This window comes from Saccopteryx bilineata, chromosome 8 (assembly GCF_036850765.1).
Source record: "Saccopteryx bilineata isolate mSacBil1 chromosome 8, mSacBil1_pri_phased_curated, whole genome shotgun sequence".
Lineage (NCBI taxonomy): Eukaryota > Metazoa > Chordata > Mammalia > Chiroptera > Emballonuridae > Saccopteryx > Saccopteryx bilineata.
Genome location: NC_089497.1, coordinates 6,247,349 through 6,318,914, shown reverse-complemented (window position 1 = coordinate 6,318,914; position 71,566 = coordinate 6,247,349). Strand labels below are relative to the sequence as shown.

Genomic DNA, 71,566 nt, shown 5'->3' with positions numbered 1-71,566 from the left:
ACCCGCAGGACGGCAGCGAGTGGGACAGCACCCAGCGGGACAAAACCCAACGCGCCAGCAGACCGAGCATGAGGGAACCCGGGGGGGGGGGGGGCGGCAGAGGGTATGAGGGAACCCCGGGGGGGGGCGGCAACCCAGGGGGGTGGGGGCGGCAACCCAGGGGGTTGGGGGCGGCAGAGGGTATGAGGGAACCCCGGGGGGGGGGCGGCAACCCAGGGGGGTGGGGGCGGCAACCCAGGGGGTTGGGGGCGGCAGAGGGTATGAGGGAACCCGGGGTGGGGGCAGCAGAGGGTATGAGGGAACCCAGGGGGGTGGGGGTGGCAACCCAGGGGGGCGGGGGCGGCAGAGGGTATGAGGGAACCCGGGGGGGGGCGGCAGAGGGTATGAGGGAACCCAGGGGGTGGGGGCGGCAACCCAGGGGGGTGGGGGCGGCAGAGGGTATGAGGGAACCCGGGGGGTGGGGGCGGCAACCCAGGGGGGTGGGGGCGGCAGAGGGTATGAGGGAACCCGGGGGGGGGGGGGCGGCAACCCAGGGGGGGCGGGGGCGGCAGAGGGTATGAGGGAACCCGGGGGGGGGGGGGGGCGGCAACCCAGGGGGGTGGGGGCGGCAGAGGGTATGAGGGAACCCAGGGGGTGGGGGCGGCAACCCAGGGGGGTGGGGGCGGCAGAGGGTATGAGGGAACCCAGGGGGTGGGGGCGGCAACCCAGGGAGGTGAGGGCAGCAGAGGGTATGAGGGAACCCAGGGGGTGGGGGCGGCAACCCAGAGGGGTGGGGGCGGCAGAGGGTATGAGGGAACCCAGGGGGTGGGGGCGGCAACCCAGGGAGGTGAGGGCAGCAGAGGGCACAAGTGGAATGGGGTGGGGGGGCACCAAGCACGTGGCACGGAGCAGGCGGCACCAGAAGAAACAGCAGCAATAAGTTAAGTCGACCCTGCAGCTATTTCCAAGGTCCTGCTCTCAACTTAAACCTTCTTCCAGTGTCAGTCTTGCTGATTCCTGTGTACGTGTCCCTGATTCCAGACGTGCAGGAACAATTGCTGGCCTGTAATTAAGTGGGAGAACCTCCTCTTATCAAACCCTTTAGATACAGTCTTTTCGATTTAGTGTTGACAGTTACTCTCGTTCTTATTCATAGTGGTTAGTCACATTAAACTACCACACTGAGTGCCTTTAAAGGTCCAACAAGAAGAAAACCACAATTAGGCAATATGAGGGCAGAGAAACGATCTTGAGAAGTGGTGGAAAGGGGAGGAGAGAGGTTGTTCATGTGTGATCACTATTACATTTTTCTCACCCTTTCTCATTTGTTAGAGGAAACCTAGTTTCTTGAGATGTAACTGTAGAGTGTGCCATGGAGGAAGCGTGGCTCTTTCTAGCCCTCGGTGGCCTTGAGCGTGTTACCAACGTCATCTGGGTCTCGCTTGCTTCCTGTGTGAAATGGATGTCCTAGGGAAACGCAGAGATAGCATGTTCTTTCTTCATCGAGTGAGCAACATCACATCACCATCTTCTTATGGAGATAAAGGTCCTTATTTTTTTTTAACCATATGACTCAGCCTTTCATTATTAACAACATTTCCAACAGAACTTTCTTTAGAATCACAGAATGTTACAACCAGAAGGGAGATAATGAATGAAAAAAAACCCAAAAATCTTTTCCGCTGTAAAGGTTCATTCAAATACAGAAAGTCCTTACAAATAATTATGATGTTAGGAAAAGGGACATCCCCCAGTAGGGAGAGCACTCATTACTGTTCTAGACATGGGCCTTTTATATACTTGAAAACCCTTGCTGGCTAACCCTGTAACCCTCTGGCCTCTAAACAGAATTTTCTTGGCTGTTTTAACTTGTCCCAACCTTTGTTTCTCAGACCTCTACCCACTTCTGTGGCTTTCTTTTGAACGGACCCCGGTCCCTCTCCCTCCCCCGTTAATTGCAGACCTCAGAACTGGACCCCACACTCCAGCAGGGTCTGCCTGGGTCCCTGTGGCTGGGTAGGGGAGGTCGGGACAGAGAGGCAGGCAGGGTCAGCGCAACGTGTTCGTGGACGGACAGGCGAGAGAGAAACGGGAGGATCAGGCGGGCTTTGTATAAGACAGATAGAAGTTACACTTTTCCCCACCATATCATTTTATTTTCAGAGTTTCCCAAATGATATCACACTGATCAGTGAGCATTTCACAAGGAAATTGCCAATGCTTGGTCCCAAGGCAGAATCCTGCCTGCGGGCAGAGCTTGTTTTGTTCACATAAAGACGTGTTTTTGTTCGTTACTGACGTTTTAAAATGAAGAGCTTTCGCCTCTGACTTATTCTGATTTCTAACTTCTTCTCAATTCTGAGGGTTGGGAATATTAGGCCGTGTGCTGGAATGAGAAGTCACTCCCTACGGATGTGGAACTGCCCTCTGGTTCTCCTGAGCACCGTCTCGCCCACTGTTTTGAATGGAATTGTGCCTGCTACATTCATATTCTGAAGTCCTAGCCCCCCGGGTGACTGTGGTTGGTGATAGGGCCTTGCAGGCGGTGATTAGGGTTAGACGAGGTCACGAGGACTGGCGTCCCTGTGAGAAGGGGAAGAGGCATCCACCCAGGGCTGTCTCTCTCTGCGTGTGCCCAGAGAGAAGGGAAAGGCCACGTGAGGATGCGGGGAGCAGGCAGCCGTCTGCAAACCAGGGGCGGAGGCTTGACCGGAAGGCTCATCCCGATGGCTCCTTGACCTTGGACTTTCAGACTCAGACCTGTGAGAGAGTTACTTCCTGTGTGTGAGCCCCCAGTCTGTGGCATCTTGTGGCAGCCCACGCACTAATGCACCCATTACCAGCCTTACGTTGTGCCAGGTATTTGAGTTTGGGGCCCCTGTTCTGTGTTCTCGGGAGGTAGAAGAGTGAATGTGCAGTTCCTACGTTCTGTCTGCCGACAGAGAACGTTAAATGGAGAGATAGTTTGTCATAACCAAGGACACCCTGTAAGAGGTGTGCACCTGCTGTCAGAGGACAGGGAGCGACCCTGAGGGCCGGGACCCGAGGGAGGAGGGCCGGGACCCGAGGGAGGAGGCCGGGACCGGAGGGAGGAGGGCCGGGACCCGAGGGAGGAGGGCCGGGACCCGAGGGAGGAGGCCGGGACCCGAGGGAGGAGGCCGGGCCCCGAGGGAGGAGGGCCGGGACCCGAGGGAGGAGGCCGGGACCCGAGGGAGGAGGGCCGGGACCCGAGGGAGGAGGCCGGGACCCGAGGGAGGAGGCCGGGCCCCGAGGGAGGAGGGCCGGGACCCGAGGGAGGAGGGCCGGGACCCGAGGGAGGAGGCCGGGACCCGAGGGAGGAGGGCCGGGACCCGAGGGAGGAGGCCGGGACCCGAGGGAGGAGGGCCGGGACCCGAGGGAGGAGGGCTGGGACCCGAGGGAGGAGGCCGGGACCGGAGGGAGGAGGGCTGGGCCCCGAGGGAGGACACAGAAACCTTCGCGATGGGGTAAGAGAGTGTCACAAAGTTACTGAAAGACGAGGAAGCTTCCAGTAAATGATGATGGAACCGCAGGCCTGAGGGTGGAGGGCGTGCCAGGGAGTTGAACGGGAGTCCAGGGTCCACTGCAGGTGGTGGAGCCCCCCCCCCCCCCCGTCAAGTCACATACAAGAAAGCGATCAATGAACAACTAAGGTGCCGCAACTAATACATATGAGTTGATGCCTCTCACCTCTCTCCCTTCCTGCCTCTCTCTCTCTCTCACGCTTAAAAAAATAATAAGTTTACATATATTACTTATTTTTGCTTTCTGGTTTTTTATTGTAACGAATATATATGCTTTCAAAATAAGAAAACAAGTACATCGTTTATTTTTTTTTTAATTTATTTTTTTTTATTTATTTATTTATTTATTTTATAATTTTATTTTTTTAATGGGGTGACATCAATAAATCAGGATACATATATTCAAAGATAACAAGTCCAGGTTATCTTGTCGTTCAATTATGTTGCATACCCACCACCCAAAGTCAGATTGTCCTCTGTCACCTTCTATCTTGTTCTCTCTGTGCCCCTCCCCACCCCCTATCCCTCTCCCATTCCCCCCTCCCCCCCGTAACCACCACACTCTTGTCAATGTCTCTTAGTTTCAGTATTATGTCCCACCTACGTATGGAATAATACAGTTCCTGGTTTTTTCTGATTTACTTATTTCGCTTCGTATCATGTTATCAAGATCCCACCATTTTGCTGTAACTGTTCCGATGTCATCATTTCTTATGGCTGAGTAGTATTCCATAGTGTATATGTGCCACATCTTCTTTATCCAGTCATCTATTGATGGGCTTTTTGGTTGTTTCCATGTCCTGGCCACTGTGAACAATGCTGCAATAAACATGGGGCTGCATGTGTCTTTACGTATCAATGTTTCTGAGTTTTGGGGATATATACCCAGTAGAGGGATTGCTGGGTCATAAGGTAGTTCTATTTGCAGTTTTTTGAGGAACCACCATACTTTCTTCCATAATGGTTGTACTACTTTACATTCCCACCAACAGTGTATGAGGGTTCCTTTTTCTCCACAGCCTCTCCAACATTTGCTATTACCTGACTTGCTAATAACAGCTAATCGAACAGGTGTGAGGTGGTATCTCATTGCCGTTTTGATTTGCATTTCTCTAATAGCTAAAGAAGATGAGCATCTTTTCATATATCTGTTGGCCATTTGTATTTCTTCCTGGGAGAAGTGTCTATTCATATCCTCTTCCCATTTTTTTATTGGATTGTTTGTTTGTTTGTTGTTGAGTTTTATGAGTTCTTTGTATATTTTGGATATTAGGCCCTTATCTGAGCTGTTGTTTGAAAATATCATTTCCCATTTAGTTGGCTTTCTGTTTATTTTGTTATCAGTTTCTCTTGCTGAGCAAAAACTTCTTAGTCTGATGTAGTCCCATTCATTAATTTTTGCCTTCACTTCTCTTGCCATTGGAGTCAAATTCATAAAATGCTCTTTAAAACCCAGGTCCATGAGTTGAGTACCTATGTCTTCTTCTATGTACTTAATTGTTTCAGGTCTTATGTTTAGATCTTTGATCCATTTTGAGTTAATTTTTGTACAGGGAGAGATACTGTAGTCCAGTTTCATTCTTTTGCATGTGGCTTTCCAGTTTTCCCAGCACCATTTATTGAAGAGGCTTTCTTTTCTCCATTGTGTGTTGTTGGCCCCTTTATCAAAAATTATTTGACTATATATATGTGGTTTTATTTCTGGACTTTCTATTCTGTTCCATTGGTCTGAGTGTCTATTTTTCTGCCAATACCATGCTGTTTTGATTGTCGTGGCCCTATAATAGAGTTTGAAGTCAGGTATTGTTATGCCCCCAGCTTCATTCTTTTTCTTTAGGATTGCTTTGGCTATTCGGGGTTTTTTATAGTTCCATATAAATCTGATGATTTTTTGCTCTATTTCTTTAAAAAACGTCATTGGAAGTTTGATGGGAATTGCATTAAATTTGTATATTGCTTTGGGTAATATAGCCATCTTGATTATATTTATTCTTCCTAGCCAAGAACAAGGTATATTCTTCCATCTCATTATATCTTTTTCGATTTCCCTTAACAATGGTTTATAGTTTTCATTATATAAGTCCTTTACATTCTTTGTTATGTTTATTCCTAAGTATTTTATTTTTTTTGTTGCAATCGTGAAGGGGATTATTCTTTTGAGTTCCTTCTCAGTTGTTTCATTGTTGGCATATAGAAAGGCTATTGACTTCTGTATGTTAATTTTGTATCCTGTGACCTTACTGTATTGGCTTATTGTTTCTAGTAGTCTTTTTGTGGATTCTTTGGGGTTTTCAATGTATAGGATCATATCATCTGCAAAAAGTGATACCTTTACTTCTTCTTTTCCGATATGGATGCCTTTTATTTCTTTGTCTTGTCTGATTGCTGTGGCGAGAACCTCTAGTACCACATTAAATAAGAGTGGAGAGAGTGGACAACCCTGTCTTGTTCCTGATTTAAGGGGGAAAGCCTTCAGTTTAGTGCCATTTAATATGATGTTAGCTGATGGTTTATCATATATGGCCTTTATCATGTTGAGATATTTTCCTTCTATACCCATTTTGTTGAGAGTCTTAAACATAAAATTGTGTTGTATTTTATCGAAAGCCTTTTCTGCATCTATTGATAAGATCTTGTGGTTTTTGTTCTTTGTTTTGTTGATATGGTGTATTACATTAACTGTTTTACGTATGTTGAACCATCCTTGAGATTCTGGGATGAATCCCACTTGATCATGATGTATTATTTTTTTAATATGTTGTTGTATTCGATTTGCTAGTATTTTGTTTAGTATTTTAGCATCTGTATTCATTAGAGATATTGGTCTGTAGTTTTCTTTTTTTGTGCCATCCTTGCCTGGTTTTGGGATGAGGGTTATGTTGGCCTCATAAAATGTGTTTGGAAGTATTGCTTCTTCTTCAATTTTTTGGAAGACTTTGAGTAGAATAGGAACCAAGTCTTCTTTGAATGTTTGATAAAATTCGCTGGTATAGCCGTCAGGGCCTGGACTTTTATTTTTGGGGAGGTTTTTAATGGTTTTTTCTATTTCTTCTCTACTGATAGGTCTGTTTAGGCTTTCTGCTTCTTCTTGACTCAGTCTAGGAAGGTTGTATTTTTCTAGGAATTTATCCATTTCTTCTAGGTTGTTGAATTTAGTGGCATAAAGTTTTTCATAGTATTCTACAATAATTCTTTGTATATCTACATTGTCCGTGGTGATTTCTCCTCTTTCATTTTGGATTTTGTTTATATGAGTTCTTTCTCTTTTTTCCTTGGTAAGTCTTGCCAAGGGTTTGTCAATTTTGTTGATCTTTTCAAAGAACCAGCTCCTTGTTCTATTAATTTTTTCTATAGTTTTTCTGTTCTCTAATTCATTTATTTCTGCTCTGATTTTTATTATTTCCTTTCTTCGGCTGGTTTTGGGTTGTCTTTGTTCTTCTTTTTCTAGTTCCTTAAGGTGGGAAGTTAAGTGGTTCACTTGGGCTCTCTCTTGTTTGTTCATATATGCCTGAAGCGATATGAACTTCCCTCTTATCACTGCTTTTGCTGCATCCCATAGATTCTGATATGTCGTATTGTCATTTTCATTAGTCTGTATATATCTTTTGATCTCTGCACTTATTTCTTCTTTGACCCATTCATTTTTTAAAAGTATGTTGTTTAGTTTCCACATTTTTGTGGGATTTTTTTCCTCTTTTTTGCAGTTGAATTCTAGTTTCAAGGCTTTATGATCAGAAAATATGCTTGGTACAACTTCAATTTTTCTGAATTTGCTGATGTTGTTTTTGTGGCCCAACATATGGTCAATTCTTGAGAATGATCCATGTACACTGGAGAAAAATGTATACTCAGTCACTTTGGGATGAAATGTCCTGTAGATGTCTATCATATCCAGGTGCTCTAGTGTTTTGTTTAAGGCCACTATGTCTTTGTTGATTCTCTGTTTGGATGACCGATCTAGAGCCGTCAGCGGTGTATTGAGGTCTCCAAGTATGATTGTATTTTTGTCAGTTTTTGTTTTAAGATCAATAAGTAGCTGTCTTATATATTTTGGTGCTCCTTGGTTTGGTGCATATATATTAAGAATTGTTATGTCTTCTTGATTCAGTGTCCCCTTAGCCATTATGAAATGGCCATTTTTGTCTCTGAGTACTTTTCCTGTCTTGTAGTCAGCATGATCAGATATGAGTATTGCTACACCTGCTTTTTTTTGGATGTTATTTGCTTGGAGTATTGTTTTCCAGCCTTTCACTTTGAATTTGTTTTTATCCTTGTTACTTAGATGAGTTTCCTGTAGGCAGCATACAGTTGGATTTTGTTTTTTAATCCATTCTGCTACTCTGTGCCTTTTTATTGGTGAGTTTAATCCATTTACATTTAGTGTAATTATTGATACTTGTGAGTTCCCTATTGCCATTTTATATCTTGCTTTCTGTTAGTTTCGTGTCTTGTTTGATCCTTCTCTTTCGTTTTTCTATCTTTTGTTTTTATTTGGTTGTATTCCATACATCTTTCCTCTGTTGCTATCTTTTTTATCTCATGTGCTTCTGTGGTGGTTTTTTCAATGGTGGTTACCTTTGAGTAATGAAAAGGGTCCCTACCCTGTTCATTGTAGCGAACTATTTTGTGAGTACTTTTGCACTCCATCGTCCTTTGCTACTGTTAATCTCCGTCTTCTCCCCCTCTTTCTTTTTGTTGTTGTCACAGTTTAAATTTGGTTTTATTGTGTTCTTCTTGGAGCTTTTACTTGTGGCTCTGTTTTTTTTTGTTCTTTGTATCTGATTGGAGAACCCCCTTTAGTAATTCCTGGAGTGGGGGTTTTCTGATGATAAATTCCCTCATCTTTTCTGTATCTGTGAATGTTTTTATTTCTCCTTCGTATTTGAAGGATAGCTTTGATGGGTATAGTATTCGTGGCTGAAAGTTCCTCTCTTTCAGGACTTTAAATATTGGGGTCCACTCTCTTCTAGCTTGTAGAGTTTCTGCTGAGAAATCTGATGATAATCTAATGGGCCTTCCTTTATATGTTGTATTCTTCTTTTCCCTGGCTGCCCTGAGAATTTTTTCTTTGCTGTTGGTTTGTGTCAATTTCATTATGATATGCCTTGGAGTAGGTTTGTTGGGGTTAAGAAAACTTGGAGTTCTGTTTGCTTCTTGAACTTGAGGCTTTAGTTCTTTCCACAGGCTTGGGAAGTTCTCATCTATTATTTGTTTGAGTATGTTCTCCATTCCATTTTCTCTCTCTTCTCCCTCTGATATACCTATTATTCTTATGTTATTCTTTTTGATGGAGTCAGATAATTCTTGTAGGGCTATCTCATTTTTTTTAATTTTTGAGTCTCTTTCTTCTTCTCTCTGTTGTGCCTCAAGTTGCTTGTCTTCTATTTCACTAATCCTCTCTTCTATCTGACCTGTTCTATTAGCTAAGCTTGTTACTTCGTTTTTCAGCTCCTGAATTGAGTTTTTCATCTCTGTTTGATTTGTTTTTATAGTTTCAATTTCCTTGGACATATATTCTTTGTGTTCATTGAGTTGTTTTCTGAGCTCCCTATATTGCCTTTCTGTGTTTTCTTGTATATCTCGGAGGATTTTTAGGATTTCTATCTTGAATTCTCTGTCATTTAGCTCCAAGGTTTCCAATATATTAAATTTTTTCTCCATAGATTTTTCCTCATCTAGCTGTGTTACCTCTCTTTCTTTTGTATCCATGATATTCGATTTTCTCTTCCTTAATGGCATCTGAGGGTGGTTTTGTTGATAGTATTAATGAGATTTAATAAAGAATAAAAAGTTAAAAAAATAAAAAATAAATAAAAAATCGAAAAGAGTTGTTTTTTTTTAAAAAAATTAATAATGAAATAAAGAAAAATAAAATAAAATAAAAATTTTTAAAAAAAGGAAATTATTCCCCCCCTCCTTTTTTCCTCTCCTCTCCTCTCCCCTCTTTCTTGAGAAAATCTTGTGGTGGACTGTGAGTTATAACAAACAATGCCTGTGATGGAGGGCCTGAATTGGGGAAAAGTAATAAAGGGGCAAAAAAGAAAAAAAGAAAAAAAAGGAAAAAAAAAAAAAAGAAAAAAGAAAAAAAAAAAGAGCGTATGGACCCAGAAAAAGCAAATAAGGAAAAAATTTGGGTCAAGAATAAAATGATTTGCTTTTAGGTGTTGGTTGTCTAAGAGTTATGATGAGAGGAATAAGAGGAAAACGGAAAAATGGGGGGACAAATTAAAAACTTACTATTGTATTTAGTGGAACAAGAACTAGATAATATGGAGAGCCAGGGATGGGAGCACTGCTAGTGATTTAAAAAGGTGAAGTAAAAACCCCCCAAAATGCCACAAACATAGGTTTGAGTCCCAGATAAGATAATTTGTTTGTTATTGAGGTTTGAATGAGAGGAGATGTAAAGGAGAAAGGAAGAAACTAATATAGAGGGAGAAAAGAAAGAGAGAGAGAGAAAAAAAAGAGGGAACCACTAAAAGAAGAAAAAAGAAAGGAGAGAGAGAGAGAGAGTTAAGGGTTTTGGAGTGCAACCCTCATAGAGAGAAAGGAAGAGAAGAGAAAAGATAATGGGAGATGTAACACTTATGGGTAGTGTAGTTCAAGGAGAGGAGAGAGTAAGACCAGTAGAGAGTTAATCGGCCAAATTGGAGGAAGAAAAAAAAGTATCAAGAATGAAGATAAGAGAAACAAACGAACAAATATAATAAAATGTGATAGGTTATAAAGTCTGCAGATTATTCTTGATTTTGAGAGGTTATCTTCTTGCTTTTTCTTTTCTCTCCCTCTTCCTGGTCGGTGACTCTGTACCCCGGGTTCTGCCCCTTTGGCACGCTCAGGTAGAGGCTTGCAGTTGATAAGTCTCTATGGCAATGTCATGTATTGTGCTTTAGTCTCGTGGGAGTCGAGGCTCATTAGCATTTATAGGCTCCGACAGTGAGAGAGTCCGTGTTCCTGGAGCCTTTCTCCTAGTCTTTCCTTCCTCAATTAGTAGTCTGATAATCCAGCTATGGGGTTGCTGCTGCCTCTGCCTGGATAGTAAGAGGCTCAAAGAGCTGGCAACTCCCCACTCTATTTCCACTCAGCACAGGGCTCTGGGTAAGGCTCAGTCAGTCAGAGCTGCTAGCATAATCAGGCGGGCTTTCTGCCCACTCAAAGACCACTGGCTCTGCCACTCTGTCCGGTAACACAAGCGGGCGCCCACTTCTGGGGGGCGCTTGGAGGAAACTCTCACTCACTGTCTGTGACCAGGATATCCAGCCAGCAGTCTCACGCTCTGAGTGAAACCCCCAACCGCAGGGAAAAGTTGCAGCGTTGGAATTGAGTCTCGCTCCGTCCCCGTGCGCGGCTTTTGCAAGGCGCTGGGGCAGCTCGAGATTCCGCTTTGGCCCACACAAAGGCCCCTGACTCTGCCCCTCTCTGCGATAACACGGGCGCGCACTGCGGAGGCACTCGGAGGAATCGCTCACTCCTTATCTGCGCGCGCAAACCAGGATATGAGGCCGGCTGCGGTTCCCTCTGAGTGAAACCCTCACCAGCACGGAAAATCTCCACCGTTGGAAGTAGTTCTCACTCCCTCCCGTGCATGGCTTTCCCAGGGCGCTGGGGCTGCCCAGAGACTCTGTCCTCGGCCCACAGAAAGGCCTCTGACCCTGCCTCTCCGTGGGGCAACACGGGCACCCACTCTCGGGGCCTAGGAAGAAATCTCTCTTCCACTAACTGCGCACCGACCAGGAGACCGGGTAAAATGGCCGCTCCGCTTGTCTTTCTTTGTTTGGGTTTGGCGCGAGTGTTAGCTTGTATTGCCCGGGTTGCCACAGGATCAGATTTTCCTCGGCTTGGATCTGTATGCCACAGCCTGGTTCGGCCGTTTGTGCCGCGGCGGCCTGGATCTATTCACCCCCTTTGCCCGCCTCAGTTTCTATATTCACAGTTACCAGAGAAAGCCGCCCTGTTTAGGTTAGTGAGGAAGGCGGAGCATTTCTTACTCCCTTTTTCCTTCGGGGTTTGGTTATATATTTAGCCAATTTTTCACTCAATCATACCTTTGGGTGTATTGCGAAGCATCTGGAAGCTCCAAGTATAGGTTTTTCTGTTTCTGGTTGAAGATCTTGTTGAGTTTTGGGGGAGATTTATCGGTATCGCTTCCTACCCCGCCATTACTCTGACGTCATCTCTGCACATCGTTTATTTTTAACTGCTAAGAAGGGAAGAACAGAATAAGAAGAAGGGTGAAGGAAGAAGCAGGCCTTCCGCAGTCGACGGGCAGGTGGACAGGTGCAGTGTGAGCAGACAGCGTGCAGGGGGCGGCATCCCGGGAGCCAGGCCAGGCACCAGCCTCGGCTCTGACCTGAGCAGCGAGAATCTTCAGCACCAGCGTGGCTTTTCCGTCCTGTCCGTCAGTGCATGCAGGGAGCTGGTGGGAGTCCTGGGGGTTCCCAGCTAGGGGGAACGGTCTTGAAAGGGAAATGGCGTGATACATAGTATCACCCGGGCTTCCTGTTAACTGGATACCCAGGCCCTACCCCAGGGACTTAGTCAGTAATCGATTAAAGGAAGGACAGGCTGGATCAAGAATGGAGACCCCACTTTCTGTAGACTTGGGCCAGGTGCCCGAGTCCCCGGGGCCAGGCCGCTCAGCGGGAAGGGTTTATAGAGGTAGTGGCCACTGGTTTTCACCGCTTCCAATCCGAAAAGACGTTCTCAGTGTTCCTAGTCCAGTTCCGAGGATGAGCTCCTGCATGCAGAATTCTCCTAGTCACGAGTTCCCTCAGGGCCGTCTTGGGAAGGGATGGTCGGGCCAGAGGTCATTTCCTTCCGCCTGTGTTTTCTCAAGGGCTGTAGCTCTCCCTCCGTGGCACACGAGCGATGCTATTGTGACAGGGAACAGCACTGAGGAACAGCATCTAACGGTGCGTAGTTACTATATTGAGTATTAGAAAAGACGTCTCAAAGCCAGGATTTCATAGTCGTGACAGAATTTTTCAGAAAACACATTTCATGTCTGCAGAAGTGCAAGCCGATTGTACACGGCGTAGGTCAGTGGCAGTGCCAGCGAGACACGGGGTCTGGGAACAGGGACGATGAGCGAGACGCCCGACTGTGCGGGCCGGAAACACCAGCGGAAGTCGCTCTGTGGGGCCTTTCTGCAGGGTGAGCTGCGCGCTGCACCCCCAGCCCGGCTTCCAACACTGCAGGGAGGTCTCCGGGCTGGCCCGGGGCCTGTGCAGTCCAGGTCCTGGGCCAGGGCTGGGTCTCTTCCTGACGCTTTGCCTGTGACTCTGCAGCCAGGTTTGGGACGTGGAGTGAGGCCGCCTCGGGCCTGCAAGGTCAGCCGTTCTTGCTAATTGAACTTAGATTAGTCCGAGCTGGCTCAGTGACGTCTTCTAACTGTAGTTGATTGTCATCCGCGTGGCTTTGAAAACTTTTAACTTTTAGACTGTGCTTCTGGGTCTCAGCATTGTGTGTGTGTATGAATTAAAAAGGCACACAGGTGAGCATTCTCTGTTCTGGCCAAAGGCACATTGTAATCTGATTTAACCATTTAAACAGACTGAAATGCATTATGCCATTAGGCTCAACAGGGCTTCTGGGGGAACCCAGGGCAGGGTGCCGACTGGGCGGGGGAGTTATCACGGGCATGATTCTGGCAGAATAGCCACTGCGGTGGGAACCGGCTCATGGGAAAGGGGTGTTCGCTCCATGAGTCTCAGGCGAAGCGCAGGAGGGCGACCCAGGGATGGATGGAGACCCTGGGCCGGGGCTGCAGGAGTCCGGAGAGGGGGCTGCGGAATCGGGTGAAGGGCTGCGGGAGTCCGGTGGGGAGGCTGCGGGAGTCCGGTGAGGGGGCTGCGGGAGTCCGGTGAGGGGGCTGCGGGAGTCTGGTGAGGGGGCTGCGGGAGTCCGGTGAGGAGGCTGCGGGAGTCCGGTGAGGGGGCTGCGGGAGTCCAGTGGAGAGGCTGCGGGAGTCCGGTGAGGGGGCTGCGGGAGTCCAGTGGAGAGGCTACGGGAGTCCGATGGGGAGGCTGCGGGAGTCCGATGGGGAGGCTGCGGGAGTCCGGGGAGGGGGCTGCGGGAGTCCGGTGAGGGGGCTGCGGGAGTCCTGTGCGGGAGTCTGGTGAGGGGGCTGCGGGAGTCCGGTGAGGAGGCGGGTAGGAGAGGCGTGTGCGGAGGGGCGGGAGCCAGGCAGCTGCATCACACCAGGCACGATGAGCAGGTGGCCACAGAGAGGGACGCCGACTCGACTGAGTGAGGGGCTGGTCACATCCTCCTGAATATTTATATAAACAAGTGGTTGCTCCTGGATGGGGTGTGGGGGGTGTGAGGGTGCGGGGCTGGGGGGGTGCAGGGGTGGGGTCTGTGGAGGAACAAACTGTCTTCTCAGAGGACATCAGAAAGCAGAATAACTTCTTTCTGACAGTCAAACAGGGCAGCTGTCTCCTGAGCTGCTGGGCCGGTTCAATGGCTCTGTTTCCCTCTGACTGGGTGTTAGATGATGTGCCCTGATTTTAGGGACAGAAAAAATGGTGCAAGTACATGACATTAGATGCCCAAGGTGGCATCCAGGTGGCCCTGCCCGGTGTAAGCTGGGACATGTGACTGGCAGAACCTCATAGATTCAGGCCCAGAGTGGAGTCCTGGGCAGCACAGGACAGAGAGACCAACTGTCCCTGGCCAGGCCACTCAGCAGGGCTTCCCAAGACAGTGACCCCTGCTTTGTACCGGATTCCAGTCTGAAAAGTCCGACTCACGAATTCACAGTAAATTCACATCGCTCTCTCCCCATCTGATGGACAATTTTTACACCAGGCTAAAGAAACTTGGGACAAAAGTTTGTCTTTCTGCTTCCTTTCCTCATCACTTTCTTCCTACCGAGGTGTTTTAAAACTAGTCCCAGTCTGTCAGCCCCCTTCCTGTTTTCATAATAGAGAGTGTACTTACAGGGTTTTAGGTGCAGTTTCAAAGACATTGGCTTTGGGACAGCTTGGCTATCCTCCTGTGGAGTAATGTGAGGCGCTAATGCGATGTTCCAGGGACAGAAACGTAGTTTGGCAAGTTTGTCCACTAGATGCCGCTCTTAACCCAACTCACCCTGGCTAAGCCTTGTTCACATAGAAGTGCATCTATCCAGTATTTATTTTCGTGGCTGCGTAGACGTGAATAACAGCATGTCCTCACCTGTGTGTGTTCCACTTCTTTTCCTGGCGATCTCTGTCATAAAAGGCGGGCATGCATGGGTTCTGGGAGGCCCAGTTCCTATCACAGAGCCCAGTTCCTGTTCAGAGACCTCCTTCCTCTGTGGTACGGGCGGCTGCCGGGGTCCGTGGCTCCTCAGGTCACCGACTGCTTCTAATGACCCAGGACCCCGCCCCTTCGGAGGGCACGTGGGGCTCTCCTGTGATCAGAGTGAAGGTTCCCAAAAGGCCCGTTTCCCCTTGATGCTTTCTGACACGCTGCCCCGCCCCCTGGTTTCCAGGCAGCAGCACCTTCCCCAGATCCACCTGTCCATCAAATCACCCACCCTCCCATCTAAGGGAGAGAGCAGGACCAAGGAAGGCATTCAGGACCCTCGGCTGGAGGATGGGCGTGCGGGGGAGGGGGCAGGGAGGCGGCTTCTTCACCCAGCCCCCCACACCCCCAGGCGGTACAGGCAGAGTCGCTGCTGGCCACTTGGAATGTCAGAATATGGAGTTATTTGGCCCAAGGATCGATACATGCTCTTCGTTTCTCTTTTGCACTGCCTATGGGAATAAAAAGGGATGTATAGTTTGGAGTTTACCAGAAACCAACAATCTGATTCAGACAGATTGGGGTTCTCATGAAATACCCCCCCCTCGCATTTTATTATTTAAAAACAATCATCTTTCTCTAAGATAGAAGTTTGTCTGCCAAGAGGAGACAAGTCAGTAACGACGGATGTTTGTGTTGCGTTCTCCAGCGTGGGAGGTTGTCTCCCGTCCACGGTCTGGGGCTGTCCTCGCACAACCTCGGGAGGCGGTGGTTTTGCTGCCGTGTTTCTGACTCAGCGACAGCTGTACTGCCCGTGCCTGCCAAGCTGGGATTTTCATCGGGACCCTCTGACTGCAAAAGCTGTAATAATATCCGTTGAACCAGCAGTTCTTAACGCGGATGTGCCCAGGAATCTCCCGGTGAGCTTTTCATAGGGAGTGCCAGGTGTTCCCAGGTACACAGGTACCCCCAGACCGGACCCGCGCCGGACCTTCTCCATCAGGATTCCCTGAGTGAAGTTGGGTTCATTCAATAAGACAAACAAACAAACAACAGCGTGAACTACATCAGGCACTGATGTCTTGGGAAGAAAGAACAAAGCACAGTGAGGTAAGAGGGACCACTGTAGACCAGGGTCAGCCGGGGAAAACCAACCTCTCCAAGGAGGGCCGTCTGCACTAGAGCCCTAAGGAAGTGGAGCGGTCACCTTTGCAGATGTAGGTGGGAACAGCAGGTGCAAAGGCCCTGAGGCAGGAGCGTGCTTGGTGTGAGAAGCAGCCAACCAGGTGGGTATTAGGCCTTCTGCTGGGTTTTGAGAACCAGTTCAGGTGCGAGTTCTCACTCCTCTGATGCTCCCCCCCCCCCCTATTTACCTAGCCAGGCAGCAGAAAGGAAGAAGCAGGAAAGCTAAAAGCACAACTGAAACACAGGCTTGATGAACGGCCCACCCCCCACCCCTGCCCCAATCACATCCCTGCGAAGCTGCAGTTCAGGGCCGTTAGAGCCCAAGGAGACTGAGCGCGGCTAGTGGTGAACGAGGAGCCGCTAATTTGATAATCACCGGGAATCCGAGTGAAACAGATTGGTTCGCCTCGCTGTCTACAATGGACTTTTATTTGTGATTGAATTGCAATTTCCATTTAAAGTCATTACAAGGAAACAATGCGTCCCCATCACGCTCACTTAAAGACCATCCTGGAGTTTTCCATGTTGCTCTAAGGTGGAATCGGGCAAGCTGCACGGCCCTGCACGCCTCCCGCCGGGCCTTCGCTCAAGAGGACTGCTTCTCCCGGCCCTGTGTGCAGCGCAGGCCCCTCCCAGCCATGTGTACAGCTCTCCCGACCCTGTGTGCAGTGTGGGCCCATCCCAGCCGTGTGTGCAGCTCTCCCGACCCTGTGTGCAGTGCGGGCCCATCCCAGCCGTGTGTGCAGCTCTCCCAGCCGTGTGTGCAGCTCTCCCAGCCGTGTGTGCAGCTCTCCCGACCCTGTGTGGAGCGCGGGCCCCTCCCGGCCGTGTGTGCAGCTCTCCCAGCCGTGTGTGCAGCTCTCCCGACCCTGTGTGCAGTGCGGGCCCATCCCAGCCGTGTGTGCAGCTCTCCCAGCCGTGTGTGCAGCTCTCCCGACCCTGTGTGCAGCGCGGGCCCCTCCCGGCCGTGTGTGCAGCTTGGTCGCTTCTGAAATTTCCTCCGGGAGTTAAACGTCTTCCACACTTTTAGGGAAAGACTTTCCTGGAGACGTAATTGAAAAGTGTCTTTATTAGCGCAGGGATGGATGGCCACAGCCACAAGTTGGAATCCAGCCCTGTCGTGGGTCTCAAACAGTTGCACAGGCACCACGATGCCTGCCGTTCCCCTCGAGGCAGTGTTCCTGCCCTTCCCCCCCCCCGTAGCTGAGACTGATCTCTCAGACAGCACGTGGGGAGATCACACGGTTTGCTCCGCTGGGTCACTTGCTCAGTTAAGCCAGCTGGGAAGTTCAGGTGAGCGGGGGCTGCAGACAAGACCCGCAGGTAAGGTCGCCTGGACCGCCCGGTCACCAAGCCTGCCGCACACGCTGAGTGACCGAAACGCACGGGAGAACTGGCGTCAGAAAGCATGCGCCGGCCGTGACCTCAGAACAGCTCCGTCCAGCAGCAGGTTGTGCAGGGAGATGCAGCACGGGGTCCTCTGTTTGTTAAAACAAAACCCCGTGCTCAGGCGTGCACGTGATAACGTCTCGGATGAGCTGGCCCGTGAGGCGGGGGGCGTTGCTCAGTGGAGGCTGTTTTCTGTTTTATTTCGTTGTTTATCTGCCTCCTTACGATGAACGCCTACTTGTCTCCTGAAGAACTTGGGCAGTAAAGTTTATAGACTTGTATGTTATAGAAAAACGCTACTAAATCTTCCTTTTTTTTGAATGACATGTTTGTTGCGTGACGTGGAGTATCCCTGCTTGCTCTCTATCTCACCAACGGCTCGGGGACTCCTACTTATTCTACTGCAATGCAGACTTCTACAGTAGAAAACCACAGTGTGACTCCTCAGTCGATGTCCCACTGGTTGGTAATGACTCCAATGCCACGCCACAGAGGAAGGGGCGATTTTTTCTGTGGGTTTATTATATTTTTGGAATGAGGGCTCCAGGCAGCTCTGGATTCAGGACCATGCTGGCTGCTGTATCACTTCTGTCCACTAGAGGGCAACAGAGGATAGGGCTCATGGGCCATCAAGGTTAAATTCTGTGATGACAGCTTGCTGGAGAGGAGGGAGAGGTGTCTGGACGTAGCTGGCCAGGTGTCACAGTGACTGTCATTCAGAAAGCCATATGATTTATTTGCATTACTGCAAATTAACAAACAGGATGTTTTTCTCTGCTCCCAACAACAGGGGCGCAGAAAATTAACTCCCAACCTACTGTTAGGAGGTTCTGAAGATGCCAGTTCAGGAGTAGGACTTGCACCAGTAAGAGTCCCTCTAGGACAGTGGTCTCCAACCCTTTTTGGGCCACGGACCGGTTTAATGTCAGAAAATATTTTGACGGACTGGCCTTTAGGGTGGGATGGATAAATGTATCATGTGACCGAGACAAGCGTCAAGAGTGAGTCTTAGACGGATGTAACAGGGAATCTGGTCATTTGAAAAAAAAATAAAACATCGTTCAGACTTAAATATAAATAAAACGGAAATAATGTAAGTTATTTATTCTTTCTCTGCGGACCGGTAACAAATGGCCCACGGACTGGTACCGGCCTGTGCCCCGGGGGTTGGGGACGCTGCTCTAGAGGACGTGGACACTGCACTGTGTATTCTGGAGATGCTGGCCAACTCAGCTCGGGGCAGGGGCTGTGTGAAGTTGAGCTATAAAACACAGATAAATTGTATCTGTTTTCGAGGTGTACAAAATACAAAAGCCAGATAAATGTAGTCAATATTCTATATGCAATTAAGGGATAGAATAAAGAGATTATTCTTAAGGAAGAGTATAGGGAAGTAGTTTTGACTTGGTCAGCATTTCAAGAACGTAATGTCTACAGACAGGTGGAAAACGGTGTCTGCACAGTCCAGGCTGTGGAAGCACTTTGTCTGGTTAGTAGAAGCCTCCAACGTTTTTAAAATGTGAGCTCTGCGTAGGTGGGGAGTACCGTTTCGTTTGCTTCACTCCCCACAGTCCCTGTGTCTGGTGTTCCCTGTACTTCACACGTTGCTTTGACCTTCAAGGCCTCTGAGGACATCTAGGATTGCAACCCTGGCTTAGAGGAACGGGTGTGGGGGGGCCCAGCAGGGAGGAGGCAGCCGGCCTGGACTCAGGCCAGAACTGGGGCACCCTGGAGGTGTGTGGGGTGAGGCTGCTGTCTACAGACCGGGTTGGCTCAGACCGAGGGACCATGTGGGAAAAGAGGTCACAAGACGCTGAGGGGGTGGTGGGGACTTGAGGAATGCTGTAGATCTGATCCTACTATTGAGAGCTCTGGAAGGCGAGAGACGCAGGAGGTCCTGGGATAAGAGGCAGGCCTCAGCCTGGAAACGCTCAGGGGAATCTACTTCCTGTTCCCTCCAGGATCGACTTCTGCAGATATGAGACCGGAACTGCTTTTCTGAAAAGGGACAGTGGACTCTGGAGTCAAACGTTCCACCACTCCAGGCCTCGCCGTCTGCCTGTGTGTCCCGAGCGATGTCGGGGCCTGAGAGACGCAGCCCTCCACGTCGAGGACACGGTCTTGGGAGCACCGCGAGGGACCGACACCCTGCACGGGGCTCAGTGCTGGCCCTGCTGCCGGCACGGGCCGCAGGCTCACTGGGGACCCGGTGACTTCATTGCTGCACCTTAGTTTTCTCATAATAATTTAAAGGGATTGCACGAGGCAGCCTCAGAAGATTTGTTCAGCATTAGTGCCCAGTGATTGGAGCTCAGGAAAGAAAGAAAGAAAGAAAAAAAAGCCAAGACCCAGCTCTTAATAAATCAAGCAAGCTATCAGTCAAGCAGGGTGCTTTTGAGAACAGTATGGGCCGCATTGCATTATGGGAGGAAACGGGGTGGGGCGTGGGTCGTGATCAGGAGTGAGACGTCTAATGAGACGTGCCTAACCGAGTGACCTCAGGAAAACCACTGAACTTTTCTGGGGCATCTATTTCATTTGCAAAATGTTGATGCTAAGACATGTGTGGCAGGGTTGGTTTTTTTTTCTTTTTTCTTTTGGAAATTAAATGAGGCGGTGTTTGTAAGTTTCTATTTCATCCGTGGGGGAGTCACTCCTGGAACCCTGGAGTCCTGCCTGGAGGAGGGCTCTAAGTGAGAAATTGCCGGATCCCAAGACATGAGGGTTCAACCCTGCGAGAAGAACCCCAGGAGCACATGTGCTGACGCTTCTTTGATGAACTCAATTAAATCTCTGACCAATTAGCCCTGTCCAGATAGCTCGGTTGGTTAGAACTTCACCCCAAAGTGCAAGAAGTTGTTGGTTCAGTCCCTGGTCAGGGCTTATACAGGAACAGATCAATGTTCCTGTCTCTCTCACTCTCCCATCCTCTCTCTTTAAAACCATAAATGCAAATTAAACAAAACACAACCCTGACCAGTGAAGATGCTGCTCGCAGTGTTTTCTGCTGCTCTGCTGTCCGAAGAGGCCGGGAGAACATGGTCAGGATGCAGGGGCTGCTTCCAGAGGAGTGGGGGAGAGCGGGGTGTCCACGGGGGCCGCCAGGCCGGTGCTGACCAGGAGCCTCTGAGCAGGAACAGCCCTGCCGGACCGCCACCCGGGCCTGCCTGCAGGACCAGGACCTCTCTGGAGCCTTGTTGACATAAGTCGTCCTGTTCCCCCGAAGTCATTTGGCCACCTTCAGTAAAAAGCCATGCTTTTCAACACAACTGTGGGATACGACACACGCCTGCCCTTCATGGGCGTGGTCCGTGGGGAAGGAAGAGAGCGGGGTGTGGAGATGGGATGGCTCTGGGTGATGGAAGCCCCTCAGGTGCCTCTGTGACGTCACCGTGTGTTCCAGAAATCCTCAGTCTGGAACCTGAACCAATACTAAGCTAAGCTGTTCACCAGCCAACTAGAAAGGGCCGTGTGAGAGGGTAGCTCACCCTTAGATAAAAATCTGCTTTGGCTAGAACTCTGCTTGGGCTGTGAGGCAGCATGTCACTAAATGTGGTTTCGTCGTTTGATAGCACAGCAATTTCTTTGATTTTTGTCTTCCTGAAACGAGGCCTAGGACTACTGATTAAGCGTTAGCATTCGTGGTGGGCTGTTTAAAACTCAGCCATAGATTCCTTGGACGGATGTTAGCCGCTTAGCTGAGGGAGAGGGGAGCAAGGCTTGGGGGGGTGAGGGCAGAGGGGAGGCTGGGTGGGCGTTCAGGAGGGGGGGCCCAGCACGTGGCTTCTAGGTGGCGATCAGAGGAAGAGCACTGAGCTTGCGGCCCAGGCAGAGGGGCACCTGGCCTGGGAGCTGGGGGCAGAGCGGGGACTTGGGTAAGGAGGAGGCAAGTGAGGCCACCAGGTGCCACGTTCCAGGAGGCAGCCATTGCCAGATTCCGGGGAGTGCGGGGCTGGTACCCGAGACCGCATGTCTCCTGCGGGTTTGCAGCGGGGATGCCTGGGGGGCTCATCCTAGTCCAGGCCCCGGACGAAGATGGAAAGACATTCTGGTTTCTCCAGGGCGGTTTTCAAATTTACTTTGGTTTGGTTACCCAGATAAAAATCAACGCAGCACAGTTTTGGGGAAGAAAGCCTCAGATGATTACAGAGTTTATGTGAAAGCAAAGAGAGATCACAGCTTAACAGAAGTAAGCATTTGTCATTTGAGATAAAACGTATGCTTAGATGAAAAGATAATGGAGTGAGTCCAGTGGTCAAGGTCCCATCTCCTGAGATGCAGTGAAGGGTTCCGGGAGACTCGCTCTTAGGAGTGGGGCTCCCTGAAAAGCGGGAGGGGGGCACATCTCATCTCCCAGCTGGATGGGATCCCCCTGGAGGCTCATCGTGCTGCTAGGGCCAATGCGGAGTGACCTCTTGGGAGGTTTAACTGGTGCTGCAGGCGTTGTGAGGTCATCTGAGCCCAGGGGCTATGTCTGCCCTCGGATTTCTGCAAGCAGGAGCCCTGCAGGGTCATCCACTGCTAAGGAGTGGGAAGGGGTGGGGGGCAGTATGCATGGGAAGAGGAGGAGGAAGAGGAAGGAAAAGAGGAAGGGGAAGGGGAAGAGGAAGGGGAGGGGAAGAGGAAAAGGAAGAGGGAGGGGAAGGGGAAGGGGAAGAGGGAGGGGGAGGGGAAGAGGAGGAGGAAGAGGAAGGAAAAGAGGAAGGGGATGGGGAAGAGGAAGAGGAAGAGGGAGGGGAAGAGGGAGGGGGAGGGGAAGAGGGAGGGGGAGGGGAAGAGGAGGAGGAAGAGGAAGGAAAAGAGGAAGGGGATGGGGAAGAGGAAGAGGGAGGGGGAGGGGAAGAGGGAGGGGAAGAGAAAAAGGGAAGGGAAGAGGGAGGGGAAGGGGAAGAGGGAGGGGAAGGGGAAGAGGAAAGGGAGGGGTCAGCCCCACCTGCAGCTGCCCGGGTCCTTGGGAAAAACAGGAGGTGGACTTTCTGGGTCCTGGATCATTTTCATGTAAAAGAAGATGAAGGAGAGGGTTGGGCTCTCAGGCCGTGAGGTGGTCCAGGCCGCCTCCGGTCCAAGGGAGCGTGTAGGCTGAGGGACCGGATCAGTTTCCTCGGGCGGCCATAACAACGTGCCTCAAACCAGTGGGCTTAGACTGCAGACGTTTGTTTTCTCCTGTGAAGACTAGAGGACCAAGCTCAACGGTGTTGGCCAGTCTGGTTTCTTCTGCGGCCTCTCTCCTCTCTCCGTGATTTGCAGCCGGCCACCATCTCACGTGCCCTCACAGGGCCGTCCCTCTGTGTGTGTGCAGTCCTGCTGGCTCTCTGTGTGTCTAAATTTCCTTTTTTTAAAGGGACAAGAGTCAGCTTGAATTAGGGCTCACGGTGACAGCTTCGTTTTAAACCGGTCCTCTCCCTGAAGACCATTTCTCCAAAGACAGTCATGATCCGAGTGCCGGTGTTTTGGGCTTCAGTAGATGAATTCGGGGGGGGGGACACACCATTCGGCTCATAACAGGGACCTTGCTGGTCAGTGGGGCTGGAGGGAGACACAGCTGCCACTCTCTGAGGTGGCCCCAGACGGCATGGGGAGGCTGAGCATGTTCCGGGGAGATCACCCCCCACATGGAGGCCCCCGGTCAGCACAGTGCTCCAGTAGCAGTGTCAGGGTGGGAGGGGCTAGATGAGCCAGAGCCCGACCCGGGGGGTGGGGGTGGGGGCCTCCTGACCACCCACGGGGGGGCAGAGACGTCCGGGGGTCTCGGCTGCTCCAATTCCTGCTGCTCTCTGCTGTCCCTCCAGAACCCTGGGCCGGATCTCTGCTGTCCCTCCAGAACCCTGGGCCGGATCTCTGCTGTCCCTCCAGAACCCTGGGCCGGATCTCTGCTGTCCCTCCAGAACCCTGGGCCGGATCTCTGCTGTCCCTCCAGAACCCTGGGCCGGATCTCTGCTGTCCCTCCAGAACCCTGGGCTGGATCCAGAGCCGGGCTGCGCCCCCCCCCCAACACCACGTCCGGGGGGCAGTGCCAGGTCTACACCCCGGAGAAGGGAGAGGATGTGGGGATCTCAAACGAGTTAAAATGAATTGTAACTGAAAGGGCAGGAGAGTTCCAGGCTCAGGAGTGCTGAGGAGGGGAAGCAGATGGGGAGCTCCGTGGGAGAGCCGGGCTAGGACACAGATAAAGGGGTCTCAGTGTCATCGCCCTGAGCTGATGCTTCTCAGTGAACCGATGTCCGTTTCTCTGCTCAGAGGAAGGAGCCCGTCCGGGGAGATGCAGCCAGCTGTTCTCGGCAGGAATCTCTGGGGAAGGAGAGTCTGAGATGGGGGGTGGGTCTGGGGAGAAATTGTACTTTTCCTTCTGTACCCTTTGAAGTTAGAAAGAAATCATGTGCCTATATTACTGAAAAAACCCCTCAAACAATGTAAAACTAAGGGATGATTAGAACCATCTGGAACCAGTAGAGCAGAAGACTGACCTGAGAAATAGCCCCAAAGACCCACGTTAGCTCCGCATTTCAAAGGAGTTTCTCACGAGTGGGAAAAGTCACTGTGGGGAGGTGAACCAGGGCAGTGTCAGGGTGAGAAGGGGAGGCTTGCTGGGCGTGAGGGGGCCTGCCCGGCGCCCTGGAGGAAGGTGTGTGCACGACGGAGGAGGGCGGCTGGACCAGAGCTCGGATGTGGAAACCAGGGTGAACCCAGGGCGGCTGCCTGAAGGCGGGTGGAGGTGTGACAGGAGCAGGGCTCCATTTGGCACGATGCGTTTCAAGGTCAACCTCTTCTGTGTCACGTGGACGCGGCATGTTTTTGGCTCAGCGCTGAGCCCTGGGGTTTGGGATTCACATGATAGTGGAAGGCGCTGAGTCAACAGGCAGTGCACAGTGATGTGGCAGTGACATTCTTGTAACTCCTCGCACGTATGTTCAGACAATAGAAATCGGCACCCAAATGGCAGACAAGGCTTCTGGTAAAATAGGAGGAAAAGAGAGAAGGTTCTCACACGTCTTATGCATGTATCATTCATTTCCACACACGCGGTTAATTCTGCTCTCAGGTGCGTGGAGGAAATAAAAACCGTGGAGTCATACGCACTCTGTGCGCACAGACAGCGGCTGGAGAGTGGGACGGTGACCCCGTTGTGTTCCTGGAACGGACTCAGGCCTGGGCGGAAGGGCTTCTGAGGGAGCCAGGTGCAGAGCTGGGCGTGGGGCTGCACGCAGTCGGCGTGGCCAGTCCCCACCAGTGTCCACTACGGCTTTCTCCCCTTGATCCCCAAAGAGCTGATGGGGGGGAGGGCGGGTTCTAAAATGATAATACAAATAGTCAAACACACAGGGCCCTGCCTTGTGGTGGGAGGAGTCTTTGCCGTGGTGCAGCCCAGGCCAACCAGTCTACCAGGGCTTAAAAAATAAAAAAAGCAGCTGTTGGCTTTATCTTCATGCTGGTTATGCATTCGGGCCACTGGACCCGTGGGTCCACCCGTCATGCTCCACAGGGCGTGTCTTCCCAAGGGGGGATTCGGGGACCCACCCCTTGGCACATGCACACTCTATTTCCGTTGGGTTTGAACATGGCAGCGCTCTAGGGACAGCTAGGAATGCTTCCAGCACACGGGACAGCCGTCAGAAAAGCTGGAGCCAGAGGAAGAAAGATTTGAGTGGAGAAGAATGGATAAAAATGGAAGTATGTTGAACACATGGAGCAGTTAGTATGAACCCACGTGGAAAACAGTGTTAAATAAAAACAGTGAGTTGGAGGAGTCATGCGATAGGCTGGTCTTTAGGTCAATCTTCTAAAGCACCCGGCACTACCTTATATTACCTTGGGACAGTGACAGATGCAGGGACAGTATAAATATACGGACAGGAACAACAGACACCACATCGGAACAGGGAAGCAAAGTGGGATGAAGGATTCGGGAAACGTATAAGAGGAATTTCAGACGTTATCTGTTGGAGCTCTTTGACTGAGCTCAGCTGAGGATGAGACAGGGGTGGCGGAGGAGGGGACAGCGCTGGTCGGGAGCGTCGCCGTGGGAACAGAGCGGCTGCTCCATTTTTTGTCTTGTTTTTGGTTGGCCGTGTCTTTGCAGATATCTCTGAGCCAGAGCAGACGGGGGGGGGGGGGGCAGAGCCTCTTTCTACCTTCTTTTCAGTGGTCGGTTCCCGCCCCTCGGTGCCAGCACAGGCGTGGGTCACCAGCTGTATTTCACAGCCCGGTGCTCAGGGCTGGGCAAAAGGTGGTCATTTCTTCCAGATTTTGGCAATGAATTGCCAGTTCTAGTTTTCACTACTGTAAGTTTCCATCGTGGTTTTTATTTTGATTTTTTTTTTGGGGGGGATATATTATTAAGCAAGTCCCTCACATGACGGACAGAGAGCAGGAACAAGCTCTGTGCTGTCCTCTGACAGGAACAGCAGTCGTGTTGGGGGCCGACCCCGACGACCTCGTGGAAGACTGGTTCTCTCCCAAAGGCATCTGCTCCCCATGCCGCCATTTAACCTCAGTGGTTAAAATGAAAACATGGGGAGGTGATTGGAGGGGGGCTCAAATTCGTCCGTAGATCCCAGGAACGTTGTTGGGCGTGAGCTCAATGTTGTCACCCGCCCTGCTGGTCTCAGTAACGATTACGGAAATAACGGACCCTGACAAAATCACAGCGGTCTAACGCCAAACCAGTTCCAGTCAGGTTGCAGAAGTAACTAACTGCCCACGAATGACCACACTTTCTGTAAGTTCTCGCCTCGGGCTGGAAGGAAGCTCCCTTCCCCGAGGGCACAAAGGAACCGCTGTGAGAACGTCTCCCAGACCGATGGACAAGCCTAACTGGACTCCAGCAACCTGTGCCAGCCATTCCCCTACATAACCCCTCCCCCACCTTTGCTGGGGGGGGGGTCGTCCTTCAGACACGACCTCCTGCTGCTCAAACGAGCCTCAAATAAATATTCTTCTTTGTGTGTGTGTGTGTGTCTGTGTATTTTTCTGAAGTGAGAAGTGGGGAGGCAGTCAGACAGACTCCCGCATGCACCTGACCGAGATCCACCCAGCATGCCCACCAGGAGGTGATGCTCTGCCCATCTGGGGTGTTGCTCCATTACAACCGGAGCCACTCTAGTGCCTGAGGCGGAGGCCATGGAGCCATCCTCAGCGCCCTGGCCAGCTTTGCTCCAATGGAGCCTTGGCTGCGGGAGGGGAAGAGAAAGATAGAGAGGGGGAGGGTAGAGAAGCAGATACGTGCCTCTCCTGTGTACTCTGGCCGGAAATCGAACCCGGGACTTCCACATGCTGGGCTGATGCTCTACCGCTGAGCCAACCAACCAGGGCCTAAATATTCTTCTTGATTAGTTTTGCTCCCCTGCGCCTACTTTCCAGCTGTATCTAACTCACATTCTCCAGAATTCCCAGCTCACAGGGTTCTGGGCCAGGTTCTGTGAGTGAGGAGCGCTCGAGACAGCAGGCGTGGGGAGCGAGGGGCAGGCTTCCTCTCCGTTCGATGGGGGGTCGAGGGCACGCGGCAGTCCCGAGGTTTACTTTGAGTTCTGGGCACTCTTTTGCACTCTGCTTCGCTGTTGCCTGCACCTGAGATCTTCAGCAGACGTTTTCTGAGGTTTCCATGAGCCTTCCGACCCCTGAAAGCCTCTGGTAGTTTTCCCTGACCTTCGCTGCCTGGGAAAGTTTACCCGATTGTGTGAGCGGTTGTTGAATTGATTGAATTTAAGATGCCATCGACTGTGTCAGTGTGAACGAAAAGAAGTCCACTAATTAGATGAAAAATTTTTAGCCTTAAGATTTTTATTCCATACTTCTTAAAAAGGCTCTTTTCGGCTGATGTAGACAGGTTTGAAAAAACACATATCACAATCATACATATGTAAAAAATGCAAATAAAAGGTGCAATACATTTGCTGCCATTTCTGAAATATTCACATTCAGAGGTTTGCTCTTGTGAGTTATTCTTCCACGTGGAGGCCTCGACCTGTGTGTTTTTTTTCGTCATCGGGAAGTATCGGGGCGTTAGTGTCGGATTGTTTCTTAAAAGAGTGTTCCACCATTATTCCTCTTCCTGTCTTTTCTTCCCAGCTGCTAACAACTATTCCGCCAGTTTAACTGTTGTCTTGTTTTTATGTGAACTCCATGGTCTGTTCTCAAAGAATTAAATGGTTTGCGGATTCAAAGTGTGAGGATTTGCAATGGTTCAGTCTGCCTCCAGGAATGACCCTAAGGTCCTGTACTTCTCAATGAACTAATTCTCTGTGGTCTAAGCCCACATTCCAACAACACACCAAGAACTGCCCTGATTGGTGGGTTGTGTAGGCTTCCTGGATATCCCCTCTGAAGACCCTCAGCTAGCTCTGTGGTAACCCAGCTATGTTTCTGAACGCACACAGTACTCTAACATCCTGGGAGGGGGGAAGATCTCTCTCTTGTATACCATTTTAAAGTTTAAAACGAAATGTAAGACCCATGGGATGTAAAACAGCAAAAGTGAACCTTACTCTAATCAGGGACTTTGAGTGATAGAGACGTGTCAATGTTGGTTCACTGATGATAATAAATGGATGCCACACTGGTGTGAAATGTTGGTGGGGGAGACCATACTGTGTGGGGGCCACAGGAACATGGCAATAGACAGGAAGGGCGAGAGATGAGAAGCATCAACTCATAGTGGTGGCACCTTAGTTGCTCATTGATTGCTTTCTCATACATACTTTGACTGGGGGACTCCAGCCGAGTCAGGCCAGCGACCTTCAGCTTAAGCCAGTGATCTTGAGCTTCAAGCCAGCGACCTATGGGCTCAAGCCAGCGACCGTGGGGTCATGTCTATGATCCCACGCTCAAGTGGGTGACCCTGTGCTCAAGCTGGCAACCTTGGGGTCTCGAACCTGGATCCTCAGCGTCCAAGGCTGATGCTTTATCCATTGCACCCCTGCTGGTTCTGGCTGGGCTGCTTTTATAACCCGTGTTATGAGCTCCAATCTCTTTGGCACCTTTAGTGGTGATAGCATCAGCCATGGAGTTTCTTGAGCATTTTCTATTTAACTAAACAAATACTTGCATTAATTTCCTCAATTGAATCACTTGTTGCTGGAAATGAAGTAACTTTCCAGTAGGCAACATGTTTCTGAGAAGTTGATATGTAGGGCCTTAAGAATAATGCTGGGTGGAGCATGAATTATTATTCTCTCATCTCTTCTGGATGATTTGTCTGTTTTTCCTGCTTTTATTTCCCTCTGTATTTGAGGTTCCCTTAAGTGCGGAGCCTGAGATGAGGATATGGGTGCACAGAGAGCATATTGAAAGGTGACCTCTGGAGGCAAGTGACCTTCTAGGGCCCTGGTCGGCAAACCGCGGCTCGCGGGGCCACACGTGGCTCTTTGGCCTCTTGAGTGTGGCCCTTCCACAAAATACCACGTGCGGACGCTACCTCGGTAAGGAATGTACCTACCTATATAGTTTAAGTTTAAAAAATTTGGCTCTCAAAAAAGAAATGTCAATCGTTGTCCTGTTGATATTTGGCCCTGCTGACTAATGAGTTTGCCGTCCACTGCTCTAGGCCACTAACTGCCCCTCCCCTACCCCTGGGGCTTCTGCTGTCCCCCACACCCTGATTTCCAGGCAGAGAGAAAGGAGAGGGGGAGGGGTGGAGAAGCAGATGGGTGCTTCTCCTGTGTGCCCTGGCTGGGAATCGAACCCGGGACTTCCACACGCCAGGCCGACGCTCTACCACTGAACCAACTGGTCAGGGCCTTGGGGGATCAATATTGATAAGGCCCCCAAGACACTTTCGTTTAGGAGCCTATGTCTTGCAAGCAAATGCCACTTAAAAATGTGACGCTGTTTCTCTCTGGTCACCAAACTGGTCAGTAGTTGAATTCTGTAGCTCTTAAGAGCAGGCAACCTGATGGTGGGCTGAGGTTAGAGTGTAAATAGGTCCAAATGCGATGATTGCCAAGGGGGTCAGTCGTTTAGGCGTCCTTGGGGAGGCGTGGCAGCATACTTGGACAGGGGCGGCTCAGTTTCCGAGTGCCCGGCAGCTCTGGGTAGGAGCCATGGATTTGGTTGGACCCGTAAAGGGGAGAATGTGGTGGTTTGCTCTCTGGGGCAGCCGGACATAGTATGGGCCATGTACTCGGGTCCAAGCCATTGTGTCACCAGGCCTGCTGGGCGATGCTGCCCAGCTCCTGGGTGGACCTGTGCCCTGTGGGGCCGTGCTCCCCTCCCTTGATCACCGGCGAGAGCTGTACCATTGGCTTTTTCAGGGGCTGAGGTGGGATGGAAGCAGGGGTCTCTGGCGTCTGAGAAGAAGAGTAAGCCTTCCTTTTATTTACTCCTTCTCTGTGAGTCTCTGTTGTCTGTGAATTCTCACTCGTTAGACGAGAAACAGCTCACGTTCAGATCCAGAGCCCTTGAATGAGGTACCACAAGGATTTATGGTCACTGTTGGGAAGCGCTGTGCTTGGGTCTCAGATCTCGGTTCAAATCTGAATGCTGCCTCTCTGGTGAAAACCGTGGGTGATTCTTTGAGATCCTCTGAGTCTTGGTTTCCTCCTCTATGAAATACACCTGTCTCTTAGCATCACCAGGAGATTAAATGAAATGATGATGTAGAGAGCCTGTCATGGGGGCCCAGAAATATCAGATCTCTTCTAATCTATCTGAATGTGTCCATTGTGATACCTGAAACGAAAGCCTGAAAAATCCAATTTACTGAAAAAAAAATTTACATGTTATTTAAAACAAGAACTACTATGAGAAAGGAAAATTTTTAGATTTAAACTGAGATATTCTAAAGGTGGAAGTATGGCTTTTCTTTTCTACATGCAGTTGTTTCCAGCCATTATTTTATCCATATTATGTGGAAAAACAGTATGTCAGAGAAGAGATAGCTTTGGTATAGAGCAGGGGTCAGGAAATGTTTTGGCTGAGAGAGCCATGAACGCCACATATTTTAAAATGTAATTCCGTGAGAGCCATACAACGACCCGTGTACCTTATGCATTATCCAATAAAAATTTGGTGTTGTCCAGGAGGACAGCTGTGATTGGCTCCAGCCACCCGCAACCATGAACATGAGCGGTAGGAAATGAATGGATTGTAATACATGAGCATGTTTTATATTTTTAACATTACTTTTTTTTATTAAAGATTTGTCTGCGAGCCAGATGCAGCCATCAAAAGACCCATATTTGGTTCATGAGCCATAGGTTCCCGACCCCTGTATAGAGGCATTTGAGGAACGGTGGCTAATTAAACACATAACTTGGGGCAGACCGTGTACCCAACGTATTTTGGCATGTACAATATTTCCTCTGATAGACGGAAGCTGTTACTCTGAGCTGGGCCCGAGTTGTTATTGAGACGGAGTGTTCTTCATCTCGCCAACGATAATGACTTCACCCCGTTGGACGCCGTGTGTCCGGTCTCGGCCGCGAAGGAGACTTGACCTGCTTTCCAGCTTTCGGTGCGGAGGGCTCGGTAGACTATTTTTCTAAGATCCTGTTTTCGAAAAGAATGTGAAATACTTGTTAGTTTATATTTATGTTCAAAACGCTAAATTCATTCCAAACATAAGCAAGTCTCTTAATTGGGAATTCCAGCCTCCCCCCCCCCATAATATTCAGTTTTGTGTGAAAGCCAAGAACTTGAGCAGCACAAACAGTAGATCAGCTCAAAGCTTCTTTTCAAAATGCCTTGATGTGTTTGGTCTCTCTGCCCTCCCCGTTACCTGATGCATTTGTGTGAGAAAAAGGCATCGTTCTGGTCATGGGCTAAGTAGGTGTATTTTGAGGGAAAAACAAAACAAAACCCTAACCCGTGCTTCCAGAAGGCATTGTCTGGGTTCATTTCGGCTTCAAGGTTACTTAGTGTTTGTAAGGTGACTTCCTGAGGGGCGAGTTCTACGTTGATTCAGCTTTGGTTCCTTCATTTCTGAGTCTCCGTGTGGCTTTGAGAGGTTCGGGGCCTCAGTTTTGTGACCTCTTCAATTAGGGGCATGAATGAGAGGTTGCTGACGTTCTCTGAAGCTCAAGATTCTATTTTTTGTTTCTGTTTTTTTTTCTGGCTGTCACTGTGTCAGGTGCCGTGGGTGGTGTGACAGCACAGACGGTGGTCGTCAGTGTGGGTGGGCGGGGCGGCGAGTCTAACGGTTCATTTGAAATAACTGTTAGACTCTATGTAAGATATCGGACATCTAATCGCAAAGTGATCACTATTATAATAAATAGTAATCTTTAGTTTACCTGGTGAACATACAATGTGTCCGTAAAGTCATAGTGCATTTTTGACCGGTCACAGGAAAGCAACAAAAGACAATAGAAATGTGAAATCTGCACCAAATAAAAGGAAAACCCTCCCAGTTTCTGTAGGATTGTGTGGCAGCATGTGTGCATGCGCAGATGATGACGTAACACCGTGTATACAGCGGAGCAGCCCACGGCCATGCCAGTTGAGATGTGGACGGTACAGAGGAAAGTTCAGTGTGTTCTGTGGCTCGCTAAATGCGAATCTGTGACCAAAGTGCAACGTGAATATCGGCACGTTTATAACGAAGCACCACCACATAGGAATAACATTACTTGGTGGGATAAGCAGTTGAAGGAAACCGGCAGTTTGGTGGAGAAACCCTGTTCTGGTAGGCCATCAGTCAGTGACGAGTCTGTAGAGGCTATACGGGATAGCTACCTAAGGAGCCCTAAAAAATCTGTGCGTGAGCCCACATCAAACTACACTGAATAGGTATGAAACTGGGAGAGTTTTCCTTTTATTTGGTGCAGATTTCACATTTCTATCGTCTTTTGTTGCTTTTCTGTGACTGGTCAAAAGTGCACCATGACTTTACGGACACACTGTAGTTCCTAGAAGATTGGAAGGGGAGAGGAAGGAGTCCTACTGATTGATTTGTTTTCGTCTTGAGAAACATTTCAGTGCAGCCTGGTGATTCACCAGCCCACTATTTCCAGGACCGTCTCTTGGTTTGAGCATGGAAGATCTTGCATCTTGGGAAACTCCTTGCTTCGGCATTAACCAGAGCAGTTGGTTACCATGATGTTTTATATAGTTCTTCTAAAATCTTCACAACTGCCTTGTGACGTAAGGACCTCTCCCTGAGGTTCACAGAGGGGCCGTGGCTCTGGTCAAACCTACTCAGGTGTGACGTCAGAAGCCTGGTGTGCTCCATTTTACCTGTTGTACAGTCAAAGGTACCTGACTTCTTATTCAGTCTTTTAAATTGTATTTCAGGAGACTCTTTGGTTTGGGATAAAATAAAGGAGGAAAAGAGCTTTAACTTCTGCAAGGCTATTTCAAATAGAAACGAGTAGGTCATTAGGCATATACTGGACACGGCAGAATCAGGAGGCTGCCCCGCCTGGGTGTGAGCCCCGAGGAAAGACATCCCCTCTGAAAGGCTTGCTTGCTTATTGCCAAGACCTGCTTTCTGTAGACCAGGGGTCCCCAAACTTTTTACACAGGGGGCCAGTTCACTGTCCCTCAGACCGTTGGAGGGCCGGACTATAAAAAAACCTATGAACAAATCTGTATGCACACTGCACATATCTTATTTTAAAGTAAAAAACCAAAACGGGAACAAATACAATATTTAAAATAAAGAACAAGTAAATTTAAATCAACAAACTGATTTAAATGGGAACTATAAGCCTGCTTTTGGCTAATTAGATGGTCAATGTCCAGTTCATATTTGTCAGCGTGACGCATGCATCCCACGTCACCGGAAGTAGTACTGTACGTGAGCGATGCCACGCTTTGTGGCACCGCCACATACAGTACTCCAGGAGTGGTGGTCCTCTCATTGACCACCAATGAAAGAGGTGCCCCTTCCGGAAGTGCGGCAGGGGCCGGATAAATGGCCTCAGGGGGCCGCATGCGGCCCGCGGGCTGTAGTTTGGGGACCCCTGCTAGACCAAAGGAAGCAGGGGCGGGGTTAAGACAGAGCAGGAGATTTCAGTAATTTTTAGAGTAGAGAGTGTTCGTTTGTGGGTGGGGCTCGAGAAGATCGAATTTCACTACTTTATTTTCTTCCTGACCTTTTTCTTTCTATCTTTCTAGTCTTCTACCCAAACCACCAGGCACGTGCTCCTTACCTTTCTTCATGTCTTCCTTGCCTTTGTAAAAATCAATTAGAGCAGATATAATTGAGCTTGGTCACGTGGCAGCAGCAAAGGGAGGCCTGAACAGAAGACGGACCTCAGGCTGTCTCAGCACCGTCGGAGCTTTCTAAGTGACAGCCAAGGACCATGTCAGCTAGAGCCCTTTCCTTAATGTTCGCGAGACAAACGCTGTTAACTCCAAACGTATTTCTGCAAATGCTTCTCCAGGGTTGGCTCAGGTTCACCGTTAAAGGGAGCTACTGCTCGTTGCCGAAGGAATTTTTACAGTGGATTCCAAAACAGATGTCCACAGTAGACCCAGTGGGCCTTGGGCAAGGTCACAGTTCTGACGTTCTAAAAATGAATTTGAGTATTGATATTTAATAGAAAAACTTAAAACAGTCAATAGATCGATACATAAAAAGTATAAACTATAAATAATAAAATCATGTCAGTTATCTTACAATTTGAAGAATCAACAAAATGTCAAAGTAGAGACCCTTATTACACTTACTTATGTCTATTTTAGAACTGTCTCAGTGGATAGAGGATTTGAAATACATAATTCTTTGTTCAAATACTTGGTTTAGTTATTTATAAACATTTTTTATGGATGATGGTTTTTTGAATGAAAACATCCCTATTTTATTTATTTGATGTTCAGTCTACAATTCTAATTGAAGATAAAAGCCCTGTGAGTAAATTACTTTTGCAAACAGTCTGCACAGTTCAATAAAGATCGCTGAAATTATTGGTAAAAAGTTACTGAATGGTAGAAGGAAATGATGGAATTGTTTTATAGCAGCAGTTCTCTGTGTGGTTCCTGCACCAGCAGCATTGCAGTTCCTGAGACCTTGTTTTGTTTTAAATTAATTTTTTATCTTTTTAGAGAGAGAGAGAGAGAGAGAGAGAGAGACAGGAAAGAAGCAAGATGAGAAGCGTCAATTTTTCGTTGCAGCATCTTAGTTGTTTATTGATTGCTTTCTCATATGTGCCTTGACCTGGGGGGGTTACAGCAGAGCGAGCGACCCCTTGCTCAAGCCAGCGACCGTGGGCTCAATCAGCGGCCATGAGGTCATGTCTACAATCCTGTGCTCAAGGCGACAATCTTGGGGTTTTGAACCTGGCTCCTCGTTGTCCCGGGCTGACACTCTATACACTGCACCACCACCTGGTCAGGCCTGAGAACTTTTTAAACATGAGAACATAGTGCTTTATCCCAGACCTATTGCTTCAGAAACTCTGGGGGGGTGGGGAGGGGACAGCTCAGCAGTCTGTGCTTGCATCCACTTCCCGGGTGATTCCAGCTTGCGTCCATGTGGGAGAGTCCCTGGTCTAGATGATCCAGGAGGGCGTGTGCTCGGTGGTTAGCGACGTTCGAGAATCAGAACCTACATTGATGACTCACAAATGAGATACCCTCTTTCTCTCTCCGCCTTCTAGGGAAAGATCGTCGGACAGTGTGGTGCAATGAAAAGAACTTGTATTTTGATGTGTGAAGATCTAGTTTCAGTTTGCACCTTGATGCGTGCAGGTCATGCAAGTAATTTTGAGTCACGGTTGCTAATCTACAAAGTGTGGATGATGAACAGCTTCCTCTCAACCTGGTCGCACAGGGTTGTGATCCAATGCAGACAGGCTCATGAGGGCAATTCTTACATTCCCCGGTGCTATGCAAATGTTACCTTTTCTATGATTGTGACTGCCGGTGTGATTGCAATTCTCAAAACCTTTTCTGCTCACCCCTACCTACCCTTTGACCCATTAACACTTAACTGCCTTTTGAAATGTAAGTTTTGCAAAGCAGAGATTGAAGAAGCAAGAAATTGGGGGATTTAAAAATAAGAAAATAAAATGCATCAGCGTTCTTTATTTTCTTTTATCTAATAAAGGAGAGATAAGGATTTTTCCTTTGTTTCATGAGGAGTCATTTAAAGCCTTTAATCAACACAGTGTAACGTGAGTCAGAAGCACTCTTCACTTGATACCATGGCAATAATAATGCATTTGGAACATTAAGTGTCAAATTCCCTTCACATATTTCAGAAATTGTTCTATCATTTTCTGGTTTAACCTCTCTTGACACCAGTGAACTTACGGCTTGTAATTGAAGGATAAGTGAGCAAAAAAAGCAGCTCAAGTGATAATCTATCCATTTCAATCCCTATTTTCTGGACGGAGACCTTTTATGCTAAGTTCATGTGAGAGTAAATTTTTATGACAAAATTACCACCCGCATGTCGATGTTACTCAGGCAGACTGGAGTCTGTCCGGGGCTAATGGGTTTTGTGACAATGAAGGGCAAGAGTCTCCCAAAAGCCGAGCCTGAGGAATTTCTGACAGCAGCCTCGATATCGCTGCTGAGATCTTCAAGATGCTATTATGACTCATTTCTGTTCATTATAGAAAAATGGCTTGGTATTTTAATCATGAAATATAATTGTGTTGAAAAGGAGTGAGAATTGTCAAGGCATAATCTTTGAAATATTGCCACGTATTCATATTAGCCACACTCGTTTGTAAGTGTGGCTGCTTTGAATGTGGCTTTACATAATAAAACCTTCCCATTTGGAAGGCTGCATCTACTTGTTACTCCTGATTTGAGTTCCACTTCGAATTTTCTGCATATCACTAGTTGAATGAAAAATAGGCGTCTTCTACAACCAGAGGTAATCTGGACTTCATATAATTCTCTATCAACCTTTTCTTCACTAAATGCTTCCATTTCAATGGGTTAAATTTTGGGGGTGTGTGTGAAAATATGCAAAGTTGCCTCAAAATATTGTAACATGTGCAGTGACGAATATCACGGCATCTATAAGAGCCACGCATTTTCTTCTCTCCCCACCCTCCAGCTTTATTGAGATATCTATTGACATAGACGTTATATAATTTAAAGTGTACGACCTGATGACTAGATCCATGTATAGGTGGTGAAATGATTATCGCAACAGGGTGAGCTCACATCTTTACCACCTCACACAGTTATGCTTTTTTTTGTGTGTGTGTGTGTGCGTTGAGAACATTTAAGATGGACTCTTAACAACTTTCAAGCATATGGTACCCAATGTCCATCCATTTGGAATGAACAAAGGAGTTTAAGCACTTCTGTAAGAACAACTTGCTAAGGGAACACCTGAGAACAGAGAGAATTTGTGTATTCTCAGTGATCTGTTGTAAGTTTCTCTGGGGATTACTTGTTAATCTTTTCCATCTAAAGAAAATCAGGCATAGGTGCTTGCTTTAAAAGAGAAACCGACTCGTGTGAACGAGACTTTTGTTTTCCTGGCCCATGAACACTTCCTTAGTGACAGCGTGTATCTAATGTGTAGGATGAGGGGAGGGGACCTCTGATAAGACGTTTTAAAATCAACGTGGGGTCATAATGTCCCTTGGAAACTCAAATTTATTTACATTAGTGAAAACAATAAAACCTTTTATTTATTTATTATTTATTTTTAATTGAATTCATTGGGGTGACATTGGTTAATAAAAGTACATAGGTTTCAGTGTACGATTCTATAATACGTGAGCTGTATGTTGTGCTGTGTGTTCTCCACCCCAAGTCAAGTCTCCTTCCATCACCATTTATCCCGTTTCTCCTCTTTGACCTCCTCCTCTACCTTACTTTCCTATAGATTGGAGATGTGTGTCTCAGCCATAGACCAGTGCCAGAAAATAATTTCAAAATATAAAACAATGCTTCTTGAGTAAATTTGGTAGTAAGAAAACTAGAAAAGGAATGATTATTTAGAAGATTGTGTGTGTGTGTGTGTGTGTGCGCGTGTGTGAGACACATATCATAGGAAACAACGTAACTTGAAACTTGGGTACAGTCCTTTCCCTGATAAATGAGAAACAACATAGGGGGAATCACAACATTGAGTACCCAGACTTTCCCATTAAGTTTTTAATTTTAACATAGATTTCTTTTACTTGTTTATATTCACACTTGATCTGAAGTCAAAAAAGCAAAATCCCCCGAGATACCCTGCAGACGCTATTTAATTAAGACAAGAAATGGTCTTGCTAGAATTTTTGATTTTTTTACTTCACTCAAATGATATTCCTCTGATTGAGAAAAACAATTGTTTCTTGCTTAATGAAATAGTACATAAAACTCCTGTGTCCTTTATCAACTGACTAATGGATGAACACAGGAAGATGGTCAACAGTTGGGATTATCCCCTCAACTCCTCCACCTGTACACCCAATGGAATTAGAAATATTGATGCAAATTTCAAGGTTAGAATTTCAGTCCTTTCTCAGTTGAATAAGTGTTAGTGAGTGTGTGAATCCCATAGGGCATGTTTAATGGACCAAGTTTCCGTTTCCATATTCTGAACCAGCTTTGAGTGCTAGAAATTTAGGTGTAGATTCCCTATTTTTCGTCAGGCACAGTTTTGTGTCTGACTTCTTGGCTCTGTCATTTTCTTCCTCTGACACTTGTAAAGCAGTTCTGTCCGTTCATGTTGGTGTCCCCCAGACCAGTGGTCCCCAACCTTTTTTGGGCCACGGACCGGTTTAATGGCAGAAAATATTTTCACGGACCGGCCTTTAGGGTGGGACGGATAAATGCACAAAATAAAATTATGCGACCGGCGTAAAAACTGTGGTATTTTAAAATATAATTGTTGAAATTATGAGACAATCATCAAGAGTGAGTCTTAGATGGATGTAACAGAGGGAATCTGGTCATTTTTAAAAAATAAAACATTGTGCCTGACCTGTGGTGGCACAGTGGATAAAGCATCGACCTAGAAATGCTGAAGTCACCGGTTCGAAACCCTGGGCTTGCCTGGTCAAGGCACATATGGGAGTTGATGCTTCCGGCTCCTTCCCCTTCTCTCTCTCTTCTCTCTCCCTCTCTGTCTCTCACTCTCCCCCTCTCTCTCCTCTCTAAAAATGAATAAAAAAAAATCGTTCAGACTTAAATATAAATAAAACGGAAATAATGTAAGTTATTTATTCTTTCTCTGCGGACCGGTACCACATGGCCCATGGACCGGTACTGGTCCATGGCCCAGGGGTTGGGGACCACTGCCCCAGACGATCTTACATAGGAAACTTTTACCTGCCTCATAACCAAAGAAACACTACCACCCTGTAGATTGAATGACGCTCTTTCTTTTATGGGCCCCTAAAGGAGTCATGAGGCACATCCCCAACTGTTTGTTGACCTGGTTGCTCAGGATTTAAGGATCCTCAAAATTTTAACCCAAAGTGTTCTGAAAAGTAAGTTTATAGGAAGTTAAGGCACTTTCTACTCGGCTTGAAATTCTGCCAGGCACCTGAGTTCTGGATTTCTAGAATGTTAGATTCAAGGAGTACTGACATGCTGGGGCTGCCAAGAGTGTACAAGGTCCCTGTGACACTGAGAACAAAGAGTTCAGCAACATCCTGCATTGAGTCAGAGACCCTTATCAGAAGTTTATGTTTGAAATTCTCCACTGAGTAATACCCCCCCCGTAACTGCACACGACCTCCCTAGCCAATGACTAACAGCCACATCAGCTTCTGTATGATGCTTGCTCATCCTAGACAGCCACCCTATAAAAAGGAGCCATTTTAGAAGCTCGTGGCTGCAGTGCTCCAGTCTCTTCGGAGGCGTGGGTTGCCTGCAGTCCCTGCGCTGGTTTAGGGGGCTGCAGTGTTCCCCTGTGTGGGTTACCTGCAGTCCCTGCACAGGTTTAGGGGGCTGCAGTGTTCCCTTGCATGGGTTGCCTGCAGTCCCTGTGCAGGTCTGCAATAAAACTTATAAAATTCACTTTGTGTCTGCTGTAGCCTATCTCGCTAGGATGAAACATAGAACGTAGACGCCATGGGTGTCCCATGATGAAGAACTTCAGCATTAGGGTCGGGAACAAGGTGCTCTGTGACACTCTCTTAAACGACAGGATTATAGACAGTGTACAGGTGATCAGTTCCTCCACTGCCCTCGGTCAGCATGACTTCCTCCTTCCACTGCATTGCATTTCCAGGCTTCGTTCTTATCTACTGTGGGGGCCGGGCTCACGGGGACCAGTCTGTCTTGGCTGGGTCTGTAACTGCCAAGGGACGTTCCGGCAAGTGGCTCCCTCTGGTTAGGACAGGTTCAGTTAAACTACTTTGAATTTAATGTATATTATATTGGTGGCAACTGGATGGTTAAAGCGCTGAGACTTGTCTCGATATGAACCATTTTATTTACTGCTAGGACATCCTTTTGCTGTCGTGAAGATATAAACAACGCCTCCTTGTATTTAAAAATATACATCTGTCAGCAAACTATGTTCTTGAAAATCGAAGATTTTCTTTCTCATTAATAGAATGCATGAGAAATATTCACGCGTGATTATTAATATAAATACTAAAGGAGAACATAGAGAATACATTGTATAAAAAAAGCAGAAGATGCATTTTGGAATAGGTTTTATTTTTATTATATATATTAGTACATAAAACGATAAAGCCACATTGTGAAAATCTGATTCTGAAGACACCAAGGGTTCTTTCTCAGTTCTTTCCTGTGACCCACAGTGTGTCGACTTTGAATATATATATTTAAAATAACAGTGCTGGGTTCAAACTTGACGCAAAGCAAGGTAGTTAGAAGCTTTTCTTTAAAAGCTATTTGTTACGTTGCTACTGAGAGAAAATACGAGCAAAAAGAAATAACATAGAACTTAAAAGAGCAAGCGTCCAGTGACATGGCGGCTTTGTTTAGGGGTGATTGAAGATTGACATTTTGGTGACCCCGAAGAATTAAGTGGCTTATTCCAATCTGAGGACACTTCTTTAGGAAGTAAGCTTGAGGATGGACTTGGCAGCAAATTCAATGGCTAGCATGGTCTCTTCACAGGCTGACCTCATCGGAGATTCTGGAAGGAGGAAGCTCGCCTGGCCTTGATCTGGAGCTCTAAGGCAAGCGCCTGTTTGATGCCCAGGTGGTAAGCCCAGTCTGGAGAAGAACCTGCCATCAGGGCTGTAATGCACGAGCAGTAAATATTTAATTAGAATCAAACGCTAATGTTTTCCTTGACATGGAAACTCCCTGGTGTAACATGAGCAATAAAAAAAATAATGATGTGTACAGTGAATGGCGCTAATGAATGGGAGTAGTGGTCTGCAAGTATTGAGTGCTGAGTAAAATATAATCATAGCTTTGGATCTCACCACACACTTGAAATATGTGCCGCTGTTTCAAAATCACACTTTGCTTGGGTCAGGACGCTGAATTGTGTTTGTTTCCCGGGAACGCTCTGTTGCAGGAGAAGGTGGTCTGAGCAAGGAAAGCAACTGAGGGAATCCTCTGAGGAGGGGTCGCTGGTCACTGCAAACCCACCAAAGAAAACTACACGCGCAAGCTATGCAAAAATCACACTCTTCTTAACAGTGCAGGTCTCTTTCTGTTCACATTGCTAGGGTAAACTCGTTTATAGTTAAAAGACCAAGAAAGTGTTAATTAGTTACCTTAAGGATGTATTTAATTCCCTCGTTCAACTTTTCCAAGTCAACATTTATGAAATTTTACTAAAAATATTATCATTTGGTAAAAAGATTAAGAATATGAATATATCCAGAAGTTATATATAAATACATGTAAGTTTTGTATAAGTGCATATAAATACTAAAAATGCACTTATGTATGTTTTGCTTTACCGAATAGAAAAACGATTTTTTTTTGGTACCTGAAATAATTTATGTTCCAGGATAAGTAAGTATTGAGTTGAACTGACATGAACATTTTAGGTTCAAAAGATAAGAATTCAAAGCTGTGATGAAAAAAGAGAAGGAATATTTTGGTGGAAAGAGAGGAGGTTGGCTCTTAAATGATTCAGCCAATATTTATTAAATAGGTACAGTGCACTTCATTGGTGCCGCAGAGGGTGAGTGGCGCAGGGCGCAAAGATGAAGACGCCATCGGTGTCTCTGGGAACTTAGAATGTAGGGGAGAGAAGTCCAAGGTGCAGAGCAAGAGAGACTACAGAATACACAAGTAGCGTGTATTCTGTCTATGAGGGTTTTATTTATTTTATTTTTTTATTTACAGGGACAGAGAGAGAGAGTCAGAGGGACGGACAGACAGGAACGGAGAGAGATGAGAAGCATCAATCATTAGTTTTTCGTTGCGACACCTTAGTTGTTCATTGATTGCTTTCTCATATGTGCCTTGACCGTGGGCCTTCAGCAGACTGAGTAACTCCTTGCTCAAGCCAGCGACCTTGGGTCCAAGCTGGTGCACTTTTTGCTCAAGCCAGACGAGCCTGCGCTCAAGCTGGCAACCTTGGGGTCTCGAACCTGGGTCTTCTGCATCCCAGCCTGGCACTCTATCCACTGTGCCACCACCTGGTCAGGTGCTTATAAGGATTTTAAAGAAGAAATTGTGTCTGGTGAGGCAGCCGGTGTTTCCTGCTCGATGGCTGCTCTCGTACCGCCTTCATGGTGGAGGTGGTATTTGAGGTGAGCCTTGCAGAACGGGCACCCTTTCAAATGGAGATGGAGAAAGGCATTCTGGCCAACGGGCCACAAGGACTGAAAAACATGGAGGCATTTTTTGGGGACCAGTGACATCCAGTGAGACTGGAACAAATGGAGCAGTGAGAATTTTTAGGCAAAACCCGGAAAACCTGACAAGTCAGGACAAGGTGTTATATAATTAATATTTAGGTAAATTATTGTTAGGACTTAAATCTGCCATGTTATTTGATTAATTTTTTTGTTCTGTTTTTATTACTCTAAAATAGAAATTTATATTTAATATATTTAATATTTATATTTTATTTATTGTCTTCCTCTTGGTTACACAAGCATTTTTAGAATTCCCTTTTGATTTATTATAATAATGCTGTTGAGTATATCACTTTGTACAGTTTTCTTAGTGCTTGTTGCAGGTATTAAAATATACATACACAACCTGTCAAAATGCATCAGTATCAATATTTTATCACATCACGTGAAATACAGAAAACTTGCAGTGGGGTTCTTTACCCTTCCCACTTTTAAATACAATCATCTTGAGTAGTTCTCCACATACATTGAGCATCACATCATGGAGTTATAATTTTTTATTCAACCATCAGGATAAGAAAGATCACCTATTTCATTGATTGATTGATTGATTCATTCATTCCCTAATCCATTCTTCTTTCTTCTTTTCTACAGTTTCAAGCCTTTTTCTGTTGTCATTTCTTTATTTGGAGAGCTTTTTCTATTTTCTAGCCATTTTTAAAGGGTAGGTCTACAGTTGACAAATTCTCTTAGTTTTCCTTTGTCTGAAAATGTCTTTATCTTTCTGCATTTCTGATGGATATTTCTGGTCAAATACAGAATTTGGGGTTGATAGTTCCTCTAGCACTTGAACGATGTCACTTCCTTTGGGCTTTTCATGGCTTCAGATGAGAAATCTGTTGTCATTTGAATTGTTTTTCCCCTGGGTTGTTTCTCTCTGGTTACCTTCAAGAGTTTCTTCTTTAGTATTTGGTTTTAGAATTTTAATTACGATGTGGCTCGATGCGAGTTTCTTTGAGTTTATCCTGTTTGGGTTTATCCTGTTTGGGTCAGCTGAAGGGGAGGGGAAGCAGATGGGTGCTTCTCCTGAATGCCCTGCCCGGGAATCGAACCCGGGACATCCACACACTGGGCTGATGCTCTACCACTGAGCCAACCAGCCAGGGCCTAGTTATTGTGCCTTAACTCTTCTCAGCTATCTCTCAAATCTCCAGAGTGCCAGGCAACTTTTGGTGGGCATTCTGTAAATTCTTGTGGCAGTTATTAGGTAGGCACTTTATAAATTAAATGATTGTGATTCAATAGTGTGCCTAACTCTACTATGCTCATAACTTGCATATACAGATGTGGAAAGTATGAGACTAACAATCCTTTGATTTTCTAGTTGCCATTTGCAAAGTTTGTTCCTGTTTGGAACCCTTTTTTTCTGATGTGGAGAATATCTGTGTGCTTTTCTTGCTTATGATGTAAGAGTTGCTATGATGTCATACCTGGGTGGCGTACCTGGCCCTGCTGTTTCTCAGTGTCCACTAAGTGGGTGGCTATTTTAGACTGTTTGTTCCAATCTGTTCTCTTGTTCTTGAATTTGCTTGCTTTCTGTCCATGCATGTGGCTGGGTGTATCATTTGCTTTGTAAAGCTGGGTGTCATTCACTTGTATGTAAAACGAATTCTTGACGTGGCTATGTCGCCACAGGATCAGTGTGGATGCTGGTGGTTGGCTGTGTCATTGTACTTTTTCTTCCATCCTTAGACAACGCTGGTTGATAGGTGAGTGCTGATGAATGTTCTGAAGGCATGGAGCTTGCCTGTTGTATGTTTTTTTTTTAAAGTCATTTGTCCAACTCCGCAATAAGTTAAAGGGGCCTCCAATAGGTTGGCTTTGGAAATACTTACTATGTGATGGCTACAACATTTTCAAATTTCATGGCAGTTGTTGAGGGGCTAGACTTCTAGTTCAGAGTTTACACTTTTAGCTTGGGTTAAGGCAGTGGTGGATAAGGTGTGGCCAGCTAGACTCATCGCAAGGAATCCATAGGTTCATATGCACGTGTTTCCTTTTTCACTCCACAAATTCTAAAGGTATAATGGAAGTAAGAGCGTGTGTATTTGGGGGTGGTAGTTGTCCACGAAATTCAGTCTTCATGCTAAAAATATTGGCTATCACGGCCCTGAAGAGTGACGCAGTGGAATCAAGTGTAGTCCTGTGGTTTTCAGTGTGGGACCCAGTCTTTTTGAAGAAGTCGGGGCACCAGTCTCACGGAGTGACTTTATAGGAACCACTTCTGATGTTCATGTCCTGCCCTGTGCTATACAGTGTACAGTCCAAGAGGAGGCCAGACGTATAATCCTTGCTTTTGAGGAATTACATTTTCTTAAGAACTTAAGGTTTTATAAGCCATTTCATTGGGAATTTTCTGTAAAGTTTGGGCCTATGGACTGAAGCTTGGGACTGGGCTGGATTGGAGAAAAGGGGTTTTTCACTAAAATATTTCCTAACTAACGCCCATGGGATCTGGCTGTAAGAGCAGGACATAATTTTCATTTCCCAGGGTCTGAATGAATGGTTTTGATTGGTGAAAACCTAACGAATTTATTTTCATTGCTTAAAAAAAAATAAAAATAGAGAAACCTGATTAGGTTAGCTGCCAAAACCAAATGGGAAAGCATTCAATGCTTAGGGGTCAAAATCACGGGCTTTGGTTTTTGTGAAAACCTGGGAATGAATGAGTCCCAGTTGAGCTCGGAGCAAGTCCTTGCCCGAGTCGTAGCGTGTTGTGAGATTGTGAAGATCCAGGGCTGAGCCTGGTGCCTGACTTGTGAGAAATAGAAATCGATCATTTAAGACGCACGTGACGTCCTTTCCTAATCCGCCGTAGAGATTTCCGCCCAGCGCCACGGGAAGTGGCCGGTGCGAAGGACAGGAACCTGGTTTCCTAGATCAAAGTGGCTGAAGCTGTTGGCCTTCCCATTTTCCCACCAGGCGCTAGGGAGAAGGCTGTGCTTGCGTGGGGACTAGCCCAAGTAAAAGAGTCCAATTCAAGTTAAATGATCAAAAAAAAAAAAAAAAAAAAAAAAGTACCAACTTTGCCCCAGCTAATTCTTATGATTCCTAGGAGGGTACAATGTTGTGCAGTTAGTGGGAGACAGGCAGGGAGAAGAATTAAATGGTAAATTCGTCCTGATTTAATAATGCCTATTGATCTGGTAACCTTGTAAAAAAGTTGTCTAATTGGTTTGTAGAAAAACATCATCCTCACTGCTGGCTGATTTTATCCGCCACATTCACATGTAATTCAAAATCACCTGTTGAAAAGAAAGGTTAAGTGAGCAATCCCAAATGTTTTTATCCTAATTTACAAACTCTATACTTTAACAAACTATAGAAATGATCCCTGAAAGTATAGTCTTAAAACTCTACACTTTAAAAAGAAATTTATAAAAAGGAATTAGGGAAACTGACACAATAAGTAATAGGAAGAACTTACAAATCGTTGCTGCTGTCAGGCCATACATGTAGCGGGTTTCATATTCACACCGAGTTGATAACACACTGGTGCCTACCTGTGCAACATTAACATTGGCCTGGAGAGTAGGGCAGTTAGGGTACCATGTGAATGCCATTAGTTTACTGGGGATTAGAAAAGTCAGTTTCACGGCTTATTTGGCATTTGAAGATCAAGACAGAATAAGTGGATACAGGAGCGAATTTATTTTTAGTAAAATACATTGTCCTTGTGACGACTTTCTCAATGTGAAATCAGTTATCCGCGGTCAAGTCTTACCTCATTCTGTGTTTCTATACCTCCTTTTCTCTCATTCCTTCCTCTCTCCTTCCCTCTCTGACTTCCTCCCTCTGTTCATTCTATCATTCCTTATCATAAAATATATCTTTCTTCTTCCTCTCAGATTTTTTTTTTTTTTGCTGGCTTCGCATTGTTTTTCTTTTAGCTTTGATATTTTATTTTACTTTTTAAATGAACTGTATTGGGGAGACATTGGTTACTCAGATCATCCATGTTTCAAATATACATTTCTAATAATAGAGGATCTGTAATTGCACTGCGTGTCCACCACCCAAATTCAAATCGTCTTCCATCACCATATATTGGGCCCCTTTACCCTTCATGGCCCACCCTCTTCCCCCTGGGAGCCACCACACTATTGTCACTGTGTGTTTCAGTCTCTATCTCCCATTTGAGTGGAATCACATGGCGCTTACCTTTCTCTGCCTGACTTGTTTCCTTTAACGTCACAGCCTCCAGGTCCATGCACGTTGTCACTGGCTTTGGTCTCTTCCAAGCCACTGTCCCTCGATGCTCTTTCCTTTGTCTTGACAGTTTCCTCATCGGCGTGGGGCTTTCTCTACGCTGGATGTTAGCATGCCGGGGCAAGAGATGGGGTGGGCTCCTCTTTAAGGTGGTTCTGTTCAATTAGAGTTTTTCTTCCAGAGTAAGCACTTCGTGCCCTTCAGTATACATTAGTGTTTTGTGCTACGAGAAGGATATGTTAGAACAAACGTTAGTGGAATATAGTCACTAACGTAGTTGTCATCTAAATGAAGTTGTGTTTTTTTTTTAAAAAAAAGTCTATTTGTCTAATGTGTAGAACCAAGAAATATATATTTTTTCATTGTCAATTTAGTTGCCATGTGAAATCTCTTACTTTACCCAAATGGTTTGTTGTGTATATCTGTGTTTTTTTAAATACGTAATGCCATTTTCCTAAGGACAGATTAAAATTGCATTGCTGTGTCTTTGTATAAGTTATTCATACTCATGGATTCAGAATCTCAACAAGATTGGTTAAAGAAATGACTCTATGGGCCATATTCTCTTTGTTGTACATACACAGATGGTTTTAATGATTGGTCCAAATCTCTGCTTCAACTCAAATCAGATGCTGTTCAGAAACAATTGACTGAAGTCAGAATGACAACTATGATCTCTTAAAGAATTTTTTAAAAAAATTCACGAGGCAATATTTGAAGCACAGTTTTTACAGGATGTGTTACACTTGCCAACTGCCGTGGGATCTGGGACACTGAACTTTATCTACTTCTTTTATTCGACAGCAATTAAAAAGATTTACTTCTTTATATGGATATTTGTTTATTCACACTGCCAGTTCTTGTAATTCACTGAAACCCACATGCAGAATTTTTCTTTTTTAAAGCTAACAAATTCAATTTCGTAGAATGAAAAAGGATGCTTCAGGGATCATAGTTCTGGAAAGACTGCTCTTTGTGAGGGAGTTTCGCAAACATTCTTTGGATAGTAATGATCTTTCTTTGGATAGTAGGAGAATTCATGTCCTTTCCAAGTTTATCTGGAGGATGAAAAGGCAATGGGTCGCCCCACATCTGGGGTCTCGGGGATAGGAACAGCAGATGTCCTTGCTGTTCTAATTGGCTTTAGCTGTATGTGGTTCTACAGCACGACGTACTGTACAAGTTTAGCGGTCTGTGTAGTAATGGAATTCTACTCAAACGGCCTCGATGTTTCCGACTGGCTTTTTCTTAGAATCCCGTTGAAAGGTTTTAGTAACGGTATACTTTTGCCACGGGAAAAGTTAATCTCAGAATTATGATTTTGGACTCCAAGGTAAACGTCATTAGTTCTTTCCTTTGGAATCAAAATGTGGAAGTCTTTTAAACGCAATCCAAGTTGTTAATGAGGAACAGACTGAAAGTCAGTGGTGGTGTCAAAGCATAACCCAGAGGCTCTTCTCTGCATACCAGCCCTTGTGGTTGGGTGGCGGTTCTGACATGCGTCCGTAGGGAACAGTAGCATCTGGGGTGGGAGTGCAGGGTGATGCAGGCTTTGAGTGGTCGCAGGTGGGTTCGAGTGAAGGTCGTGACAGCTGTGGCCTCTTTCTCGGACTCTGGTGTGGGACCCCGATAGGCTTCCTGACATGGGTCCTTGGTGTCAGGAGAAGCTGCAGAGGACATGGGGGGGACACGGTCACGGCCTGCTCCCCCCCCTCAGCACAGCCCCCGCTTCTCCTAGTGGGGACTCACAATGTGTTTTTGAAGTTGTTTGTTTTTGTGACAGAGACAGAGAGAGAGAGTCGGAGATAAGGACAGATAGGGACAGACAGACAGGAAGGGAAAGAGATGAGAGGCATTAATTCTTTGTTTTGGCTCCTTAGCTGTTCATTGATTGCTTTCTCACATGTGCCTTGAAGGGGGGGTGGGGTGCTACAGAAGAGCGAGTGACTCCTTGCTCAAGCCAGTGATCATGTGGTCATGTCCATGACCCCACGCTCAAGCTGGTGAGCCTGCGCTCAAACCAGTGACCGTGGGGTTTCAAACCCGGGTCCTCCACATCCCAGTCCGACGCTCTATCCACTGCGCCACCGCCTGGTCAGGCCAACGTGTTTTAAGCATTGTACCCTTCCAGGGTTACAAGAGCCTCTATGTTCCTGGTGTCATAGTGGCTGCAGACTTAACTTCTCACACTCAACTCCAGACCTAGCGCACCGGAATAGTCTTAGCCTTAGTTTATTTCTCTCCCTTTTCTCCGAGTCACAGGGCTAAAACCCCCAAAGCAGCCCAGAGCCTGGGGCCAGACAGACAGATTGCAGTTCCAATTCAGCCCCAGCTCTGACTTGCTGGAGACGGGCTGCTCTCCTGGAGGCTGAGTGTCTTCACCCTGTGCTGGCAGTCAGCCTTCAGTTAGGGAAGCGTCTCTTATCATATTCTGAATGGTAGAATGGAATTACAAGCTGAGCTGGTATTTTCTTTTCTTTTTTTTTTTTTTTTTTGCATTTTTCTGAAGCTGGAAACAGGGAGAGACAGTCAGACAGACTCCCACATGCACCTGACCGGGATCCACCCGGCATGCCCACCAGGGGGCGATGCTCTGCCCATCCTGGGCTTCACTCTGCCGCGACCAGAGCCACTCTAGCACCTGAGGCAGAGGCCACAGAGCCATCCCCAGCGCCCGGGCTATCTTTGCTCCAATGGAGCCTTGGCTGCAGGAGGGGAAGAGAGAGACAGAGAGGAAGGCGCGGCGGAGGGGTGGAGAAGCAAATGGGCGCTTCTCCTGTGTGCCCTGGCCGAGCTGGTATTTTCAACAAAGTCATGTAACGAAAAGAAAAGGTGGTGAGTTGAGGTAGTGGTCGTTTCTCCTGGAAGTTGTGTAACGATGAGGTCATGTTTGTGCGGCCACTGAGAGTCATTTGATGTGGCAGGTCCTTGCTTGTCACTGCATTTCCACTAAACCTTAGCAGTCTCTTTCCCGCAGATGTTTCCTTTGACGAAACATCTGCAGAACTACCTGCGTGCTGGTTTTAACCCCTGGTCTGTCTCAACTTGTATCACAGCGGGATGAGGAAGGACCTGAGACCTCGCTTCAGGCGATCGGAAGTTTTGTACATCTGGATGGCGGCTGATTTTTAGCAAAGCTAACTATATTAAGAGATGGTTTGAGAAACAACCCCACGTCCCACTTCCTCCCATCCAATGAAGCGTTCGTAACGCTCCTGTCGGAGTCAGAATCAGCTTTCATTTTTATTTTATTTTTTTAGATTAGAAAATTAGAACTCACCCAGGTAATACCCATCTTTACTGAAACAAGCAGGTGGTTTAAGTCAACCTGGCGTCTAAACACTATAGCGCTTTCCCTTGAGGCCAGGCCAACTCTCAGTTCCACGAGGCATTGATGTTCCCCTGGAGGTTGTGCCGACGCCCGTGGAGTTTTGGTTCTTGGACTGGTTTTTTTCCTCCACATGTGGTCCTGCAGGATAAAATGATGGAGGAGTTCAGGGTCCATCATCTCAGATCCTCTCTGCGAGCACCGACACGACAGCTTTCTCGGAAATCTAGTTCAACCGAGGCCCTTTGCTACAAAGAAAAATATATCGTTTTCTTATAATGTCACATACTGCTTACAAAACTTAGGGGGTATTGTCTAGCTTCATGTTCATTTTGAAAGTATCCCCTAAGTTTTGTGAGCAGTCTACTTTCAGGAACGTTGCTTTTGGTATTACTATCCTGACTAGTTCAGCTCGTTCTCACCGGGTAGCTGAAAGCTGTGTAGTTATTTTAACCAGCGTCACCCCCGTGCCATGCAATTCAAAAAAATAAAAATAAGCACTGTGGATTAGTTTGTAGTATTAGAAAAGACCAGTGATGTCCAGAAATTACCTGTCATTTAAATTATAACTTCATTACATCTTTTTTCATTTATAAATTCGGATATGATACAGGTCAAATTGTGACTGTTGGAGTATACTTTGCAGAAAAGAACTTTATGTGATAGTATCTGTCTGAAAGTTAATTATTAATCCTATTTAGCAATAGTAGGAAAACAAAGAACCCTGTTACAAGACAGATAGATATCTGTGTCTCTTTTTATTTTAGTTTTAATATAATTATTCCTCCTCAAATTCTGTCCCAAGTTGATAGGATACAGTGTCTTTTGCTTTGAAGTCAATGTGTTTATAGTATCTTTAAATGCCTTGTATTCTTAAGTGGAATATGCTTTTGCCATATCATAAAACACACATTTCCTTTATAATAACTGCTTTATTTCATTTTTCCACATTACTAGCTTCAGCGGCAAACATTTCATGTTATTTCAAGGATGCCAATGTACAGTGTGTCCGTAAAGTCATGGTGCACTTCTGACCGGTCACAGGAAAGCCACAAAAGACAATAGAAATGTGAAATCTGCACCAAATAAAAGGAAAACCCTCCCAGTTTCATACCTATTCAGTGCAGTTCGATGTGGGCTCATGCATAGATTTTTTAGGGCTCCTTAGGTAGCTATCCCGTATAGCCTCTACAGACTCGTCACTGACTGATGGCCTACCAGAACGGGGTTTCTCCACCAAACTGCCGGTTTCCTTCAACTGCTTATCCCACCGAGTAATATTATTCCTATGTGGTGGTGCTTTGTTATAAACGCACCGATATTCACGTTGCACTTTGGTCACGGATTCAAATTTAGTGAGCCACAGAACACACTGAACTTTCCTCTGCACCGTCCACATCTGGACTGGCATGGCCGTGGGCTGCTCCACTGTATACACGGTGTTACGTCATCATCTGCACATGCGCACATGCTGCCACATCATCTTACAGAAACTGGGAGGGTTTTCCTTTTATTTAGTGCCGATTTCACATTTCTATTGTCTTTTGTTGCTTTCCTGTGACTGGTCAAAAGTGCACCATGACTTTACGGACACACTGTAGTTAGGAAATCATACTTGCCTTAGTCTGAAATTGAGATTTTTAAAAATATACTTTTCTGAATTGGAATGAACTGGTTGCCCAAGTCTTAAATGTAATGCATAGCAATCAGTGTGCATTAAAGTCAGTAAATATAATAATATATCATCTAAATTCAAAGAAGATACTACAGAACAAACAGTACCTGTGTCCATGACCAAATATGTCCATCAATGTTGAATACAGGAAGAACGTAAAAGTTCATTTGATCCAGGAGTTTGGTTATAATTTTGTTTTTTCCATAAGTTTTGGTTGCCTGTAGGGATAGGAAAAAGAATGAAGCTATTGGTGGAAAGTTAAGCTACCACGTGGAAAGCTGTGGTATAATAGGGATACGACCACTCCTTAAGTCATTTGCCCAAGGTGACATAATGACACTTATTTAGACTAATGAAATGAATTGAACTGAGCATTCTTCAAAAAGTTCATTTAATTATTGAGACTCGCAGCATTTCAGACACAGCATGCAAGATACAGTTCACAGGAGGCAGAGACCAAGTGAAAAGTTAGAGCAACTCATGTCAAATGGCTTATTTCCCACACACCCTTTAGGTAAATATGGATTGAGTCTGTAATAAGAATATGTAGATATTGGAGAGGATTCATAAATTAATTGTAAATAGGATAAAAGAAAAAACGCTCTATTGATTAAAAAACAACAACATGTGTTTAGAAATTGACTTTTTTTTTTTTTAAATCACATCTAATTGAAAATTTTCTAATTATCTGGAATTTCTATGGCTACCTAAAAATCTCTGTCATCATTTTTGGAAAATCTCTTTCAGGATTAACTCTTCTGGAGCCAGGAGATGTCGTCTAGCAGTCCTGTGATGGGTGTTCCCTCATGGGCTGAGTAAGGGGAGCCACGCCATTGCGTGGACCAGGGGTCCCCAAACTTTTTACACAGGGGGCCAGTTCACTGTCCCTCAGACCGTTGGAGGGCCGGACTATAAAAAAAACTATGAACAAATCCCTATGCACACTGCACATATCTTATTTTAAAGTAAAAAAACAAAACGAGAACAAATACAATATTTAAAATAAAAAACAAGTAAATTTAAATCAAGAAACTGACCAGTATTTCAATGGGAACTCTGGGCCTGCTTTTGGCTAATGAGATGGTCAATGTGCTCCTCTTACTGACCACCAATGAAAGAGGTGCCCTTTCCGGAAGTGCAGCAGGGGCTGGATAAATGACCTCAGGGGGCCACATGTGGCCCCCGGGCCGTAGTTTGGGGACCCCTGGCGTGGACGGATCGCGGTTACCCGCAGAGCCATTCCTAGTGAAGCCGTTCGTGCCCAGAGAGCCGCCGTCATGTCTCGTTCACGCGTGTGCTGTATGAAAGAGCAAGTTAAACGTAGTTGGAGCCAGAACACCGTAGAAATAGAAGGAGAGGAGGAACAAACCGAGACTTGTTTAGAAAGTGAGTTTTCCCGCTGGGAAAGGGATTTGAGGCATGCCGCGGGCAGGGGCGGGCAACCAGGAACTGGGTTCTGTGCTTTGAGCTCACTGAAGAAAGACCACCTCGGTAGCTTGCAAATCGTAAGATAGTTTCAGATTTTCCATCTCAGCTCTAGGGAAAGCTCTCCTATTGTGACAACAACAACAAAAAAAGTTGTTTCTTTTTTCATTTTATAAGCTGTCAGCTGGAGTTGAAGAAGCCTGAGGAAGGTGTCAATTTTATAAACACCGAATGCTGAGTAAACACCCAGCGCATTTATTTCCTGACAGCTGGAAGGGCGGGCTCGCCTCGTTCAGTGGATCTGCGCCCACTGGGGAAGGGTGGGTGCCGCTCAGTGCCCTGCGAGAGCCCCTGACCGTGAAGGGGAGCTGGGTGCGTTCCGTCTCACTCACCCGATGGACACACCACTGCTGGGGAGAGCCACGCGCCTGCATGAATGCCCACGCTCCATAAAAATAGCCTTTCTCCCTTGGTGCTTTTTCCCAATCTATTTAGAAATAAAGGCAAGTTATTGTTTGGCACACATTCACACATGCATCTCTGGCTGTCCCATCATTCATTCGTATTCTCAGAGCCATCCCCCCTCCCCGCCCTCCTCTCCAACCCCCACCCCGCCCCCCTCTCCCCGTCTCCTGCTCAGGGAGTAACTGTGTGAGCACAGGGTGTTCTCAGGGAGGACGGCGGTGGCTGTCCTTAAATATTTATACATAATTCATAATCTATCACAGAGGATATATTTTTCAAAAGTTTTCCTTAGTGTCAATGTTGCTTTTAGGTTTTTTTTTTTTTTTTTTTTAAACCACAATCTACTTTTCTTATTTTACTGCTGGTCTTCTTGCGTATGTTTGGTCAGAGACATAGATGATAAAGTTGCTTCTGTTTCTGCCACTTTCTTTTCTTTCTTTCTTTTTTCTTTTCTTTTCCTGTCTTTATAACCGGGGGGATGTTTTGCTTGGAGTGGAAAGGATTTTGTAGTCCTGTTTGAAGTGAGAAGGAGAAATAGTGCCTGGATGTTTGAAGGGCTGTCATTTTGAGCAGAGGTCAGATTTGTTTTGGGTGGTTGGAGAGAATGAGTGGATGGGAGTTCAGGTCAAGGACGGGCTTCCCAGCTACTAAGGGGATGTAGCAGGGAGCAGTGTTTTTAAATGTACAAAACCCCAGCAGCAGCGAAATGGCAATTGTTAGCTTGATTGTAGACGGGAATTCCCCATCGACATGGGTTTGAATGCCTTACTTAACTTCTGGGACCCTAGGAGTCTATGATTCTTTTTTTTTTTTTAAATGAGAGGAAGGGAGACAGAGAGACAGACTCCTGCATGTGCCCCAATTGTGATCCACTCAGCAAGCTCCGTCTGTGCTGATGCTCAAATCAACTGAGCTATTTTTTAGCACCTGAGGCTGATGCGTTCCAACCCAGCTATCAGCGGGGGGGGGGGGGGGGGGGGGCTTATGCTCGAACCAGTTGAGCCACTGGCTGCAGGAAGGAAAGAGGGAGAGAAGAGGGAGGGAAGGAGAGAACAACATGGTCGCTTCTCTTGTGTTCCCTGACTGGGAATTGAACCCAGGATGTCTATATGCTGGGCTGATGCTCTATCCACTGAGCCACTGTCCAGGGCCATTATGATTTAAAACATTTTTTTAAAAAAATTGAGTTTAGAGAGAGAGAGAGGAAGAGGGGGAGGGGAAGAGAGAGAGAGACAAAGAGAAACATCAATTTGTTGTCCCACTTATTTGTGCATTCCTTGGTTGATTCTTGTAAGTGCCCTGACCTGGAATTGAATCTGCAACCTTGGTGTATCAGGACAACACCTTAACCAACTGAGCTTCCCTGCTACGGTGTGAGTCTATGATTCTTGAAGTTCTCTTTTCTTCGTGACATTTTAATCATCAGTTTCACTAAACTTTAATGGGTGGAAAACTGTTTTATACACTAGAGACATCATAAACTCTTATAATAAAGATACAGGATAAGATATTTGTCCATTGTGCCTGACAAAAGGTTTAACCAGGAACTATCTGATTCCCCCCAAAACCACCTGTGACTTCTGTTCTAGAATGGATGTCTAGAGTTTAAATGTTCTTCAAAAACCAAGACTTCTTATTGTATCAAAGTGAGCTAGGTGTGTCAAAAAGTAACTTTGAAATTCATGCTTTCCAACAATAGTAAGTATCGGTAGTTCTTGGAGTTGGTTTTACCTTGAGAACATACAGTGGATTGTCTTCAACCGTAGTTTCAATTTTAATACGAGAGACCATTTCAGGACGCTTATACACCTTTTTTTTTTCAGTGCAAGCCACAATCTTAAGAGCAAAATCAAATCGAGGAATTAGAGTGAAAGAAAATGAAGTGACAGCAAAGGTTGGGGATAACTCTTCCGTTTTTTCTTTTGGAAGCACAGACTTTTATTATATACTGCACCTGACCCCCGGTACTGTATTTTGCGTAGCTGTGCCTGCCTGAGACGCCTTCTTTAACATCCAACTGTTTCTCAGTCGCTTCTTGTAGATCATGAATCAAGATTCTGTTTGACAGGGGGAGTGATAAGGTGCACATTGACTAGAGCAAGGAAAACACGGTTATCTTCCATTGGCAGACGCTTTCCCTTTTCTCTATCTCAGATCAGGTTTTCTCTGTGTCTTGATTATGCTCTTACCATTTCCTTTAGATATGTCACCGTATCTGGCTTCAGACCTTTCTCTTTATCTACAGCTGTGCCAGGCAAGGTCACACTTAACATGGGCTTGTCCAAACCCAGAGACTGCGGTAGGTGTGGGATAGCTCACTAGTAAGCTACATTCATTGCATGTTGAAATAAGGTTGCAGATATGTTAGAGTCAATAAAGTGTTTTGTTGAAATTACTTCTTAAATGTGGCTACTCAAATATTTTAAAATTATACACGTGGCTTGCTTTATACTGCTATCGGTCAGTGCTGCTCTATAATCTAAACACCACCTTTCTTCAAAGCGCACACACATCCACAGGTACGCAACACCGGCCACAGTGGATAGTCTTACGCACAAATTTACTGGCTGTCCCAAGAAACCTGAGTAACAATAATAATAATAAGCATGTACTTAGCGTTTACCATGTGCCAGGCATTGCCCTAACCAACTTACATACATTAATTTATTTAACTTCCACACTGAGATTATTATCCTCATGTTTACAGATGGGAAAGATAGGGCACAATAACATGTTTCAATAACCTGCCCGTGGTTACAGAACTAGAAAGTGGCTCGACTGGTTTGGAGAGTGTGACATAAGATGCAAGGTGAGTCATTGGAAGGTTCGTGTTGGGGACCGAAAGGCTTCTACCCTCTTTTCTATTTCGTCTCATCCTGAGTTGCCTCCTCCCATTTCATCACCTCAATGAATCATGCGGCTTTAACTGCAGACCAACAGTCATCCATGTTTGTATCTCTAGTTCCGGCTTCTCCCCTGAACTTACCTCTCTCTAACCTCTTCTCCTATGTCTCCCGTGACTTGTACATCCAACTGCCGACCTGACATTTTCACCTGGACATCCATTTATTTAGTATGAATAAATAAATAAAGCAGTCCAGGTACTGCTTTATACACATTGTTTTATTTTATTTTTTTGAGTGAGAGGAGGGGAGATAGAGAGACAGACTCCTGCATACATCCTGACTGGGATCTACTTGGCAACCGTTGTCTGGGGCTGATGCTCAAATCAACCAAGCTATCCTCAGTGCCTGGGGCCACACTTGAACCAATTGAGCCCCTGGCTATGGGAGAAGAAGAGAGAGAGAAGAGAGAGAGGGAGGAAGAGAGAAGCAGATGATTGCTTTTCCTTATGTGCCCTGATCAGGGATTGAACCTGGGATGTCTGCACGCCAGGCTGACGCTCTGTCCACTGAGCCAGCTGGCCAGGGCCTCTTTTATTTTATCTTATTAACATTATCACCATTTTACAGATGGGGACATTGCTGTTCAGGAAGCTTAAATATAATTTGTATGTGGTGAAGTTGGGAATTTGAATGTCAGCTTGTTTGACTTTAAGATTTATGTTTCAAAAGTTCCACTGTCATCATGTACACAAATATTTTTGTATATTTTGTGCCTGTTTAGGAATTTTTTACTTTGCTCTAGTGATTTATTTTCCTACTCTTGTGTAAGTAACAAACCTTATTTAATTATAGTTTTAATACTGAATTTTAGTATTTCATAAAGTGTCTCATTCTTATTTCCCAATTTCTTGAGTAATTTCACCTATTAATAACTTTTATTAGAATCATTTTAGAAATTATTAGAAAAGTGGGCTTTTGATTATAATTGTATTAAATTATGAATAAATTTGATAAAATATAATTAATAAACCATAATGTAGATTTTTTTATTCTTTAGTAAAATTTTATATATTTTGTTTATTCATATATTTTGATTAGTCTTATGAGTGACTTTTCCCCCACTAAATACATTAACTGATTATTATTTATATAGTAAAAAACATGGCTTTGATTATGTTTATTAGCCATTGTCATTTAAAACTATCATTTTATTTCTGATATTTTTTGGTTTTGTGTTCAGGGTTTTCTGTGTAGTTATTCTATAAAATATTATACTTTTTAGTTTTTTTCTAATGTCTATTTCTTTTGTTTTCTTGCTTTGTTGCATTGGCTAAGCTCTCTGAAAAGGAAAAATAATGGTGCTGAAAGATGGTGTTCTATTGTGTTTTGGTTTTAACAAGAAAAATCTGTCTTTCACTGTTAAGTATATATGTATATAATGTTGATTGCCATTCTGAAATTAACATGGCGGTGTCTTTGTGATCAAATTACTATTGTCCGTTGATGTGCGGTTGCAATGAAAACTTGTTATTAGATATCTATGTTAAATATTATGTTGCAACCAGGGGAGATTTGCACACATTCTCACAAAATGCTTTGTTCATCTTATTTTCGATCTGTCTATACAAAGCTGGTTTAACCTAGGAGGAAGGCAGTGGACACAGGGAACATGACTCACTGGAAGCATACCGTCAGTAGGTGATAGCTGACAGCAAATAAAGCAAAGTAGAATCACATAGACAGGGGACACAGGAAACCCAGGGGTCAAATGTAAGTTCACATGATCCAACATATTTTGGAACCGAGCCCCTGGAAAGATCATTCATTCTCTTACAGCGCGGGATGAAAATTCATGCTCACAATGATAATCTCTCAACCCAAAGTGAATGATACGCAATACACACTTGATTCTGCAGGGTAGTGTGGTTTGTAATGGAAACGTTTCTGTGAAATACTTAAAATGCAGGATTTTCTGAAGTTGTACTGATCTGAACAGTTTTTTTTATTTTGATGTCTCATTTTTCCCATTGACTTCATGTACAAGAGGCATTACTCTACTTTTGTTGATGGAACGCATGTGTATTTTTCTTTTATTATCAGTGAGTTCCTAAGTAGGAAGATGCTGTTTATTTTTAAACATTTACTCTAGCCCCTTAGGACGGTATCATGCACGTCCTCACTTCTGTGAATTCTACCAAACAAGGCAGCAGGACTTTAGCGGGAAGAGGCTCCGTGATCAGACATTCTCGGGCTCTAACCCCCTGTTTGGCTAAGACTCAGTGTGACCTCGGGCAGGTGAGCTATCTATCGGAGTCTCCGTTTCCTCCCTTGTACAACGGTACCAAACGTGTCAGCCAGGATAGCGGTGAGGATGAAAGGAGGTGGACTCTGAGAGGTGCCTGGCATGCCACGGACCCCCAGCGCACCTCAGCGTAACCGTGCGGAGGAGCCACTGAACCGACAGCCACGTCACCGCTGTGACATGTCTTTCCACCAGGCTTTGATGCTATGGACTTGTTTGACTCTGCTGATTTCTCCGATTTCTCATGATAATGAAGCCGACTACGTGTCAGTTTCTTGTCGCTGATGGACTGGCTGATCTGAGTTTGGAGGTAGAACGAAACTGAAGTCTACTCCTAATTAGAGTTTATTTAGCACATGAGACCAAGTACCGCTCATGAATATGGATCCCATTAACAACACTGACAAGCACGTTATTATGCACATTAGACGCGACTCACTGTTTGCTTGGCTTTTGACTTATGATGAATCTGGTCTTTCTGAGGGAAAAAAAAAATCGTGCCAGTTTTGGAATCAGGTGGGGGCATGTTGCACTAAAACTCACACCAAGCCTGAGAAGTTTGGAAATTATATTTTGGTTGGCCGCTCTAGGCGTAATGAACTGTTTCGTAGGCTGTAAAGCGGGCATCTGGCTTTTTGCTCTACCTGCGTTAATAGGAATAGAGGAAACGGGCCAAGGAGACATTCTCTGGTCCCAAAGGTTGATTTGTAACATAAGGCAGTATTAATTAATCACAGGAAGCTGGTATCTGAGAATATTTTTAGACTTAACACATATCGATGTGGCTCTTGTGGTAACAGCAGCGAAAGAACATGGTGTGAGCTGAAATACGACCCTTCCCACACGGGCAGCTGCACAAGGACGTCAGGGCAGCACCAGATTGGTGCTGATCGGGACTAGAAATTAAGCCTGAGGCTGAAAATTCAGAACGAGGGCCAGATGTTATTTTCATGAGCCCTCCTAATAACCAGCAGCCGGGCCAGCACAGATGGAACCAAACGACTTTCCCTCAAATATTATTTCAGCACTCCAATAATCGTTTAATTTGTTACAAACATTTCTGAACGTCGTCGGTGAGAAGATAAATATTATCACTGAGGATTTAATGATATGAGTGGCTATTGCTTATCCAGTCTTACGTGCCAGGCCCTCCGCTCAGCATGGTGTTTTCCATATTTCCATTTTATCTTTCACTCTTCCCTCCAACGCTGTTTGTTGTGTACCATTGTCAGCCCCCATCTTCAACTTCTCTGCAGGTTAGGGAGATTTCCACGGTTCTCACAACGGGTAAAATATAGAAGTTGGGATTTGAACCCGGCGATGTCTGACATCTAGCTGTGAACCATGATAAAAAAACTACCTTCGTTACCAGGAGTGACAACCCTGGGGTAGGGCCATCAGACCTGCAGTCTTTAGTCAACCGAGGCTTGTGCAAAATCTGTCCAGGAGATTGATTGGCTGTTCCGGAAAACTGTGTTGCCACGTCAGGGCGCAGATGAGAGGTTCAGAGAAGAGGCAAGATGAACCTTAGTTTGACAATGTCAAGGGACCCTCCTTCTGCTGCTCTTAGGAACAAGGACGGGATGATGGAAAAGTGTAGGTAGGCGTCCATAGTCTCCCCCCTCCCCCACAGTTTCACTCTCCAAGGTTTCAGTGGTCCAAAAATATGAACTGGAAAGTTCCAGAAATAAACAGCTCATAAGTTTTTAATTTGCACGCTGTTCCGAGCACCTCAGTTCATCTCATCACGTAGGCACTGTGACATCGCACATCAGGTCGTCGCAGGAAGAGGGTGACTTCCACAGTCACGGAACTCTTACGGGAGAATACTGTTGTAATCGTTTTCTTTTGTGATTAGTGATAGCCTCTTACAGGGCTTAATTTATAAGTGACACTTCATCGTACATGTGTATATGCAGTATAGGAGAGGAGATGGTGTGCGCGTGTGTGTGAGTGTGTGTGTACCGGCAGCAGGAAGGATGTTTCAGGGAGGCAGAGTCGTCGTTACGGTGCCTTATAAACTGCTCTGAACCGCCTGCACCCACATCCCAGCAGGATAGGGGCTGCTCAGCAGTATGATCTCAGGTTCCCAGAAGGTCCCATTTATCCCAGTGACTCCCTAACTGTGTGACCGTGGACAAAACTCGGTGCTTAGTGTTGCGGGTTCCCCCATATGCCTCTGCGCTGGGTAATAAATGCGAAGGCACCAACTGGCTCACTCGGAGGGGACGGGAGCATCCGTTGATAGTGGCAGCCATCCCCTGCGGCACAGTGTGTGCGCGCGCGCTCGCGGGCACGCGCACCGGTGTAAACACGTGCTGGTGGTGTCTCCTCCCCTTGGCCGACTAGAAGTAGAGGAGCCAGGCAGAGTGGCTTTGCGGTCCCAGTCGGTCCTCACGACACCCCTAGGAAGCGGCATTGTGCGCACACTCGCGGGCACGTGCACCCGTGTAAACACGTGCCGGTGGTGTCTCCTCCCCTTGGCCGACTAGAAGTAGAGGAGCCAGGCAGAGTGGCTTTGCGGTCCCAGTCGGTCCTCACGACACCCCTAGGAAGCAGCATTGTAAAGACGGAAGAAGTGAGGTGGAAGGAAGTTCAGCTCATGGCTCCTGTTGAACACCCACAGCTCGGTTTGCAGGGGACCAGCCAGCCCAGACGGCCTCCCTCCAAAAGCCCCATCTCCTCAGCCCTGGAGGCTGGTCTCAATGCACCTGTTTGACTCTTGGGGCAAATGATATATAAAAACATAGAGCAGTAAGACAATGAATGGGATGACACGTTAGAATGATTTACTGTATTTTTCGCTCCGTAAGACACACCTTTTTTCCCCCAAAAGCGGAGGGGAAATTGCCCGTGCATCTTATGGAGCGAATGTTCATTTCTTTCAGCTGCTGCGGGTTCCTGGACAACTAGAAGAGTATTTGCACATTAAAGTCTCTTCTCATTTGTTAATAACAGTGCTGATGGTTGTTAACACTGTTGTTGAGTTTACATTGTTGAAATATTATTGTGGTATATTTTATTAAAAATTTTAACACACCATTTGGTTCAGAATATTCTTTTCCTTATTTTCCTCCTTAAAACCCTAGGTGCGTCTTACGGTCAGGTGCGTCTTATGGAGTGAAAATTACAGTATTTAATTCAAACGCCTATTTCTAAGACTGTGTCTAAGAGTTTGTGTCTAGCTGAACATTATTAGGTAATTATACATTTACATGAAGTGTTGACGACTGCTGTGTCCTTTGGATAGAGGTGTCTTGTATCTCCCATATAATCTCATGTGGGTCTTAATAAGATTTTACTTCAGTGGTATCATTTGAATTTTACTATTACATCAATAGTGGTTTTCTGAATTACCTTTTATTAGCAACTCTTTTATCTTCTCGTTTTAACTTTTGATCAAAGAAAAGATAATGCAAAATGTCTCTAAAATATAAAAAAATAGTGAAAACACTGGGTTTTTTAATTGCCGGATCTAACTCTGAGGTCTGCTCTTTAAGGCTCAGTTGAATGGGCGGACTTTCCTTCCGGTATTTTTTTCTCCAGTCTGTTCTGGTTGGTTAATATATACATATTATTATTATTATTATTATTATTTGATTTGGCCTTTCATGATTTTGTAAAAGTATAAATAAAAAGAGAACAGATAGGCCACTTTAAAATCAAATCTGTTTTAGTAATTTAATTTTCTGAAAATTAGAAGAAATCACACACAGCGGCTTTAAACTAAACACTGGTTTATGCGCACTTTCCAATGAAGAGTGTCTAAACTATCATGTCAAACCGGCCTGGTCAGGTGGTTTTATTGAGACCGGTGCCTGGGTCCAACCTGGTGTTCCTGTTCTTAGAACCCTCTTCTGTTACTGACTGACACCATGTAACGCATAAAATTAATATGCAAATAAAATTATCTGCATAATTAGTACTTGGAGACAAGATTTTAAACAGTTCTTGTCTGCAAGGATCACTTTACATATTTATATTTCTGAGGAAGGTAACTATCTAATTATGTGGCTTTCCTACAACCATGGCTAATTGGGACCAATTTCTAGAAATCATGTCCTAATTAGATAAAACTAATTTGTGGAGGTAGTTTACCACTTTGGTTCTTGACGTGGATAACGAGGAAGGATCTTGGCATAAGACACTGAAGGACACACTACTATTTATAAGAATCTGAATTTAGAGATCAGATTTCTGTTTGCAGTCGGAATGATCTCGGGCCGGGAGAGGCCGAGGGCGGGCCAACGCGGAGAGAGGGCTGAGGCGAGCTGTCTGATAACTGGAAGGAAGGCAGCTACCTGCCTGGGTGTCTTTAGCCATCCTGACTTATTCCTCTGTCCGCACTCCTGTGAAGCAACTGGCTTTTTGTCTCCATTCCCAAGATATCAAGGAGCACACAGTGCTTCATTTTTACCCTGCTGTTCAAGCCAAATTATACAAAATTGTCCAGTTACCATTGATCTCAGCCTGGGCTGGACATGTTGTGAGAATTAGTTGATCGCAGGAATCCAAGTTGGGTCTATACTAACGAGGCCAAGTGAAGAGTGTCGTAACGAGGCCCCCGTTTGAGAAGCCTGGCTGTGACATGAGTGGAGACACAGTCCCCCCCCCCGGGGGGGATGTCTAGGGGGAGGGGCGGTGTCTTCTACATGGAAGAATCCGGACACCATCTGAACCTTGTTCTTCAAGCCCTACCCATTCCTGTGACCTTGGAGGTGTATTTCTAAAGCGTCTACTCTAATTTAATGGTGCGAAAAAAGCATAGAAAAGCACGCAGCGATACGGGACTTGAAGAGAGGTAAATGCTGGCAGAAATTAATTTGGAACAGGCTCTCCCTACTGGGCAACTTCATTGGTTCCCCATCACTCTGGAAACCACAGCGAAGACGAGGAGATCAACAATGACCTGCTCCTTTTCTTTTATCCCCGGAAGAGGCTTGAGCAACAATGTGTTTAACTTGTCTGCCGTGGGTCCTTGCCGAGCTTCTGTAAGGTTTATATTTATTGAGAGGTTTATATTTATTGCCACAGTGTAGCAATATCATACATGCAGTCCGGGTCGTGGTGAGCAGCAGGGGATCCCGCTCTGCAATAGATGGAAGATGATCATACATCTTGTCTCAGCCGGAAGGGGAGGCCTTTCGAGTGACAGCACAAGCTCCTGTAGCGGGGGGCACGGAATCGCAAGTCAGAGAGGGACTCGTGCTGCTAGCACGGGGTTGGTTGTGTGGTGAGGGTCTCAATAAAGGGGACTCCCGGGATGACAAGAGCTGGGGCGTTCAAACGGGACCCTTCCGTCCATCAGATTGCTAAATGTCTGCCAGTATAAAAACACATTTTGCTTTCTGTGTTGTGTGTTGATTTGTAACATTCCCGTCCAGGCTCCCTTCCTGTTCACCGCCACGGGGCCCAGACAGTGCGCGGGCCCGCAGCTGCTTCTCCATGTGTTCTAATCTCCCCTCATTTTTTTACGGGACCGCAGTGACGCGGGTCGGCATCTTTGGCTATTCGAGATTCTTCTCCTCTTGGATTCGTCTTACTCTGTGGCATTGCTTCCACGTTCTCTGAGGAAGAATTTCTTTCATGAAAAAAAAAAAAAGAATTTATTTGCTCTATATCTGGCCCCCCTTCCACTGTGACTTAAAGAGGAACTGTTTGGGTCTCCTTCTCAGGTACCAGGAGAAATCAAACACAAGGATGTGGTGCTGGTGGTCACCAGGGGTGTCTGGACGCTGGGTGATGGCCCATCGGGGTGAGGAGTGTGGCTCAACCACCCGTGTCCGCTCACCTCTCGCGGTCCTCGCTGTTGAGGGCTTAGAGAGGGCGGAGGCAGAGAAGCGCCATTCTTGAACATCAGAGCAAACCTAAGATGGAAGCTGAGTGACCAGGTTTGATTTCGTCACCTCTACAGGCAGGCCTCTCTTAAGTCTGTTTGGAAGTGACTATAGATTTTATGTCATGTAAATATAGTTTCACTTTTTTACCCCCTCATTAAAAAATAAGACTTCCCTTTTGATGACAAGACTCCCCCAACTTTGAATATTCAATGTTTTTGAATAGTGACTGTTAGGACTTCCTGGTAGTGCATTTTACTTTGATCCAAACCGACTGGATGGACTGAGATTCCTTCTCCCGAACTCGGACGACCACTGTCATGTTGGCAGCCACGTGGTGAGGGGGGGGCATCCGGATGCCAGAAGTGCAGCTGGGGAGACAAGTTCAGTGTTAGTCTCAAGCTTATGAGGTTTCTGCAAATATACTCAAATATCTGTTGACTATGCAGGGTGAGGAAGGAGCCATTGTGCCGGTCGCATGGAATGTGTAACTACAAAAAGAATGAGCACCTTTTGGTTAATTTGTCTGGTTCCACCATCCTGGGGTTGAGTGGGGTCGCTTCATAATTGTTTTAGCCCCAGCGTCTGGCTCGGATTGGGACTCTAGGTTCCATATAAGGTTCCCAACTCCCTTCCCAATCCAAGCCTCAAAGCCAAGTGTCCCCGTAAACTCTGGCGTTCCTGGAAGGTGTGTGTCTAACACAGGGGACCCCAAACTTTTTACACAGGGGGCCAGTTCACTGTCCCTCAGACCATTGGAGGGCCGGACTATAAAAAAAACTATGAACAAATCCCTATGCACACTGCACATATCTTATTTTAAAGTAAAAAAAACAAAAACAAAAACAAAAAAAACGGGAACAAATACAATATTTAAAATAAAGAACAAGTAAATTTAAATCAACAAACTGACCAGTATTTCAATGGGAACTATGCTCCTCTCACTGACCACCAATGAAAGAAGTGCCCCTTCCGGAAGTGCGGTGGGGGCCGGATAAATGGCCTCAGGGGGCCGCATGCGGGACCCCTGGTTTGGGGACCCCTGGTCTAACAGAAGGTGTACTCTTCAGTCCTGCCATTGTTCTAGAATGTGTCCACGGGCAAGTTAAAGTTCCTAACACTCCTTGAGTTTCAGTGTGTCCCCCTAAAAGGTGGGGCAGGCAGAGCTGCCGTGGGATGTTACACAGACTGTGACGCGGCTGTGGGGTTTGGGACATGCGGGCACTGGACAGCTGCCCACTCCCTTCTCTTCCCCCCGCTGCTGGGAGTTTCAGAAATGTCGGTGCACGGGCCCAGAAGGAGAGCGCACAGGCGAGAGAACTGAGCAGAATCCGATTCTTGTTCTTCGTCAGATTGTACTCCGTTGCGAGGTCGAATGAGGTCCAGCCCTCCCACCTGGCAAATGGGAGGGAGGGGCCCGTTTGCTCCCACCCCCACCAGGCTGTGGGCACGGCCGAGTCTGCCAGACTGCTTCTGAGCTGGGTCCCAGGGGACCTCCGGTTACTCGTCATGAGACCGCTGTGACCTCACTGATGTTTATTGGCTTCTTTTGATCAAAGAGCAACAGACAAACTGGGCATATGAGGGGTGTGGTGAGTTACAGGTGAGTTCAGCAAGGCGCCTAACCACAATAGCAGCGTCCCTGTCCTCACAGGGAAACGTGTGACAGGCATTCAGGGGGCTCAGTGAACTTCCACGCGCACTTATCAAGCCCTGGGCACAGAGCTGGCGGGCACCCCTGCGGAGGCTCCTAAAGAGACTAGAAGAAGCGGGAAGCGTCGTGTGAGGGATGTCCACAAATGCAGTCCACACCTGCTGAGCCTGCCGGGGAGGGGGGGGGGGGAGCCCGGTGCCCCGGGGCACAGGAAGAGTCCGGGATGCGTCACCAGAGCTGATGGGCAGAGCAGACTTCCCACCAGAGCCACTGTCTGAGCTGGTCTTGGAGAATAATAGGATCTAGCCAAGTAGAGAAGGAAACATTTTTCCTGAGTCAAGGGGTTCAGGACCAAAGTGGGTGAGTCTTTGCTGTTCACGGAGTTTCAGAGGAAGGGGGCGGGGGAGGAGAAGCCGCAGAGAGTGGCAGCTGGGCAGATCACGAAGGACTTGGCCACACCGATACCGATAGAAAGGCTTCTCCAGGGTCTATTACGGCCAGGCCCGCCACTGACTGCTTCCCCAGTAATTAGCTCACGTGGTCCTTATAACAAACTTAGGAAATTAGTCGGATTATGGGTTTTTTTTTGTGTGTGTTTTTTTTGTAGTTTTCCAAAGTGAGAAGCTGGGAGGCAGTCAGACTCCTGCATGCTCCCGACCGGGACCCACCCAGCATGCCCACCAGGGGGCGATGCTCTGCCCATCTGGGGCGTTGCTCTGCCGCAACCAGAGCCATTCTAGCACCTGAGGCAGAGGCCATGGAGCCATCCTCAGCGCCCGGGCCAACTTTGCTCCAATGGAGCTTTGGCTGCAGAAGAGAAAGAGAGAGACGGAGAGAAAGGAGATAGGGAAGGGGTGGAGAAGCAGATGGTCACTTCTCCTGTGTGCCCTGGCTGGGAATCATACCCAGGACTTCTACACACCAGGCAGACGCTCTACCACTGAGCCAACCGGCCAGGGCTATAATCTCATTTGATGAAGAAGGAAATTGAGATCCAGAGAAGTTAAGGAACTTGCCTAAGATCGCAGAGCTGGGATGGGGACTTCTGAAGACCATATTCTCTCCATGATAGGCCACTTCTCGTGGAAAAGCATCCAGTGGAGAGTCACGGCCACCCAGCTTTAGAGAGCCCAGTTGAGCTGTGGTGTGGACTGGCTGTCTGGAAGGATGGGCCAGAACCCTGGATACTACTTAAGGGGCTTTGGAAATTATCGCAGGAAGAGGTAGAGCCAACATGAACTTGGCAGTGGCAGGGGAATGGAGAGAAAAATATGGACTTGGAAAACATTTGGGAATTAGAGTAGGTGGAACTTTGGATGAATTTGAGGTGTGGATAAGGGTGTGGGCCTGAGATAAATCCCAGGTTGGGTTCTGGGTTTAACTCCGATGTGCAATCTTGATTCTTTAACCAACCCTCTATGAACTTCAATTCTTCTGTTTTCAACGGGTTAAACTAGGACCCTGACACTGAAACTGTTGGAGAATTTGAAACAATGTATGTGAGATGGCTGTTTTTGTATAGGAGCAACTGATAAATGACAAAATATGTATGTTAGTTGGATTTTAAAAAGACTGATCTAACTTTAAGAGTTTCTTTTGCTCTGGCCGATTGGCCCAGTGGTAGAGCATTGGCCTGGTGTGTGGATGTCCTGGGTTTGATTCTTGGTCAGGGCACACAGGAGAAGTGCCCATCTGTTTCTCCACCCCTCTCCCTTTTCACTCACTCTATCTCTCTCCCCTCCCATAGCCATGGCTCGATTTCTTCCAGCAAACTGGCCCCTGGTGCTGAGGATGGCTCCAGTGGCCTCCACCTCAGATGCTAAAAATAGCTCGGTTGCCAAGCAACAGAGCAACGGCCCCAGGTGAGCAGAGCAGCCGCAGGTAAGGGGGCTTTGCCTGGTGGGTCCTGGTCAGTGCGTACGCAAGAGTCTGTTTCTCTGCCTCCCTTCCTCTCACTTAATAATAATAATAATAATAATAATAATAATAATAATAATAGAGTTTCTTTAAAACGGACCTGCTCTTGGAAAGGGTCACATCTTGACATGATCATCCAGCTCCTTCAAGTTATCAGTTAATACGTGAACAGAAACGTGGTCACAGTGAAGGCGGGGTTGGGTGGGAGGAGCACAGTGGAGGTGACAGGCAGTCGCAGGGAGGGGAAAAGAGGCCCCAGGACCGTGTCAGGAGCAGCCCCTTGGTGCGCAGTTTCAGCGAGAGGAAGTCCTTGTGTGCAAGGCTTTGGGGAGGGAAGGTGGAAGTGGTCATCTGGGGGAAAAACAGAAACAGACACAGAGGCAGGGAAGCCCTGGCGACTGGCTGAGTTAACCGAGCACCCCTGCCACCCGCCTCCCCCTTGTCTTCGGGCATTCACCCGAGATGGACAGGAAGCCGCTGCTGCAGGACAGGAGGGAAAGTCGCACGGTCTCGCCAGTGCTTTACCGCGTCGCTCTGGCCAGGTCCTCGAGGGCCTCTGCTAGTTCCTCATCCTGGGGCTTCAGGCGGAGCGCCGTCTCCCTTTCACGTGGCAAAAGGACGAGAAAACGAGAGCGGTCAGGAGGGCGGCCTTACTCCTCCTCAACCCCCCTCCCCGCCCCCCCCCCCCCCCAGAGGGCAGCACAGGGAGGTGAGGTTCACCTGTCAAAGCGGACAGGGCCAAGCGCCAGGGTGGTGGCGACCACAGCCGCGGGCAGGAGGAACCTCATGGCCCCTCTCTGCCTGCCCCCCGCCCTCCGCCCTCTGACCCCTGCTGGGTTTATGCCTCTGCTCTTACCTGGACCAGCGCCTCATTTCCTGGTGGGGTTCTGGTGCATGAACCCTTCCCCCCTCCCCATGCTTTCTCGTGGGGGGGCCGAGGGCCAGGGTGGCAACGTTAACACCGAATGCCGTGCTACTCACATGCTTTTCATAATAGCGGATACTCATTTTACAGACGGCGGAGCAGCAAATTCCTTTGCCCAAGGTGACAGAGTGGGTGCGTTCATAGCGCTGGGATTCGAACCCAGTTCTTCGCTCTAAAATACAGCTCTACCGTATGCTTGAGTTGAACGATGTAAGGACTCCGTCTAGATTTGCCTTTGGCAAGCTGAGACAAATTTGGCTACCTGGTCACAGGACCTTGGAGGGGGACTCTCAATAATGTAAGATATGTATTTGAAGCTCCGTGGTAAATCGTTGAATTAAAAACACTAAAATTACAAAATATTTTGAATATACTAAAAATACACGGCTCACAAAAATGAGGGGATGAGGGAATGTGCAGATTCTCCGGTACTTTCAGCCTTTTATAGAGTGCATTTTCACCAGTGAAATAAAACTTGGTTTTGCATCTCATTTGCATACTCAGACAACTTTCTTTGACTTGTTGTTTGCTTTTGTGATGTGCTTGTTTAATAAAAAAAAATCAAATGTTTCTTTTTTTTTTTTTAATTGCTTCTTATTCATTTTGAAACATCTCCTGACTTTTGTGAGCAGTGTATTGTAAGTCACCTAGGAGATCTTGATGCGTTCACCATGCAGAGTTTAGGATGGCTGCACCTTTGCTGGGTTTGCTCTGTGCCTTTCTTTGTGCAGGAGTAAGCGTTACAGAAAGAGGTGAAGCACCCACAACCCCTCTCTTATCCCTTCTCCTGTCCCCTCCCCTGTCCCCTCTCCTCCTCTGTCCTCACAGGCAGCCCCATTCCCACAGCCACTGGAGGACTCCAGAGGGCAAGATGAGGTGGTCACTCATGTGTGTGCCCCTTGGCTGCTCTCTTCAGGATGGAGGCACTGCCGGCGCCTGTTAAATGCTTTCTGAAAGTCGCCTGAATGAATAGGCCATTTTAAGCAGTCTCTTGGGGTGGGGTAGGGGGGTCTTTAGTCTTGACCACAACTCAGTTATGGGTCATTTGGGAGATGGCACCGCCTTTACCCAGAATCATAGGTAATCTAACGGAGGAAGTGCATTTATCTAATCAGATAAGTTATCAGAATTTCCTTCTCCTCTTCTTCTTTTCCAAGTGAGAAGAAGGGAGATAGAGACACAGACTCATACATGCACCCTGGCTGGGAGCCACCTGGCAACCCGCTTCTGGGACTAATGCTCTGCCCATCTGGGGCCATGATCACAATGGAGCTGTTTTTAGTGCCTGAGACAGAGGCTCCACCAAGCCATCCTCAGTGCCTGGGGTTGTTGTGCTCGAGCCAATCAAGCCATGGCTGCAGGCGGAGAAGAGAGAGAAAGAGAGAAGGGAAAAGTAGAGATGAGCGCTTCTCCTGTGTGTCCTGACCGGGAATCCAACTGAGACTTCCACATGCTGGGCCGATGCTCTACCACTGAGCCAACTGGCCAGGGCCTGAATTTCCTTTGGAAAACTACCTTTTCATATGGACAAATACATAAATGGTCATATGTAAAACTTCTCAGAATCAATCATGGTTGCATATTTTTATTATCAAAATAATGTTTTGGGGGAGATTATACATTTTAAGTAGCAGCAATAGCTTCATTCCTGTTCGTCTGATAGGTGTGCGTTGTGACGTAAGTTTTTCTTCTATTCCTTCCGACGTCCCCTTGCCCCAACCCTGCAAGTAGAGAGAGGAGGGTTTTACAAATGGCTTCTGTGTCACTGACATGAGACAAGCTCATCAGCACTAGAAACTCCCAAAGCAAATGCTCCTTGTTCCATTGATTCGGAGGGTGCATTGGGCAGAGGTACAGAGGAGAAGAAAGAGTGTGACTTTGGACTTAAGACAGATATAACCTCAGAGTAGCTCCCAAACACTGGCCACTTTGCGTTGAGCAAGCTGCCCAGCCATTGGGGGCCCTGGGTTTCTCACCCAGCCGAGTGGGAGGGCTCACGGTACCCCGGCAAGTGACACTCAACACTGGCAGCCACTTAGCCTTTGACTTCCACTTGGCAAGAGATATGCAAATGTCACTCTCAAAAGGGGCTGTGGGGGTTAAATGAGGTAGCTCACTCATTTAATGTCACTCACAGGTAAGGGACATGGTGAGTGGTAGGCACTAAACAACACAGCGTGGCCACCAGGTGTTCGATGAAATTGTCGGATTTCCTAAACAGACCCACAGCTGCCACCGACAGGCGGCAGAACGGATGGGGGTCAGCGTGCAGCACGTGACAGGCTAGCGTGGTGGCTGTGACTTCGAGGGGTGAAGTAGCTCTCTATCTGTTTCAAGGTTAGATTACTTCAAGGATTCTTTTAATGTAATAGCTTTGCTTTGGAAGCATTTTATTTTCTGATTCTCCAAGTAATAAGTGCCTAAGGACAATAATTTAACAAAATACAGAAAAGTGGAAAGAAGAAAATAGAAATCACCGGTAATTCTAACATTTTGACATCTTTTTCTTGGAAGCTTTTTCTGTGTGACTAGTTTTAAAACTGTGTAGAAAAAAGGCTCCTATATCTGTTTTTTTATAGGTCAAGTAGGAAGGATCCTTGTATTTTATTTTGGGATCCAAGTAAGTGTCTGAAGGCTCCTGATATTTGTCAGGATAAGACTCTGAGAATAAATAGTCTTTGACTTCTTAGTATCTGTTGCATATGGACAGCTTCCTGTTTCTGGAATAAGATGTAGATACGTGACACTTTCAAGACGTCCTACTTCTCCCCATTCTCTGTAGCCTCAGAGGGATCGTACAGCACACGGATATCAAGAATATACTGGAGAGCCTGACCAGGCGGTGGCACAGTGGATGGAGCATCGGCCTTGGATGCAGAGGACTCAGGTTGAAAACCCTGAGGTCGCCTGCTTGTACATGGGCTCATCCAGCTTAAATGCGGGGTTGCTGGCTTGAGCGTGGGATCATAGACATGACCCCATGGACACTGGTTTGAGCCCAAAGGCCGCTGGCTTGAG

General features: G+C 46.6%; 1 protein-coding gene across 1 annotated transcript; it reads right to left on the bottom strand.

Annotated features, from left to right (window-relative positions):
- Nucleotides 1-40,192: 40,192 nt before the first annotated feature.
- On the bottom strand, nucleotides 40,193-68,411 carry LOC136311628 (mast cell carboxypeptidase A-like). Its single transcript, XM_066240787.1, is given in 22 exon segments — nucleotides 40,193-40,308; nucleotides 40,311-40,379; nucleotides 45,393-45,535; nucleotides 47,642-47,695; nucleotides 47,697-47,841; nucleotides 49,552-49,584; nucleotides 49,587-49,626; nucleotides 49,629-49,643; nucleotides 51,285-51,421; nucleotides 53,004-53,046; nucleotides 53,048-53,089; nucleotides 54,799-54,903; nucleotides 55,022-55,124; nucleotides 58,674-58,693; nucleotides 60,435-60,560; nucleotides 60,644-60,703; nucleotides 64,324-64,398; nucleotides 64,400-64,423; nucleotides 67,808-67,974; nucleotides 68,081-68,103; nucleotides 68,149-68,223; nucleotides 68,344-68,411. Coding segments are annotated over 22 exon segments (1,683 nt in total).
- Between the last annotated feature and the right edge of the window lie 3,155 nt (nucleotides 68,412-71,566).